This window comes from Liolophura sinensis, chromosome 10, assembly GCF_032854445.1.
Source record: "Liolophura sinensis isolate JHLJ2023 chromosome 10, CUHK_Ljap_v2, whole genome shotgun sequence".
NCBI lineage: Eukaryota > Metazoa > Mollusca > Polyplacophora > Chitonida > Chitonidae > Liolophura > Liolophura sinensis.
The window spans coordinates 17,390,364-17,453,807 of NC_088304.1; the positions used below are offsets into that span (position 1 = coordinate 17,390,364).

The 63,444-nt window shown below is 39.4% G+C and overlaps 3 protein-coding genes across 3 annotated transcripts; 1 reads left to right on the forward strand and 2 right to left on the reverse strand.

Moving 5' to 3' along the window:
* Positions 1-9,101: 9,101 nt before the first annotated feature.
* On the reverse strand, positions 9,102-20,668 carry LOC135476150 (E3 ubiquitin-protein ligase RNF34-like). The gene is made up of 7 exons (XM_064756073.1): positions 20,411-20,668; positions 18,588-18,808; positions 17,378-17,668; positions 15,787-15,990; positions 12,916-13,120; positions 12,189-12,212; positions 9,102-10,531 (listed from the first exon to the last, which is right to left on the reverse strand). The coding sequence occupies exons 2-7, from the start codon at positions 18,759-18,761 to the stop codon at positions 10,206-10,208; spliced, it is 1,224 nt and encodes a 407-aa protein (XP_064612143.1). The 5' UTR covers positions 18,762-18,808; positions 20,411-20,668; the 3' UTR covers positions 9,102-10,205.
* An 8,456-nt stretch (positions 20,669-29,124) lies between these two features.
* LOC135476694 (ester hydrolase C11orf54-like) lies at positions 29,125-50,820 on the reverse strand. The gene is made up of 9 exons (XM_064756806.1): positions 50,731-50,820; positions 47,770-47,868; positions 45,111-45,184; positions 42,674-42,775; positions 41,352-41,429; positions 40,880-40,966; positions 39,742-39,891; positions 36,645-36,758; positions 29,125-29,734 (listed from the first exon to the last, which is right to left on the reverse strand). Exons 1-9 carry the CDS (start codon positions 50,795-50,797, stop codon positions 29,561-29,563), a joined length of 945 nt encoding a protein of 314 aa, XP_064612876.1. The 5' UTR covers positions 50,798-50,820; the 3' UTR covers positions 29,125-29,560.
* Positions 50,821-52,125: 1,305 nt separating this feature from the next.
* LOC135477220 (uncharacterized) lies at positions 52,126-56,747 on the forward strand. The gene is made up of 4 exons (XM_064757383.1): positions 52,126-52,418; positions 53,246-53,453; positions 54,974-55,166; positions 56,337-56,747. Exons 1-4 carry the CDS (start codon positions 52,249-52,251, stop codon positions 56,642-56,644), a joined length of 879 nt encoding a protein of 292 aa, XP_064613453.1. The 5' UTR covers positions 52,126-52,248; the 3' UTR covers positions 56,645-56,747.
* Positions 56,748-63,444: the final 6,697 nt, after the last annotated feature.

The window sequence follows — 63,444 nt, forward strand, 5'->3', positions numbered from 1 at the left end:
GATATCGGGCGGGGTTCAACATGTTTTGAGGGAGGGCGACACAAGTTTTCCAAACTGCTGACGGTCTTACTGTAAACCCTGTTTCTGCCTCTGCCATATTTGAAACTGTTTACACCTTTTAGTATAATAAAACCTTAATAAATGAATATAATGTTATCTGTCGTAGTATATTACCTCACGACAGTATGGTTTTAGAGCTGGATGTTAGGAAATTTTGTTATGAAAACAATGTAGTCTATTCGCTGAGTGTAGTGTAGGATGTGTTACTGCGTGGAGTTTCTTCTTACCACATGTTGACGCACCTATCGTGAAACAAATTACTCTCACCGCCCATGCCATTGTTTTTTTTTAATAATTATGACGTCACCCCAGGCAATGCGTTCTTGCTGTCGAAACTAAGCTTATTGAGCTTAACATTATGAATTAGAAAAAGGTGTTCTAATTTGATTTTCTTTGCATGAATATGAACTTCCAACATGTCCATGTGTAGAACTTGTGTTGTTACTTGCGACTATATAACTAAAAGCAATTTCGGTAGCGAGTCTGAAAGAAATAGACTATAGTCCAGATCAGCTCTCGAGCCCATGTTATCCAAGACGACTCTACTATTTACCTTTTAGTATTTCTATTGTCAAAATATCTCAAGTCAGCCTTTACCTTTTTCTCTGTGTGTAATCAAAACCATTGATGTAATGTTAACTTGTAACAAAGATTGTTATGTCAAATGTTTTAAACAAATATATTTAAGTTATCCGCAAAAGAATGCATTCGGACTATTCTCAGTTCCAAGGGTAGCGCTCATTGGCCAGCTCAAAAAACCCTTATCGCTCCGCAAAAACACTATCGACGCTTTCGATAAACACAACCTCGTTATTTATTTATTTATTTATTTATTTATTTATTTATTTATAATAAGGACATTTCACTTATTATAGGACGGGGATAGCATTAAAGAGGTTATATACCGAAGATTTTTGGCACAACATTTGTATTTGCTAATAAATATAAACTTTCTGGATTTACCAAGAATTCCTCAAATTATTACCTGTCAGTAAATATCAGACCCCTTCCTGTACTGTTTGTTGTGTAATGATGAAAGAGTTAATGTTCTATAATTGTTAGAAACTTGAACGGTGAAACGCGGACGGACGAGAATATTTTAAAATAATAGCAAAAAATGGATTGCATTTGCCCTGATTGATTTTTTTTACTAAAAATCTTCGGTAAGGTGAGTGGAAGTGGGTAGTGCCCAGCTTGGCAGACCTTCCTGTCTACGATATGAGAGGAAGCCGGCGTGAGCTGGGCATGAACTCACAGCGGCCGCATCGGTGATAGGCTCCTTAGGCATTGTGCTGCGCTAGTACACTGTTAAAACTACTCGGCCACGGACGCCCCCTACGACCTCGTCGTTTTATGGAAGCTGTATAATTACACACATGAAATGTAATTCATTGTTTGCACGTTAACAACAACAACAACATTTTGGGGCGGTTTGTTATTCAGGGGACGGAAAATGTAGGCCCTATCAAACAAATGTGGCGAATCTAACGCTATACATTGGAATCATCTCCTGTTTATGCATATAGAAAATAAGTTGTTTTCATGTAATATTCTGTCTGAACCTCGCGTCTTCAACAGTTTAGTGTGTTCCTACGTTACGACTGATTCCTTCACACAAATTCATCGTTCAGAATAGCATTGACTCTCAATGCTTCCTTTAAGGTTTTGCGCGGCAGGCATTAGGCGAGGCATGGAATACTGCTCACAGTTGAAACCTGTGCGACGCACGTAGAATTGTTAAGACTTAGCCTCACCACCGTGTTCCTTACACGGAACTATTTTATCAGTATTCATCAATGGCATTTTGATGTGTTGGGTAGAATCGTGTTTTGCATATTTTAGATAAAGAGAATGCAAATGTATGAAGCATTAGAAAGAAAGGTTGAGACACAGCTTTTGCGCCCTCTGACATCACTTCCTGTCTCATCATCGTGACCTCAGTTACCTTGGCGTCGCTCAAGATCTCTGCACAAGGTGCTAGTAGTGCGCTGTAAGGTTACTGGTTCCTTTACGGCTTCGCACGGCACACATTAGTCGAGGCAAGGCGGTGTTTTACAGCACCCCTAACTCTCACTGGTTCCTTTTTGGGCTTTGCACGGCACACATTAGTCGAGGCATGGTGGTGCCTTACAGCACCCCTAACTCTCACTTGTTTCTTTTGGGCTTTGCACGGCACACTTTAGTCGAGGCATGGTGGTGCCTTACAGCACCGTTAACTCTCACTGGTTCCTTTTGGGCTTTGCACGGCACGCATTAGTCGAGGCAGCACCGCTAACTCTCACCGGTTCCTTTAGGGCTTTGCACGGCATGTATTAGTCGAGGCATGGCGGTGCCTTAAGTCTCGTCCAGACTATCCAACATCGTTCAACTTTTGTTGACTCAACAGCAAGTCGAATACTGTTGAGGTATAAAGTTGACTGTGTTGTCCACACTACAAATCAGATTGTCCAACACTGTTGTCGTGTGTTAAGCTGTGTTTGTTTCTGTTTACCAAACTTTCGATAAACTCTAGGGAAATTTCCACCTTTCTCTCCAATGCATGAGACAATGACTTTCTTTTGCCCCTGTCTTTGTAATCTTTAGAGAGAGTGCCGTACAGGCAAGGGTATTTTTCATACTCCTTTATCAACGAAACTGTCTCATCGTGAGACCACGCCCGCTGATTGGCTACTTTCACTCAACTTGTCGACAAAAAATAGACATGCACATTTCTGATTCAACCCTGTTTAATGGTGTTGAGTATTGTTGAACGATGTTGAAGAACCCGTCCAGACTACTCAACACTGCTCAACTTGAGGACACTTGTTGAATTGAGTGATGTTGGATAGTCTGGACGGGGCTTTACAGCACCACTAACTCTAACGGATTCCTTTAGGGCTTTGCACAGCACGCATTAGTCGAGGCATAGGGTTGTCTCAAGACACTCAATGGTTCCTTTAGGGCTTTGCACGGCGCATTAGTCGAAGCATGTTAGCTGCCGTCTTACAGCACCACTAACTCTCGCCGATTCATTGAAGTCATTAGAAGAAACATGGTGGTTTTTTAGTCATCCCCAAACTTTTATAAACTATGGTCGTTATACTATATGTTCGTAACTTTCCGGTTCAGTGACTCGGGCCTTTTTAACCCTTAAATAAATCATAAAAGGCACAAGTTCATTTAGGTAAATCGTTTGTCAATTGTGACATCCTGATTACGAATCGCAGGCCTATATTTGTGTACTTGTGTGTATATTGTGTATATTTGACAAACTTTCACCTGTAATTCGCCAGCATCCGGGCACTCCAGTTCCTCCACTCATCAACCTGACTGAACAGCCGTCATGTAAGGGTAAATTTTTTGAGCACAGTACCAGTGTTAAAACATCAACCAAACATTCGGCATGCAACATTTCACGAGGCCTTTGACAAAGTGGTCTGTTACACAGTGCGATGATATAACGCACCTTGTAACGATATAAAAAATTTTCCATGCAATGTAATAAAACATGTAAACGACGTAATAAGGTGTAACACGATACGTTTTTCAGTGTGATGTAATAAAATCAGTCAACAGGTTTTGTTTAAAAATAAATTCTGTGTAATGTAATGATTAGACATTCTTTTCAAACGTGTTGTATAATAAAATAATTGTTTTACTTCTTACATATAGCAACTTGCAGTATAACATTATGCTATGCTTACTCGAGTGCATGAGAGAATCTATGTTTCTTCAAGTTATTTTAAATAGCAAACTAGGCAGTGCCGGGCACGAACCTAAGATATTCAGTAAGCCGCTACCAGACATAGAAACGTACGGTTGTGCGCACATAAGAAGTCGCTTTAGGTATTATTTACCAGCCCCGATGGCTCATATGGTTGGCGTCCGCTTTGGGGAAGCGGTGGAAATTCTACCTGCAACAAGGAGGCACATTACATCCACTCTGAGGACTCATTCGTTGCCATATGATTGAACTATTGTTAATTACGACGTTAAATCCTAAGCACACACACACACACACACACACACACACACACACTCAGTATTATTTTCGCCATACCACAGACTGAGTCTCGGTTACAAGCTCATCACATGACTGACATTGTTACATCCATCGCTTATTTGCCTGTCTGTCTGTACGCGCCATTACGTAATACGCTATACACAAGCGCTGCAGAGTTATATTCGATTTGGACTAGACTGCCATTTAACCCGGTCCCTTCGTATTGTTTTAACGTGATTGTATATTTAATGTGATGATAACACAGCATTTTTAGTAATTCTAGATCACTGACAAACTACATAAAGCAGTATTATATCTAGGACAGACTGCAAAAACACGTCATGGGACTAATTCAAACTTATTAGTATAGATGTAGAACATATCTTCTCATAAGTACAATGTAGAATAGCGGGAAGAGAAAATAAAGTATATCAGTGATCATATAATCAATTAACAACGTGAGAATCATCTTACAAGGTTTACTCTAACTTACTTGACGTGTGCAAGCATGTAAGCCTATTTCATATGTCTAAAAACTTTGTCGTTTTAAAAGTTTTAAATGTCTCTACGATATGACTTAACGGAATAAATTGTGAAGGAATATGGGAAGGGGGTGTCTGCCAAAATTCCATTACGCTTTATGGCAAAATCCTTCTTCGTACTCTGAGCGTAATAGCATTTTAATTCTGGACTATCATAATACGAAGGAACCGAAAATGATGTCAGATTATGATAGCAGAGGGCCGTGTCAGACACTAACTTCTCCCTGGACCGTTTCGTTTGTACAATTAACACATATTAACACACATCTGCTTACATTAGGGGACAGAAAAGCATAGTACTGCATTAAAACGATGAACTAGTGTTTACCCTTTGCGATGTTCAGTTCCTGCACGAAACAGATTCTCTCAGGTGCAAACAAGTACGGCATTACTGGTGCCACTATTGCTTATTCAAAATGTGCTATTTCCAATACATTTTCAATAATGCAAAGTAATTGATAATAGAGGCTAGAATAGTGCCAACCAATCGATCAAGTAGGCACCCTAATCAAAATAAGACAACCAATATTATTTTGAACGCTCGTTTATTTTGTTTTTTAAATTTTCTTTACATTCAATTCATGGACATCATTTTAACAGAAATCCATACATTACCTGAATGGTCATGGACTTTCTAGGTAGTATTTCATCTGGCCCCAGGATCACGAAGCCATCTTAGACTTAAGTCAAAATTCTGATCATTAAATTTGCGTTGTCAAGCAATATTTTGATCTTGTTACATTGGAAATATAAATTTTAAAGTGATTTAAAATTTTGATTAAGTCTAAGATCGCCTTGTATTCCACGTTCTGGATTTATAGACCATAAATGAGGATGATTATCGAGGAATTCTCCACTAATGACCATTCAGGGGCGTAGGAAGCAAATGAAAAGTATGTCCATCCTCAAGGTTATGATGAAGTATACTGCACATTTACGCACAAATTTAGTTATCGGATCACTTCCATACTTTACATGTATGTACTCACATTCCGTTGAAATGCTCCCTATTTGAGTAAAAATATTTAAGGCTAAACTTAATAATGTTAATTATACACTCACCAGAGTCATCACACCCGTAGGCAGTGAGGTGGAGAGGTGGTGGGGTTACAGAAGGGCAAGCGGAACGACTATCCCAGACAAGTATAGGCGAGGGTCAAGCGACCGCCTGGATCTTTGACGTTGCAGATGTTCGGAGACAGGTTCTAAACGGAGAAATTACTTCACATACACGTACATGTTTTCACTCCGTTTGAATGCTTAGCTGCATTGCTCGATTTTGCAAATTACAAAATTTCAGATACCAACGACATATTTCGTGACCCCAGATATTACATTGCATTGATTTACTTAAACTAACTAAAATACAAGTTTTAACATCCGATTCAAAACAGTTAAGAAAGCATATGTCGGAACGCCCTTTAAATCATAAGAAATATTTATTACGTTTTCAAAATCTATATATGCTATCCACAATGTGACAATGTTTAATGGCCAGGATAGAGTAATTCTGGGAATTCAGGCTCTTATGACCGTCGTTTGTATCCCTCCTCAATCAAATGTCCATTTTTATGGAATTCGGCATACATGTCGTTTTTATCCATGCCAACTGAAAATATTCTTAATAACAGACTCCAAACTTTGCAATTGTACCATGCAAAAAGGCTGATTTTACATCTTGTAGGAGAAGTTACTGCTTTCACCATGTTCTGTTGCCATATGTACCATTTACCATCTATACCTGCCCCTTTACATTATGATGGTCCAGAAACAAAACGCTCAGAATACGAACAGGGAAGGATTTTGCAATTTACCGATATGCACGTATCACAAGGAGTAACGGACAATGCAGAAAGCACCGTCAGAAAGCAAGGCCGCATATAAAGATAAACTATATATAAGAAAGGATTGGGCGGTTAAACACACAACACGGCGGCCCTTTTAAATACACCATGGATATAGTTTTCTCCTTCCACAATATTATACACTGCTTTAGTTCCATATTGTTAACATAATTCTGTCATCATGCATACACTCTTCTCATTCCAAACTTTTCTCATTCCCACCTCATCAATACATCAATGCACTTCTGCCATTTCATACCCCGGATATACTTTCGTCATTCCACACTATTATACACCGCTTTAGTTCCATATTGTTAACATAATTCTGTCATCATGGATACACTCTTCTCATTCCAAACTTTTCTCATTCTTACCTCATCAATACACTTTTTCTGACTTCTGGTAATATTTGAAAGACCTTGCAGGAAGACAAATATGTCATCTTACGATTATATCTGACACTGGTGGTTTTGCCAGGGGGTAGGGTCTCCTTACATGAACACAGTTTCTCTCATATCCGGCAGTTGAGCATGTCACTAATGTCACTTTTTACTCTATCACGTGCATAAAGGACAATTTTACATGTAACACACAAATTCTACAATTTAGTACAATCATTGCAAAGAAGAATACATGTATTTCACACAACAAAAATTACACAGTAAAATTGCAGTTTTCATGGACATCAATAAACCATCTTCAAATACAAGTATAAAAACATATTCACTGTATTTCATCTGACGTTTGGACAGTAAAAAAAAAACAGTCCGAAGCACGTAAAAGACGAAAAAAAATCAATGTCAACACCACTTAAGTTTTTTCCCATAAGAAATTAATCAAACTTCACACAGAACTTCAGTGGCCCTATACTGGATGAATCATTAAAAGTCAAGCAAAATATGTCACCTGAAGAAGTTCAACCCTAACTGAAATAAGTATATCTTAACACTAGTCATTTGTTTTTACTTATTTATTAATTAATTAATTTATTATTTAATAAAAACTTACATAATTAATTGGTGTTTTATCCCATATTCAAGAATATTTAGCTCAAATAGTGGAGCTAACTTTTATGAATTGAAGATACAATAAATCCACCCCCCCCCCCCCCCCCCACTTTTACAAAAAAAAAATAATAAATGTTTTGAGAGAGAAACAAAGTGCCCGAGACAACACCGCACAGGGCCTTGTCATCTGCATGTAGATGTATTTGTAACTCACACATAAGAGATGTGAACATTTAGAAAACAAATATCAATACTCATCCTTGGAAAACTATTATGACAGGTCGAAGCTAACAAAATGGCTCTTATTTGGACGAGCCACAACAGCAAAGAATAATACATGTAACACAATCTCTGACATCTTCAGATTTTCATATAACACGACCTATCCATTCACTCAATCAATCATAGCTAATTATATCCTACTGTAATAGTGTTTTACACCACATATTTCAACTCCAATTAGTACTGAAATATTGACCATGAAAATCGAGACACATAATATATAATCTTTTGATGATGCTTCCTGGGCATCTAAACAAATACAAGACAAACATACTTTTTTAAAAGCAGAACACAATCCAGTAAATTTGTTTTAGAGCTCAAAAAACGCTGTTGTAGCTACTGCTGAATCTGTCCAAAATTCTTGAAAGTTTCTGCATATCATTAACACTTATAAAAATATGACAGCGCAAACTTAACTCCTTATACTCGCTGCCTAACATCAATTCTACCGTCACATATCCCGAACAAGGGAATGAGGTAAAGGGCTATGCCAGGCAAAACAATAACTATGTTGACTATGTATTTTAGTACACAAATTGTGTACCGTGTGTACTGAACGGAATGTGAACGTCGTTCTGTGAAAGTTGCACTGAGCCGACAACAGCTGGCCAGAGGAAAGTGGTGGAAACAAAAAAGGAAAGAAAACAAATTTTTTTTTTACAAAGTGGACGTAAACAGTTACATGTACATGTGTCCCTAGTATCATTCACCAATAAAGTGGATTGCAGCCCACTCTCACCTTTCTCGTACCAAATACCTTCATCCAGAGCCAAATGGTAACAGATCACCTTTACTACACAATAAGCGGAGGCGAAAACTGGAGGCAGTATTTGTGGGCTACACATACATGTAAATAAATTATTGGGATGCAACTTATAAATGAATTCGAAAGCTGATTGTTGAATTTCGAAATTTAATTATTGAACTCAGCACGCTAGTTTTAATATACATGTACATGTAGGTCATCCAAAACAATCCCCCTAGGAGGTTCACTTCTGTATGCTTGACACACCCCTTACATACTGATGTCATCATCTGCAGGCACTATGCTTTATGGCCTTAAAACAGGGTCAGATATGTTTACAAGAGGTGGAAGACGGGGTATCATATTGCCCACTCATTATACAAATGTGCTATATGTGAGAGCATGGTGAGGCATACATGTATCTGCAAATATAAGAAACCTCTGCACGTATGGTTTGCAGGTATAAAAGCAGACAGCAACGATCTACAGTATATTCAAGTGGAAACCTGTAACATGTACATATCAGCAATAAGAGACCAGTATACAGCTCTAACAAGCACTCACTACATGTATATATACTTACACAGTTAATGGAAATCCAATCCCAACTGTTGTTGACAAGGTGTCACTATCCACAGGTCACCATTCTATATGGTAACGTATGTTTAATGAGCAAATACTCTAGAAGTAATTGATGCAGTACTACATGAAGGGCACAGGCTCATTCTCACAGGGTTTCCATCATGCCTAAAAAGCTTCATGATAATCCAATTAAAACTGTACAAGATGCATTATTTGACAAATGGTAATGATTTCAGACAGAAATATGGAGAGACAAAGTGCATCACACTTAGATTTGGTATAAACATGGAGGCCTGAATCCAGTTATACATATACTTTATCTTTGGGGGTCAAGATTTTCAAGTTTTGTCAATTTTCCACACAAAATTAGAAGACAAAAATACTTTTTTTTTTTCATAAACAATAAATCATACTGCTATCACTGACATGTATTTCACAGCAAACAACATATAACAACTTTAAACGCACTGTGATACAAGTATATTCATGAAACACTCTGTGAAACATGTACAAGTATATTCATGAAACACTCTGTGAAACATGTACAAGTATATTCATGAAACACTCTGTGAAACATGTACAAGTATATTCATGAAACACTCTGTGAAACATGTACAAGTATATCATGAAACACTGTGAAACATGTACAGTGTATTCATGAAACACTCAATACTACATGTATATCCATGAAAACAGTTATACAAGCATATTCATAAAACACTGTGATACCTGTATATTCATTAAAACTCTTTGTTACACTGTACATACATATTCACAAAACATTGACCCATGCATACTTGCAAGACTCATATATAAAGCAATGTACACAATGTATGTTCAAGAAAAACTCTGTGATACATAATATTCATGAGACATACTGCAAATACATGCATATGCATGAAGCACTGTTATACATGTAAATGTACCTGTATATTCGTGAAACACTCTCATACAAGTAATGCATATTCATGAAAAACACTGTGATAAATGATATTCATAATATACTCGGTGATACATGAGTGTACCTTCATGAAGCACTCTGCGATACATGTATATTCATGAAACACTCTAGGATGCATGCGAGCCAGGTATATTCCATTGATAAACAGAAATGACACCAAATATATGTCTGAGCAAAAAGGTTCCAACAAAACCATCATTTCATGTGATTGTGTCATTGTCTTTATAAGAAATTCTTCCCCTTATGTAACTAGATGAGTTCACAATGTACTGTGATGAGAACATCGATGACAGAATGGTTGATATACATGTGTATGGACAGAGGTCTGTATTATCATCAGGCACGGAAAATACGAACTCCACCCTGACCACATTCTGTCTACAGATGGGACATTCTGCCAGTCGCCTGCCACATTTTGTACATGTCACCATGTGGCCACACTCCAGTAAGACACATTCTATAGCCGCATCCATGCAGATCTTACACAGCTCTTCCTCTCCAGCATCTACAGTAGTCTCTTGCACATCTGCAACACAAAGCACAAAAATGGGCCATCCACAATGTATATTTATGATGGAAAATTCTAGGCTTTGTTAATAAGAGTTAATAATACTCAGTAAATCAAGTAGAGAATGTTGGACATTGCTAGCTTGATACAATGAAGATAATCAGGGCTACATGTACATATATTTTCCAAATGCCCTTTAATAGTGTTCACAGGAGGTCCCATGTAAATGTACACATCCATACACAATGTTGCGGCCAGTGTTGTTTCATGGACCGCAAAAGGAGACTATTGGCACCATTGCCTTCACAGAGATGTTAGTGGCCTCTTACTGTACCATCTTGATAATACAAATGACTTGACACGACTTTGGAACACCACTGAATACCGTGCCCTAAGTTGAAAATGAACCTGCCACCTGTGGCAGTCAGATCAAAAACAACAAGGCATTCAGAGAATCCCACCAGTTTGCCTGCTATCTAAACTGTGACATGCTGATTGTTTTCCCACTCCTGTGTGAGGGCAGAATGTTACTCTGTGATGTTACCCGGAACTGGAAGTTCAACTGGTCAACTTGGGACAGAACAGGTGAAAACACTGGCCCGTCGAGCACGTCAACATTTTCGGCTCTGCATACAGTAGTAGTACAGGGTAAGGTCTATACCCAGGAGTGGTCTACAGGCTCGCAAATTCGCTTCTCTGGGGCAATTCTGAACTGTTTGAGCAGACATCCGGTTATTATAGGGCCCGACTGCTGCATTAGCTGCATTAACCTTACCGATCACTGATTACTACACAGAGGCAGATTGGGTCACACCTGTCTGACGGGTCAGAATGGTGAAAAGGCTTGAAATCGCCAACATTTTCTACTGGTGTAGGAATATGCTTTTGGCCATCCCTCGGAACTATATATACCATTATATTTTATTCAGTATATATTAAATTGCTTGTTAATTTGGCATGTATTTTATGCCATACTGACTCAGGAGTCAAGTTATGTCTATGCGTAGAGGAAAACAGCCAGCCCTTTTGAACCTCAGAATATTCCCTATCTAACCTCTAAACTTAAACCTGCATCTGAACCAGTGCAACCTGGATCCAGAACACCGAACAGTTGGCTCCATCACTGAAGGCCTCTGAAACAGTTTCTATTTATTTATTTATTTGATTGGTGTTTTACGCTGTTCTCAAGAATATTTCACTTCAGCATTATGGTGGGTGGAAACGGGGCACAGCCCGGGGGAAACCCACGACCATCCGCAGGGTGCTGCCAGACCTTCCCACTTACGGCCGGAGAGGAAGCCAGCATGAGCTGGACTTGAACTCACAGCGACCGCATTGTTGAGAGACTCCTGGGTCATTACGCTGCGCTAGCGCGCTAACCGACTGAGCCACGGAGGCCACGAAGGCCACGAAACAGTTTCTAAGCCTGTAGTATGGGAACCTGTGGAAGGTCTGGTGCTCTCCTGGGCTATGCTCATTTTCCTCCCACCATGATGCTGACAGTCTTTGTCAAAATGAAATATTCCTGAACATGGCTTAAAACACTATTAAATCAAATGCATAAATAAATTAACTAGTGATTACAGTCAACACATGCAGCAATAGCTACAGGACTGTGCATCACCAAAAAAAAGCAAACAGTGATTTTCAAATGTTGTGTTACCACTGAACCTACCTTCTGCTAGCTTTATCTCTTCAGCTGAAAAAAAATACAAAGAATTGAAGATTTCATGAAAAAATTTCAAATATTTATATAACTCAATTTATATCAACTTTTTAACTTGTTAATAAGCGGGTTTTTCAGTAATTCAGCATCTTAGCACTACATGTACTCGTGCACAAAGTTACTTGAACATTACAGGTTAACCAAGTCATCCAATGAAATTTCTCTGAACATTCGCCAATGTCAGCCTTGTTTTTTTCTAAATTGCTGTTGTGTCTGCCTTGTACACTTGATGATGGTCACTCTATTTGGCAGATAAGAGGCCCTTCTTTCTGGTACCTTCACTGCTTGAATGTGTTACATGTGTTTGGAATGAACTCAAGTTATCCACCAAATATACCGAACACAAAGCCTAAAGGGATCACCTCTGATACAGAGAAAATCAATGGGGGTGAACATGATGGGCTCTAGGTAAACTTCCCAAGTTAAAAACCCACATACAGGTATCACTGCATTTAACACTTTGATCTCTACATTATAGCACATTTTAACAGTCAGATATGGTTGGGGTGCACTGATGGTTGGACAAGAAAATACTGAATTTGTCTGCAGTAATATCTGCAATAATGTATAGTCAGTGGCCTTGCCTTGTTGACGCACTTGTAAAACGATTTTCACACTGTCTGAAATGTACCTGGTATTCAGAAGATCTGAGTACCTGTGCCACACATGATCTTACCTCTCTTCAGGTCACTGTGATATTCTCTCCAGAGTCTTTGAACCCTCTCAGCCAGCTCATACTTCTCACAGCAGCCTTTATAATCCACGAAGTTTGTGGCCAGTAGCTCCTTCAGCTGTTTGACTGTCAGGGACTCTATGTCCTCTTCTCGCTCTATATCACTCAGCTTGGCTCGTACATTTGCTGGACGCTCGTCACGGTTATTCTGAAAATGTATACGTGAACTAATGTCACGAAATTCAACACTATCCAAGTCCGAGTGCTTTGCCAGACACTCACTTGCCATGACCATAAAGATATCTGCAATAGTTAACAAGGGCTAGGAGGAACCTGTAAACACACCGATATGTGTTTCATTTTATACAGCCTAAGTCCAAGAGGTGTGAAACTGGTCTATTGTTCTTCTTCTAACTTCTCACAGTACGGAAAAAAACAAATTTGTGTCAGCAAAAACATAAAAATAAACCACAAAGGTTGATTATACATGAACAGCAGCACAGCAGAAGATGCTAACAGGTTTTAGCATAGGCTTAAAGAAAAAAAGCTGAATACTCAGAGGCTCTAAGAGGATAAGAGGCTCTAACAGGAGAAAGAGGCTCTAACAGGATAAAGAGGCTCTATGAATAATAACGTAAAATTAGTCATCAATTAGTCTTAGTCTACAGACACGATTTTTTGTTTTTCTAAGCAACAGCTCACTGGTTTCTACCTCTGGTTCACCCAGTGCAACACTTTGATCAAGGGAGATAACCCCTAGAGAAGATTCGGTGGAGAAACCCCAAAAATATGTTCACCAGAGGTTAAATTCAACTATCATTTAATACTATGACAAGGAAGAAAGACAGGACAGTTTTTCTGGTTTTTTATAACAAATCGTCATTTGTCAGCATGGTAACTCATTTAAGTGTATCAAACTTAAAGTACAAAATTGTTAGTCCTAAGAAGTGCATGTTATCTCGAGTGCTATTGGCCATCTGTAACAAGTCTGTTTCACTTTCAAACTTTGAGTTCGTCAAGACTATGGCCACACACACACACGTCAAAAACTAAAGGCTTTCCAAGTAACACTACGCCTAATACAAACGATGTTAAACTGCTATAACAATTAATTTCTATACAATTGTTAACGTAAATGATCATATCTTCCCAGCACTTCCATTGTATGTACTTCTCTGCAACTGCTGCCCCTGGTAAAACTTTAAATGCGTAATGACTTGGCGCCATCACACAGGCAAAAAAGATCACCTACTGGACAGAATACCTTCCAGGTAAACTGATCACTTGAACGTTGCACAGTGATTGGCCAATGCTGTGGACATCAAAATGAGTTTAAAAACACACACGCTGTCGCAACTCGCTAATTTGTTGAACTCTTCTTTTTGGATCCTTTTCAGAATTATATCCACATGTTCATTACATAGCAAGTGTAATTAAGAGCTCATTTCACAAAATTTTATGAAAAACTTCATATACCCACTAATAAGTTTGGCATTCACGCAGTTGGGGAGATCAACTGTTGGGCAGTGACCCAAGGAGTAAATGTTAAATGGCATATTCGCCGTCTGATAACTTCCACATTACCAGTACCACTATTCTGTGGCTATTTCCACTCTTTTGATGACTAACCAAGTGCTTGATAGGTGTACGGTGGGCCTTATTACAATTAGGAGCTGTTAAGTACATGCATGTAAGTAACTTTACAAGAGGTAAATCTTTTCGCAATGTAGACTACCACAGGCAATCAATGTACTGACCGGTTTGTGACATTTACTCTCACGATCCTCAAATTAAAAGGAAATTAAACGATAACGAATGACAGCATGACTCCCAAACGTAACTACAATTTTTATTCAATGCATAATCACTACATACAAATCCACTACATACAAATCCCAACAAAACCATGACGAAACTATCACGAATGAAAACCAACATTTCACCATTATACAGGACCTATTTCGTTAAGTGCACTGACACGGCGTACTTGGGTGGAACTACTTCTGGCAATTTCTTCACATTCTTATTATGTCTCTATACTGGGACTCTGGCAATTCTCACCACCAGACCCATCTGTGTCACTTCTCTCTCACACACAATACCATGCCTTACTTCGACGATCTAAATTTACCTCAAAACTGTTATAAGTTTCAGATGGAGCATGCTGGGGTGTATCAGCTGTAGCTTGTTGATGGGCAATGATAGAGAATGCCACTCAGCAGCTATCGATGGCAAATGCATCAACCATATATTAGTATGGGCTTGTAGATGGGCAATGTGGGGATATATTAGTGTGAGATTGTGGATATGCAATGTGATGATATATTAGTGTGAGGTTGTGGATGGCCAATGTGAGGATACATTAGTGTAAGGTTGTGGCTGGGCAATGTGAGGATACATTAGTGTAAGGCTGTGGCTGGGCAATGTAAGGATATATTAGTGTGAGGTTGTGGATGGCCAATGTGAGGATACATTAGTGTAAGGTTGTGGCTGGGCAATGTGAGGATACATTAGTGTAAGGTTGTGGCTGGGCAATGTGAGGATACATTAGTGTAAGGCTGTGGCTGGGCAATGTGAGGATATATTAGAATAAGGTTGTGGCTGGGCAATGTGGGGATATATTAGTGTGAGGTTGTAGCTGGGCAATGTGGGGATATAGTAGTGTGAGGTTGTGGATGGGCAATGTGAGGATATAGTAGTATAGGCTTGTGGCTGAGCAATGTGGAATATATTAGTGTGAGGTTGTGGATGGGCAATGTGAGGATATATTAGTGTAAAATTGTGGATAGGCAATGTAGGGCTTTAAAAGTCATGTGTGGTTACAGGTACAAGTCTACTTCCATTCAAAGAATACACCGCCTCTTGACTACTTGCCTCATTTTGCTGTAACTCCTCCGCCAGTCTGTGCAGCGTTTCTCGCATTTCGCGATCTTGTCGCTGGCGTAAGCGTGTCGCACGTTCCTCCTCACTCTCATCTGCAGGTGGAGAATGCTCCTCTGATGGAGTACTCTCCCCCTGTTGTCGTTGCCGTTCTTCTCTAGACTGCCTTTCTTCATCGATAGCCTCTCGCATACGCTCCTTCAAAATAAACATTTCTTCTTTTAAATAACGTCTTTTTTTAATCTGCTTCTCAACTGTTCATTTAATATTATGCTCCTGAAAGTGTTCTTACACCTGTCTGTTCACCTCACTTAATATAACATCTTTTGCTCTGAAAAAGACAGAGAAAGCGCAATGTCGCTTGTAGCATTTCGCAGGGCTAATTTTTGGTACAAAGGCTCTTAACTCGTACGTCTTAAGGTTACCCAGGTGCACTGATTTCCCTTATTATTTATGTAGTAAATTTGTCTACTTCAACCATATCACCACATGCAGCTTGCACTTTAACCTTAAAAATATCCCCAAAAAATCAACCTACATGCAGCATGATAATCATTTCTTTTTCTGAGCTGTGGTGGCTGAAAGTCAAGTAATAGTATTTTGTTACCTTGGTAACCTCCCGAGGGTTGGTACGAACACTTGGCAAAAAGTTTTCAGTTCTATCATGTGTCTATCCAAAACAGACGAAATTTTGACATATTTCAACTAAGTGTAAAATAGCAATGCAGAAATTTATAGTGTATCAACAACTTAAAATATGTGTGTCAAAGTATTATTGAATGGTCCTCCTCCACTCTATAGCTCAGAGGCAAATTGTGGATCCAACTGCACAAATTGCGCATGTGTAACCTTGATCAGTTCAAGATAAAGCTACCATAAGAAATTCCTGTGTCTTTTTACACACCTTCTAGAGAACATTATTTGTAGCACTGTCATCATTGTTGGGGAATTTCTAACTTGGTTTTCATGAAATACTGCAGTTGAGTCAGTAATTTTCAAACATCATACGATGTGTAGAAATCTTTACATGTACACTGCATATCCTCCCGTCACAAAAACAGACCTTGATTTACATGTACAAGTATGAGTGTGCCTCTTTGATCTTAATTTACCTGTACAAGTATGAGTGTGCCTCTTTGACCTTAATTTACCTGTACAAGTATGAGTGTGCCTCTTTGACCTTTATTTACATGTACAAGTATGAGTGCGCCTGATTGACCCTGATTTACATGTACGAGTGTGCCTGTTTGACCTTGATTTACATGTACAAGTATGAGTGTGCCTGTTTGACCTTGATTTACATGTAAAAGTATGAGTGAGCCTGTTTGACCCTGATTTACATGTACGAGTGTGCCTGTTTGACCTTGATTTACATGTACGAGTGTGCCTGTTTGACCTTGATTTACATGTACAAGTATGAGTGAGCCTGTTTGACCTTGATTTACATGTACAACTATGAGTGTGCCTGTTTGACCTTGACTTATATATACAAGTATGAGTGTGCCTGTTTGAATCCAGTTGCTGGGGCACCCGGTTTTCAGGATATTAGTGGATGTCATTTTAGCAGACTTTTAGTTTGACTTACAGCAAGTCGCCCCACATGCTGTTCATGCTCCCTCTCTAAACTTTGGTGGGTGGCGCTGGCGAAGTTGTGGAATATTAAATCTACAAGATGACCTTTCTCTGTGCAAGTACGAGTGGGAATATTTTTCTTCTTTAAGAAAAACCGCAAGTCCTTGACTCTGAGGGTCAGTAAATCCTGTTTGGTAAAATCGCCAGCCAGTATCACTTCACATTTTGAGCAGCGTCTCAAAGCTCTGTTCACCTTGACAGAACAGGATGAGCAGAACTGACGACCACAGTCACCACACTGTTTCTGAAAACAAAAAAAAGAAAAAAAAAAAAAAAAAGAAAGAAAAAAAAAATTAACAGTATATTCTTAATAATCATAATATAACTGTCCTGCACATGAACAAATGAATATAGCATATACAGTACCAAGTAGAACGAGTCGAATTTATTTTGTGAGAGAAATTTTCAAGGAGACAAGACCTTTGCACTGTGAATAACGGACTGTTGTAAGTGTTGTGGTTGTACACTGCATGAGGATATGCGGGAGTGTGTACACAGGTGACTTTGTAATGCTTGCAAAATGTGTGTTGTTGTGACATATGGAAGACATCTGACTATCTAAATCATACTGGATATCCAAGAACAACAGCGTGTATTTTAGACATCAGTTGAAAAGTGATTTTGATCAAACTAGCTTGTTTCGGTTAAGTCACTCGCATTCGGCTGAGCATAACATGGTCCCCACTGACTCTGCAGGACTATATGTGTCCGTGGCACTGTGTGATCATACTGAGGTAGGCAGGACTGTTTAACAGTCTTAATTCCTCCTAGCCTATCTGCAGAATCTGTACTAACCTGTGAATCTGTGAATGTCAAGATAATACAGACGAAAGTAAATATAAATATATTTACAGTGTTCTGTTTGTCATTTTACATGACATCTTTTCAGTTTCTTCCAGTTCTATTCTTCGAAAAAGTCCTATGTGGGCGTGGCTTCATTTTTTTGCCTGCTTACTGGAGTATAAACGCAAAGATTTGACCAATCGGATTGCACCTTACAAACATAAAATCAGGACAATTAAGTTATTACGAAATACATAATATAAATGTCTATCTTCTTTCAAGACTTGACACACATGTTTACTTTTTCCTATCCCCGTGTTCTCCAATAAACCCTGTGTTAAAATCCACATGAACACACTTTGACATGTATAAGGCATTACCTTCCTTTTGAGCAGACTAAATTTGATGGAGCATCCTTCACACTCCATTACTGGTGATGCCACACGGCAGATCACAGAGATGTGGGCTGGATGACCATCACAGCCTGACCCTTGACCCTGTGGATCCCGGTCCTCACACTGAGTTTCCTGACCTCTGATTGCCCCTGCACCCATATGGTTACAGACACAATCAGTCCATCATGGTACCAGCAGTCGCAGCCCTGTGTGGGAGAAATGAAAATTTCACACACATAGCCACAGAAAACTTGCTTACTGTACATGTATATCAGAGTATGTACATTATACACACGTACATGATTATATAAAATTTGTTATTTATGTAACTGCTAGTTTGTGATTTCAGGTGAAAAAGATTTATATAAAATATAAAACAAATTTAACTTGGGAACCACACATACACCCTTTTAAGCCTGTGAATTTACTTCAAGATATTTTTGTAAGCTTAATAATCATAAAGCCCAATAATCTTAACCATCAATAATAATAACAATTAAAACAAAAATAAATAATAAAAAAGAAAAAAAGAAAACTCTGCCCAGTTTTCACCCACCATAATGCTGGCTGTCGTCGTATAAGTGAAATATTCCTGAGTACAGCGTAAAACACCAGTCAAATAAATAAATAAATAAATAAATGAAAATTGCTCTTTTATACACAGAAGAGACAGAGTGAGATATAAGCTTCAACAACCTTTACAGAACTAATCAATGCACTAAATATTTTGAAGAACCGAAAAAATGTATCACAAAATGAGGTGTGTTGTATTTAAAACAAAATGCATTATACTGTGGGCAACACACATGGTACATGTGCTCAGATTTTCCAGGGTTAGCCCATAATGCTCAATGGACAATAAATATAAACCTCAGCTAGAACTATATACTAGTATAGCAGAACAAAGAACATCTCCTGATCATTTGCTCATGTTATACATGGATATATTTTTCCTTCCATTACACTCAAACATATGATTTCGCACCTTTATATGTGAGTAAAAATGAATAGAATTAATTCAGACAATGTAATGACCTGTGTAGATAAAAATTCCCCTTGTTTTCCACACAATTTCCTCAGTTTGCATCTGACCCGTTAAATCTATTTATTAATAGAGCTGGTTTGCTGTTACACATGCATCAGACAGGGTCACTAAATTCATTAGTGGGAGAGTTCAAGGTACATTATGCACAGTCATGACTATGTATATACATGTATGTACTCCATGAACATGTACATGTAGACCAGTTACCATGTTCTTAACATTTTTATTTCCTCGTGACATGGGGGGTGGGAGGGGGGAGGAGGGTAAGTGGAATAGACAGCTGTGAGGTTTGTGTATGCATGTAAATATGGTCAACGATACCCTGTCTCTTCCCCAACCCCTCCTCCTCCCCCCATCCCAGGACTTTTTCTCTTATCACAGCCATTCACAACTATAGAGATGTTTTACTTGTTCTTTGTTTGTTAGTAGGTTATCTAACCTACATGTATGGTTTATGATTAGTTGATTCTCTGCCATTTCTGTTTGCAAGTCTTACAATTAACCGTTTGTATGTATATCACTGCCTGTTCCATTTTGAACACTCTCCTGATGATGGCTAAATAAAATGCCGAAATACTGACTCACAACGAAGTGTTTTTTTCGGAGTTACACTACTTGTTTATTACGTAAAACTCATCAGTGGCACCACAGGATTTCAGATGCAGAGATCAGTGCAAATCAGTCATGACCCATAGAACAAGACCATAAATTCTACCTCCCTCGATATTTTGTAATAAGATAACGTGAGACATGCAGAACTTACCAACTTTTTGTCCACCTGTAAGTGTTGTTGTTGTTAATAACGATGTTCGGCGTTTATGTCCGCCTGAAGTTAATGTCACACAGTAATACGACACGAGTGGATGGGTTCTGACTTTATCACAGTCGCATAGCTATACAAAATAGTCTGATGAAACCCCCTACTCTAAGAAATAGTTGTACAATACAGCAGTGGACCTGAGAAATCGCATGTCATTTGCCAAAAGCTCGGGAAGGACACATCCGCGTTCGTCTACTGTTTATGACGCCATCTTGGATGATCACGTGACGTGATTGTACGCCTCCTTCCACCTATATATCCTCATTTGCACCTGGCCTTGCGAAATCATACACAAGCAGGAAGTCTAAAATGAGCAGTGTAGAGAGATACAGAAAAAAGAATACTTGCACAGACCTGTACACTGTTTGCACCATCCTTGTCCATGTACATGATATGTATGAAGTTACAATAATGTGACACCATTATAGGGGTCATTATTGCAAATGATGGTTATATCTTGTTGAAAGAAAAGGTAAAACTGGTAGGCTGCATTAAACACGGCTTCCGCATGTTCACGTAGAACTTAGTAACTAAGTAACGATTGTTTTTTAATAAAATTTTGTTCATATTTGAGTCTTTTTATTTTCACCAACCATGGGGAGTTCTTCCATATATAATATTGCTAGTATAACACATATTCCAAATTATGTCATTCGAGGTTTGTATGAGTGAAACTCTAGAAATGGACAATATATATGTGTCCCCCTAGCATTGGCCTGAAACTACATGGCGGTAATGCACGCATAAATTTGTGAGCTCGCAGCAGACTCTCGTGGCTCGCTTTAGACATATAAATACATATTTCATATTAGTACCTCAGTAGGCCTATTAAGCGGCTACATGACAAGGGGTACAGTACAAGGCTAAATCGGTGTAGTACTTCTGTTGGAAACACCTTTTATAACCTCAGTAGCTTGCGATATACAATAACCATGAATTTAATGCCGTGCATGTATTGTTATATGTGAAAGTTTTGCTGCAATGTAAGTTCATTCCCTGCAGGGGTTTACATATTAACGCGCTCTCTCTTTTTCGGCACTCCCAGTAGTGTGTGTGTGTGCGGAGGTGGGAGATATTCTGCCAGAACCACTTTTGATCCTACCATATAAAAAAGTACACCACAGTGAATATCCGGTGCTTTCCTGACAATTTATCAGAATCGGATTTTGGAACATTTCATATAATTTCTTCGTACAAATTATACTGTACTGTAATTTTACGGGTCAAAATTTTTAACCTCGGGAAGAGCGATCGTGTCGTTATTAAAAATTGTTATATCTGAAAGGAGCTGGTATATGATAAAGCTGGGGATCGGTCCAAGCACAAGAGACTGTGCACCTCAAGAAGAAAAAAAGACTACAGAATTGATAGGCAGACGTAGACACTTGCGTAAGGCAACTTAACTCTGTTTTCAGTTCTGTTTTTCTCTGCTTTTCCTGTTACATGACAAACGTGAAATTTATGGATCTTGCCAAGCATGTACTGAAGCGAATCTTATATCCGTGTTAGAGATGTATATACATGTATGGGTCATTAAAATAAAGTTTATGTTTTACACATGAAGACAAACCTTAACCAAAACGAAACTTTGACAGCATGCAAAAATAGAGACACGTGAATGTTTCAGTACAAATATTTTTTCTGGTTTAAGGCAAAGAACACACCATCATGAAGTACATGTCAGATGAATATTATGTTATTATAGCACAATAATATTGTGTCTGTATTTGTGTATGCATGCTTGCTTGGGGTTTAAAGCGCAATATTGTGCAATATTTAACACAATATCCTGTCAGTGTAATAGATTCGTTATGATGAACTAATAAACATTGTGTGCTATATTTAGCAGAATAATCTGCTGCAATAACAGAATACATTCCCGCATCACTCAGGTCAGAGATTTTCTCATAAATTCAAAAGATTATTGTTTGGGAGTAACTTTTACAGGCACTTCCACCAAATTTTATTCTTTTGATTCGGAAATTTAAAGAAATGTGTTGAGATTTTGAAATTTGCAATTTTTTTTTATCGCACCTCTCTGAGGCCAGTTATCAACCTTACCATACCAGGTCCTTTTGTAATTTACAAAAAGGAGCTTAGCATTCACACGGAGTGAAAAACCTGTAGTGTTCAAGGCCATTTATTCGCACGCTTAACTCAGTGCAGTACTTGCCCTAGTTTACGGCATATTTTTTTGCAAGGCGTCCCGTAATTTACTAAGCAAATGTACGTAGGTGGTTACTCTGGTCCATGTATAATTAACATTGATCCTTGCTCAATATCGATGTGCCATTTGAAGAAACATTTTTGCAACTAACAATTTACTGCGTATATCGACTGTATTTGTGCATGAAGTATGGAAGCTATGTAACAATAGATAAATTTGTGCCAAAATGTGTATTACTTGCTACAGTTACCGCCTTAGGTTGAGGTGTTCAGGCTAGATGTTTACTCAGTCGAGGCCGTCTTTTGTCGCGAGTGACCAAAGTGACAAAAGTGACAAGACTCGGGTGATCGTCTGGCTTGGACACCGACACCAAAAGTGGGAACTGACTTACACAGTGGTTTTATTGTTTGACAAGAGTCAAGTGTGGGACAAATTTTTCTGAATGTTAAAATTCAACTTAATTAATCTGTATGCGACGCACATGTATAGGCTTGTAAAACTATGTATTTCACGATGTATTAGCGATATTGATGTAGTCTTTTACGAAACTGTTAAGATGTTATCCATTACACATGTTGTGCCGTTACAAACTACATAGGTTTACGTCGTATTATCGTTTATGTTCGCATTAACCAATTTTGTAAGTTTTTCGAACAGACTTTTAAGGCACCCAATAATTTATTTATTTATTTATTTGATTGGTGTTTTATGCCGTACTCAAGAATGTTTCACTTATACGACGGTGGCCAGCATTATGGTGGGAGGAAACCATGTAGAGCCCGGGAAAACCCACAACCATCCGCAGATTGCCGACAGACCTTCCCACGTATATTGCCTACGGCCGGAGAGGAAACCAGCATCAGTTGGACTTGCGCTCACATCGACCGCATTGGCGAGAGGCTCCTGGGTTATTATGATGCGCTAGCGCGCTAACTTTAATAGATATTGTTTGATTATTGCAATTAACAAAAATGCTTGAAAAAATAGACCCAGTAGTTTGTAAAATTTAATCCATTATACTGAAAATGGAAATATGTTTATCTTTAATTGCTTTAAATAGTTGGTGGTGTCGCCGAAAATCATCAGTACCGAGAAAAGATGGTATGATGGTATGCATGATGATGGCCTCACCCGATTACCCGATGATTACAATGTATGCACGACAACTCTTGTTAAAGGAGAAGAAAACTTTAAAAATGACACTATAGGCTGAAAAGAGCACATTTTTTTCTATCTGGTGGTGCCGGCTGCAAACTTTTGCGATTTTTCGTCGCCATACACGTGAAGCCTGAAAACGGCAAAGCTGACATAAATCGGTGAGTCCATCACGTCCTCCATCTTTAACACCCTGTAATTTATGCTGGGGGTTCTCTCAGCCAATAAGAGTCGTTAAAATTGCCGGCTTGTTCGTGTAAATTCGGAACCTACATCCAACATTCCGGTTTCCCGATCAAGCGGAAATTGAACTGTACTGTTCGCTACCTTCTGGGAAGAGGAGTTCTACCGGAAATATACGAACTGCACTTCGGCGGTTTCCGACGGGAATTCTCCTCGTAACACAGAAGATTTCAGGACTAGTTCTTAGGCAAAATGGAGTCGCCCACAGCGGATTTTGGCGCTGACTTCATTTATAATTTATCATCTTGAGGTACATGTTTTATTTTTTTATGGCATGCACCTGCGAGGAAATGCATACACTTTTCAATGGTATTTGTTTGATTCCTATATTTTCTTCTCCTTTAAAGCCAAAGAATTATACAATACATGGCTATACATGCCTATAGGAGAATATGTAGGCGAATCATCATGTTATACTATTCCTACAACAGAGTCGTTTTCCCATTCGTTATCAGTTCTGCCGTATAGAAATATAGAATAGTACCATCATACAGTTTTTAAATATGATACTATACCACGGCGGCTAGCATTATGGTGGGGGGGGGGGGGGAGCCGGGCAGCGCCCGGGGGAAACCCACGACCATCCACAGGTTGCTGACAGACCTTCCCACTCACGGCCAGAAAGGAAGCTAGCATGAGCTGGACTTGAGCTGACACAGCGTCCGCATAGGTGACAGGCTCATGGGTCATTACGCTGCGCTAGCGCGCTAACCAACTGAGCCTCCAGCTAATTTGAATTGTTTAAATGATTATACTGAACATTTTGCTGTACATATAATTATAAGTATCATACAGTTCATACGTTATAGATGCACTATTATGTTGTTCTCTGTATTTTCCAATAGTGTATACACTGTTACTTGTGCATTACACTTGAAGCAGCCCTCATCTAACATAACTTAATTGTCAAATAGGACAAAATAAATGTAATCTTTGCCTCCCTGAGCAAAGCTTTTTAACGACAATGGGCAAATGCACAATCCCGCCCCCAAGGTAATGCTGTCTTCCGCTCACACAACTTGTTAAGTGAATGGGCCATGTAGAGAGATGGGAAGTCCAAAATTTCAAGAACTGACCAACTACTCCACTGAGAATGACTTTTAGGGTTGTTTGATGTCGCTAAAACCAATTTTTATTAAAATGTAGGAATCTGTAGATAAGCCCAGTCCCAAAGACACGTTGTTGTTTTAATTTCCAACGCAGGAATATGTTGTGAACTGGAGGCCTAAAGCAGACTAAACATCCCAAAAATTCCATTGGTTAGTTCAGATAATTTTAGTTTCGAATTCTTCTGAGAAGTATAAACGGCATAATAGGTGTGAAATGATTTTTGCAACTTTTGACAGGAAACTGGATTATCTTACTTAAAGGCAAAGAAAACACTAACATTAACTATGTATGTCAGAAAAAAGACCATTAAACAATGTCGGTAAAAATAGTTTGGTTTAATTTCTTCAACCCAATAAAATGCATTTGGGAGTTTGGATTCTAATCTGGCCTTTTCTGACAATATTGGGGCCAGTGACATCACATCATGTTTTTACTACTAACACATATACATGTAAATTTCATCATTAAAAATCTATAAAAATATAGATTTACGAATACACTCAAGGAAACATATGTATGTGACGTCACTGATACCCTCTGGGTCACTAGAGACCACTGCAGAATTTGATGTTTCAAAACCGTTTCACTCTGCTGAAAAAAAAATTTTTAAATATTTATTGAACTATTTTCTTGCTCAGTGTTTAAAGGTCTTTTATCTGATACATACCTAATTTTAGTGTTTGTATTCTGAAGTCATTACAGTACAAAACAACTTTTTTTCAACACGGTATGTGCTGTAAAGGTAGTTCACTTACATCATATTAATATTAATATTAATAGAAGGAAACCTGACTAGCACTTATACTTACATATACAAGTACAATTGAGTCAAAAGCCGGTTTCATCCACGGCGGTTCATCCAGGTATTGAAACAAACTGTTTTGTTACATTTAATTATTTATTTGATTGGAGTTTTATGCTGTAATTAACAATATTTCCCTTAAAAAATGCTGGCGGCCAGCATACTGCTAGGAGGAAACCGACAAACATCTGCAGGTTGCTGGCTGACCGTCAGAAATATGACTGGAGAGGAAGCCTGTTGAGCAGGACTTGAACTGACAAAGATCATATTGCAACATCAGAAACATCTGGGTCACTTAATGTGCCAAGAAGCCATGGAGAAAGTGGAAGACAAAGTTTTATGAAAACAGCAGGAGAATTAACAACTTTATGTCACAGTCAGGATGATGACAACAATAACAAAACAAGTCCATGTGAAAATTAAATCAACAAGAAATAATTTTCACACAGCAAGACAACAACACCAAAAAAAACAATCATATAAATGTGTATTCCATGTTTGTGTGTGAATGTTCTACCACAATGTTTGCATGTGAATGTTTCAACACAATGTTTGCAAGTGAATGATCACAATGTTTGTGGGTGAATGTTCCATCACAATGTTTGCGTGTAAATGTTCCACCACAATGTTTGTGTGAATGTTCCACCACAATGTTTGCGTGTGAATGTTCCATCACAATGTATGTGTGTGAATGTTCCACCAAAATGTTTGTGTGTGAATGTTCCACCACAATGTTTGCGTGTGAATGTTCCACCACAATGTTTGCATGTGGATGTTCCACCACAATGTTTGCGTGTGAATGGTCCACCACAATGTTTGCATGTGAATGTTCCACCACAATGTTTTTGTGGGATTGGTCTACCACAATGTTTGTGTGGGAATGTTCCACCACAATGTTTGTGTGTGAGTGTTCCACCACAATGTTTGCATGTGAATGTTCCACCACAATGTTTGCGTGTGAATGTTCCACCACAATGTTTGTGTATGAATGTTCCACCACAATGTTTGTGTGTAAATGTTCCAACACAATGTTTGTGGGTGAATGTTCCATCAAAATGTTTGAGTGTGAATGTTCCACCACAATGTTTGCGTGTGAATGTTCCACCACAATATTTGTGTATGAATGTTCCACCACAAGGTTTGTGTGTGAATGTTCCACCACAATGTTTGTGGGTGAATGTTCCATCACAATGTTTGTGTGAATGTTCCACCACAATATTTGCATGTGAATGTTCCACCACAATGTTTGCATGTGAATGTTCCACCACAATGTTTGGGTGTGAATGTTCCACCACAATGTTTGCATGTGAATGTTCCACCACAATGTTTGCGTGTGAATGTTCCACCACAATGTTTGCATGTGAATGTTCCAACACAATGTTTGCATGTAAAGGTTCCACCACAATGTTTGTGGGTGAATGTTCCACCACAATGTTTGCGTGTAAATGTTCCACCACAATGTTTGTGTGGGAATGTTCTACCACAATGTTTGTTTGGGAATGTTTCACTACAATGTATGTGTTGAATGTTCCACCACAATGTTTGTTTGGGAATGTTTCACTACAATGTATGTGTTGAATGTTCCACCACAATGTTTGTATGTGAATGTTCCACCACAATGTTTGTGTGGGAATGTTCCACCACAATGTTTGCATGTGAATGTTCCACCACAATGTTTGCGTGTGAATGTTCCACCACAATATTTGCGTATGAATGTTCCACCACAATGTTTGTGTGTGAATGTTCCACCACAATGTTTGTGGGTGAATGTTCCATCACAATGTTTGTGTGAATGTTCCACCACAATATTTGCATGTGAATGTTCCACCACAATGTTTGCGTGTGAATGTTCCACCACAATGTTTGCGTGTGAATGTTCCACCACAATGTTTGGATGTGAATGTTCCACCACAATGTTTGCGTGTGAATGTTCCACCACAATGTTTGCATGTGAATGTTCCACCACAATGTTTGCATGTAAAGGTTCCACCACAATGTTTGTGTGTGAATGTTCCACCACAATGTTTGCGTGTAAATGTTCCACCACAATGTTTGTGTGGGAATGTTCTACCACAATGTTTGTTTGGGAATGTTTCACTACAATGTATGTGTTGAATGTTCCACCACAATGTATGTGTTGAATGTTCCACCACAATGTTTGTATGTGAATGTTCCACCACAATGTTTGCGTGTGAATGTTCCACCACAATGTTTACATGTGAATGTTCCACCACAATGTTTGCGTGTGAATGTTCCACCACAATGTTTGCGTATGAATGTTCCACCACAATGTTTGCATGTGAGTGTTCCAACACAATGTTTGCATGTAAATGTTCCACCACAATGTTTGTGGGTGAATGTTCCATCTCAATGTTTGCGTGTGAATCTTCCACCGCATCATTTGCATGTGAATGTTCTACCACAATGTTTGTGTGTGAATGTTCTACCACAATGTTTGCATTTGAATATTGTACCACAATGTTTGTGTGCGAGTGTTCTAACACAATTTTTGAGTGTGAATATTCTACCACAATGTTTGCGTTTGAATATTGTACCACAATGTTTGTGTGTGAGTGTTCTACCACAATGTTTTTGTGTCTACATGTCATCATGTGCCCTAACTACAGACACAAAAATATCTTACACAGGACTTCCACAAAATCTTAAGTAGACGCCCATACGATGTATGCAGATGCCAAAATCCAGATGATGGTTAATTTATACGCCCAACAAATAATCTGTCAATTTTAACTAAATGTCTGTTGCTAGAATATGTTATGCTAACATAATCCTGCGTCATATTCTATGAAATACCCTGTAGTCTAATATAATCTGGATGCTGAATTAATAGAATATGTATGTATGTATATATGTATGGGTTTTATGTCGTACTTAACAACTTTTAATCATGTTGTAAGCAATTATCTTGCCACAATTTTGAAAAACAAAAAAGAGGCATTTGATTTCTCCTGAATGTTGACATAAGAATGACTATAAGCTATAAATACATCACTGACAAAGTGCTTTTCAATTAACCTCTCACCTTTTTCTCCTGATAAAAATTCTTAAAAATAATCTCTGATGCATGTTTTTATAATTATTCAGCAAAAAACACTACATATCATTAAAGCTCCATGTACCTCTTACAGACTAGTTTCAGTTTCAGCTTTGGCTGTTTCAGCTTTGGCTGTTTCAGTTTTGACACACATTGACTGATTCAGAAATACATATAAATAATTTACCTCCATTAATACTCTGTATAATATTCTACACATGTATAACTTTCAGCTGTCTTTGAACATATATACTTTGAACAACCTGGTAAAATACCATATTATATAAACATAACTGTCAATGACATAATCATACATTCAGTCAACTACTATTCAATAAAATAACATTCAATTAAAAATATTAAAATATACTGAAAATTAATTAAAATGATATTGTTATAAACAGTATTTTGTGTGTATGTTTTGTGTATACTAGGATTTTAGTTTGCTTACAATGCATTCTAAAATAAATCAAGGCACAAGGCTTAATCTCTGCATAAAAGTTTAAAAAGGCTGTCAAAGTTCACTGTTTTTAATGACGCACCAGCGTTTCATCAGTCTCATCAGTCTCTACCTATCATGTGAGTCTCTAAAGGTTTATCAATCCTGAACATGTATTCTGCTATGTTAAAATAACCCCTGTATTCCACCTCGTTAGGCGTTGTGTCATAATGATAATGGCCGCCCTCACCATGGTCACTATAACAGTGAAAATGTTCCATTCTCAGATCCAGATCCTGTCAATGAGAAAGAAAGAAAAACTATTTCCAACACAGGATTGAATCCAACATTTTGTCCTTTTTTTGACCATAGGAGGGAGCTGAATCATCCAAAATGAAGCGAAAGTCTTTCTGTCTTTGAGTTTTCATTCTATAAATTAGATTTGTTAATGTTACAATTTCTTGTGAGTTGCCATTGATTTATCACATATCACACCTATTTAATACACTGCTGGAATTCAGCTATCAGTATATAGGCATCACATCCATTCAGACACTGATTTCACCATGAATGGCATGAAACTGCCATCAATACCATCACCATCACTACCACGGCATCACATCCATTCACACTTTGATTTTACCATGAATGCCATGAAACTACCATCAATACCATCACCATCACCACCACGGCATCACATCCATTCAGACAATGATTTCACCATGAATGGCATGAAACTACCATCAATACCATCACGATCACCACCATGGCATCACATCCATTCAGACAATGATTTCACCATGAATGGCATGAAACTACCATCAATACCATGGCATCACATCCATTCACACACTGATTTCACCATGAATGCCATGAAACTACCATTAATACCATCACGATCACCACCATGGCATCACATCCATTCAGACACTGATTTCACCATGAATGCCATGAAACTACCATCAATACCATCACCATCACTACCATGGCATCACATCCATTCAGACACTGATTTCACCATGAATGCCATGAAACTACCATCAATACCATCACTACCACGGCATCACATCCATTCACACACTGATTTCACCATGAATGCCATGAAACTACCGTCAACACCATCATCATCACTACCATGGCATCACATCCATTCAGACACTGATTTCACCATGAATGGCATGAAACTACCATCAACACCATCATCATCACTACCATGGCATCACATCCATTCAGACACTGATTTCACCATGAATGCCATGAAACTACCATCAATACCATCACCATCACTATCATGGTATCACATCCATTCAGACAATGATTTCACCATGAATGCCATGAAACTACCATCAGTACCATCACCATCACTACCACGGCATCACGTCCATTCAGACAATGATTTCACCATGAATGCCATGAAACTACCATCAATACCATCACCATCACTATCATGGCATCACATCCATTCAGACACTGATTTCACCATGAATGCCATGAAACTACCATCAATACCATCACTACCACGGCATCACATCCATTCACACACTGATTTCACCATGAATGCCATGAAACTACCATCAATACCATCACCATCACTACCACGGCATCACATCCATTCAGACACTGATTTCACCATGAATGGCATGAAACTGCCATCAATACCATCACCATCACTACCACGGCATCACATCCATTCACACTTTGATTTTACCATGAATGCCATGAAACTACCATCAATACCATCACCATCACCACCACGGCATCACATCCATTCAGACAATGATTTCACCATGAATGCCATGAAACTACCATCAATACCATCACGATCACCACCATGGCATCACATCCATTCAGACAATGATTTCACCATGAATGGCATGAAACTACCATCAATACCATGGCATCACATCCATTCACACACTGATTTCACCATGAATGCCATGAAACTACCATTAATACCATCACGATCACCACCATGGCATCACATCCATTCAGACACTGATTTCACCATGAATGCCATGAAACTACCATCAATACCATCACCATCACTATCATGGTATCACATCCATTCAGACAATGATTTCACCATGAATGCCATGAAACTACCATCAGTACCATCACCATCACTACCACGGCATCACGTCCATTCAGACAATGATTTCACCATGAATGCCATGAAACTACCATCAATACCATCACCATCACTATCATGGCATCACATCCATTCAGACACTGATTTCACCATGAATGCCATGAAACTACCATCAATACCATCACTACCACGGCATCACATCCATTCACACACTGATTTCACCATGAATGCCATGAAACTACCATCAATACCATCACCATCACTACCACGGCATCACATCCATTCACACACTGATTTCACCATGAATGCCATGAAACTACCATCAATACCATCACCATCATTACCATGGCATCACATCCATTCACACATTGATTTTACCAATGCCATGAAACTACCATTAATACCATCACCATCACTATCATGGCATCACATCCATTCGGACAATGAATTCACCATGAATGCCACGAAACTACCATCAACCCCATCACCATCACTACCATGGCATCACATCCATTCAGACACTGATTTCACCATGAATACCATGAAACTACCATCAATACCATCACCATCACTACCATGGCATCACATACATTCACACATTGATTTCACCATGAATGCCATGAAATTACCATCAATACCATCACCATCACTACCATGGCATCACATCCATTCAGACAATGATTTCACCATGAATGCCATGAAACTACCATCAGTACCATCACCATCACTACCACGGCATCACGTCCATTCAGACAATGATTTCACCATGAATGCCATGAAACTACCATCAATACCATCACTATCACTATCATGGCATCACATCCATTCAGACAATGATTTCACCATGAATGCCATGAAACTACCATCAGTACCATCACCATCACTACCACGGCATCACGTCCATTCAGACAATGATTTCACCATGAATGCCATGAAACTACCATCAATACCATCACCATCACTATCATGGCATTACATCCATTCACACACTGATTTCACCATGAATGCCATGAAACTACCATCAACACCATCATCATCACTACCATGGCATCACATCCATTCAGACACTGATTTTACCATGAATGCCATGAAACTATCATTAATACCATCACCATCACTACCATGGCATAACATACATTCACACATTGATTTCACCATGAATGCCATGAAACTACCATCAATACCATCACCATCACTACCATGGCATCACATCCATTCAGACAATGATTTCACCATGAATGCCATGAAACTACCATCAGTACAATCACCATCACTACCACGGCATCACGTCCATTCAGACAATGATTTCACCATGAATGCCATGAAACTACCATCAATACCATCACCATCACTATCATGGCATTACATCCATTCAGACACTGATTTCACCATGAATGCCATGAAACTACCATCAACACCATCATCATCACTACCATGGCATCACATCCATTCAGACACTGATTTTACCATGAATGCCATGAAACTATCATTAATACCATCACCATCACTACCATGGCATCACATCCATTCACACACTGATTTTACCATGAATGCCATGAAACTACCATTAATACCATCACCATCACTACCATGGCATCACATCCATTCACACACTGATTTTACCATGAATTCCATGAAACTACCATCAATACCATCACCATCACTACCATGGCATCACATCCATTCAGACAATGATTTCACCATGAATGCCATGAAACTACCATCAATACCATCACCATCACTACCACGGCATCACATCCATTCACACATTGATTTTACCATGAATGCCATGAAACTACCATCAATACAATCACAATCACCACCACGGCATCACATCCATTCAGACAATGATTTCACCATGAATGCTATGAAACTACCATCAATACCATCACCATCACTACCACGGCATCACATCCATTCACACATTGATTTTACCATGAATGCCATGAAACTACCATCAATACAATCACAATCACCACCACGGCATCACATCCATTCAGACAATGATTTCACCATGAATGCCATGAAACTACCATTTATACCATCACGATCACCACCATGGCATCACATCCATTCAGACAATGATTTCACCATGAATGCCATGAAACTACCATCAATACCATCACTACCATGGCATCACATCCATTCAGACAATGATTTCACCATGAATGCCATGAAACTACCATCAATACAATAACCATCACCATCACGGCATCACATCCATTCAGACAATGATTTCACCATGAATGCCATGAAACTACCATCAGTACCATCACCATCACTACCACGGCATCACGTCCATTCACACACTGATTTCACCATGAATGCCATGAAACTACCATCAATACCATCACCATCACTACCATGGCATCACATCCATTCAGACACTGATTTCACCATGAATGCCATGAAACTACCATCAATACCATCACCATCACTATCATGGCATCACATCCATTCAGACACTGATTTCACCATGAATGCCATGAAACTACCATTAATACCATCACCATCACTACCATGGCATCACATCCATTCACACACTGATTTTACCATGAATTCCATGAAACTACCATCAATACCATCACCATCACTACCATGGCATCACATCCATTCAAACAATGATTTCACCATGAATGCCATGAAACTACCATCAATACCATCACCATCACTACCACGGCATCACATCCATTCACACATTGATTTTACCATGAATGCCATGAAACTACCATCAATACAATCACAATCACCACCACGGCATCACATCCATTCAGACAATGATTTCACCATGAATGCCATGAAACTACCATCAATACCATCACCATCACTACCACGGCATCACATCCATTCACACATTGATTTTACCATGAATGCCATGAAACTACCATCAATACAATCACAATCACCACCACGGCATCACATCCATTCAGACAATGATTTCACCATGAATGCCATGAAACTACCATTTATACCATCACGATCACCACCATGGCATCACATCCATTCAGACACTGATTTCACCATGAATGCCATGAAACTACCATCAATACCATCACTACCATGGCATCACATCCATTCAGACAATGATTTCACCATGAATGCCATGAAACTACCATCAATACAATAACCATCACCATCACGGCATCACATCCATTCAGACAATGATTTCACCATGAATGCCATGAAACTACCATCAGTACCATCACCATCACTACCACGGCATCACGTCCATTCAGACAATGATTTCACCATGAATGCCATGAAACTACCATCAATACCATCACCATCACTATCATGGCAATCACATCCATTCAGACAATGATTTCACCATGAATGCCATGAAACTACCATCAATACCATCACCATCACTACCACGGCATCACATCCATTCACACACTGATTTCACCATGAATGCCATGAAACTACCATCAATACCATCACCATCATTTCCATGGCATCACATCCATTCACACACTGATTTCACCATGAATGGCATGAAACTACCATCATCACCGTCACCATCACTACCACGGCATCACATCCATTCACACACTGATTTCACCATGAAACTACCATCAATACAATCACCATCACCACCACGGCATCACATCCATTCAGACATTGATTTCACCATGAATGCCATGAAACTACCATCATCACCGTCACCATCACTACCACGGCATCACATGCATTCACACACTGATTTCACCATGAATGCCATGAAACTACCGTCAACACCGTCACCATCACTACCACAGCATCACATGCATTCACACACTGATTTCACCATGAAACTACCATCAATACCATCACCATCACTACCACGGCATCACATCCATTCACACACTGATTTCACCATGAATGCCATGAAACTACCATCAATACCATCACCATCATTACCATGGCATCACATCCATTCACACACTGATTTCACCATGAATGGCATGAAACTACCATCATCACCGTCACCATCACTACCATGGCATCACATCCATTCACACACTGATTTCACCATGAAACTACCATCAATACAATCACCATCATTACCATGGCATCACATCCATTCTGATACTTCACCAATGTCATGATATCGCCATCGATAAAATGACATCATCACTACAATGGCATCACATTTATTCTGAAACTGATGTGACCAATATGTCACAACATCGTCAGTGGCAATACCAATAGTACACTGGCATCATAATTCCTGTAATGACATCCCAAATTCACAGACACCATTATCAGTGCACTGGCATAATCATCAGTTTACCAACATGATTTAAATGTACTGTTCACCAGGAAAACCATCGGTACACAACACACCAGCATCACCAACAATACACCAGCATTACCATCAACACACCAGCATCACCATCAATAGAACAACATCACCATCAATACCCCAGCATCACTATCAACACGCCAGCATCACCATCAACACACCAGCATCACCATCAACACACCAGCATCGCCATCAACACACCAGCATCACCATCAATACCCCAGCATCACCATCAACACACCAGCATCATCAACAATACCCCAGCATCACCATCAATACACCAGCATCACCATCAACACACCAGCATCATCATCAATACACCAGCATCACCATCAACACACCAGCATCGCAATCAACACACCAGCATCACCATCAATACCCCAGCATCACCATCAACACACCAGCATCATCGTCAATACACCAGCATCACGATCAATACACCAGCATCATCATCAACACACCAGCATCATCATCAATACACCAGCATCACGATCAATACACCAGAATCACCATCACTTTACCAGCATCATCATCAATACAAAAGCATCACCATCAATACACCAGCATAGCAATCAATACACCAGCATAGCCATCAACACACCAGCACCACCATCAACACACCACATCACCATCAATACACCAGCATCACCTTCGTTACACAAGCTTCACCATCAATACACCAACATTGCCATCAATACACCATCGCCATCAATACACAGCAACACCATCAACACGCGAGCATCACCATCAATACACCAGCATCACCATCAATACACCAGCATCACTGATGTGATGATGAACTTATGTTGATGGGATCATGTAGTGCACTTACAGGGTCATGTGATATCAGCTCTCCCACACAAATGATAGGTGCGCTCATCTCGTAATACTTCAGCCATTTGTCAACATCCTCATCACATGTCAAGGGAACTTTTGAAAAAGACGGCTACAAAAGAAAAAGTGATGAAAGTTTGAGTGATACCAAAAAAAATTTAATATTTTTAAGCCTCACTTAAACAGAATAAGTGAAAGAAGCAGTTATCACTGAAATGTAGAGGGTGCTTTTCATCAACCAAAACTGGGGAGGTAAATAAAATGCTGTCGATTGATTGGTTGAACAGGACAAGAAATGATAAGGATGATAATATTCATTTATTTGATTTGATTTATGCCGTACTCAAGAACACTTCATTTAAAAAAGACAGAGGGCCTCCGTGGTTCAGTTGGTTAGCACGCTAGCGCAGTGTAATGACACTGGAGTCTCTCACCAATGCCGTCGCTGTGAGTTCAAGCCCAGCTCATGCTGGCTTCCTCTCCAGCCGTAAGTGGGAAGGTCTGGCAGCAACCTGCGGATGGTCGTGTGTTTCCCCCGGGCTCTGCCCGTTTTCAAACCACCATACTGCTGGCCGCCGTTGTATAAGTGAAATATTCTTGAGTACGGCGTAAAACACAAATCAAATAAATAAATAAAAAAGACCGACCAGCATTGTGGTACAGCCCAGAAACTCACTACCCTGGCTGCTGGCAGGCACAAAATATACATTCACTGCTGACTGTATGTGTTACAGCCAGTTACATATGCATGTACCTATATTTTTCATTCAAACATGTTATATCCCAGTCCCCAAAAATATGAGTGCAGTGTTTTGAAAGATACATGTGCATGTATGTCTTTACAAATATTGTGTAATGCAAAATTTGTCTCCAATAATGCAGAGATTTCTTTTTTTAGTATCAATTTTGCACTTACCAGTAGAACTCACAGTTAATTTGACTTGCTCCAATGGCATAGTTTTTCAATACATTTTACTATGAAAGTGTAGACAGTCATGTAGGCAATTAAAAAACTTGTAAAACTGTGGCATATGGAAAGTAAATCAAGTGTCTTATTTATTTGATGTTTGCTCTACACAAAAGATGTTTCCTCATCTTAACTTTGTTCAGGAGATGCTTATATGCAGGTTTAAAACATGCTTGTTTGGCAGCAAGATCACTATTTGGTTTGGGACACGCTTTATATGTGGTGCACCTTTCTCTCTCTGGAACATGCTTAATGTTTGGTTTAAGTTGTTGAGTTGGGAGATGCTTATCTCATTTGGGAGATACATTTTTGGCCGCTTTCGTAAACAGCCAAATGGATTTGTTGTCCATCTGGCCAATTCGTTATGTCTTAAATATGGCAGTTTGTTTTTCCATAATCTGCTCATATGTTTACAAGAAGAGAAGGACCTTGCATCTCAGACATGTCAGTGGTATGAACGTGTCAGAGGTACACTGAACTTGTCAGAGGTACACTGAACATGTCAGAAGTACCCTGAACATGTCAGAGGTACAGTGAACGTGTCAGAGGTACACTGAACGTGTCAGAGGTACACTGAACATGTCAGAGGTACACTGAACGTGTCAGAGGTACACTGAACAAGTCAGAAGAACACTGAACGTGTCAGAGGTACCCTGAACGTGTCATGATCTACACTAGATACAACGCCCTCAATGCCCCTCATTTTCAGGATCTGCACTAGATACACCTTCAAAACCCTTCATTGTCAGGATCTACACTAGATACAACACCCTCAATGCTCCTCAATGTCAAGATCTACACTAGATACAACGCCCTCAATGCCCCTCATTGTCAGGATCTACACTAGATACAATGCCCTCAATGCCCATCATTGTCAGGATCTGCACTAGATACAGCGCCCTCAATGCCCCATCAGGATCTGCACTAGATTCACCTTCAATACCCTTCATTGTCAGGATCTACACTAGATACAATGCCCTCAATGCCCCAATTGTCAGGATCTACACTAGATACAACGCCCTCAATGCTCCTCATTGTCAGGATCTACACTAGATACAATGCCCTCAATGCCCCTCATTGTCAGCATCTACACTAGATACAATGCCCTCAATGCCCCTCATTGTCAGGATCTACACTAGATACAATGCCCTCAATGCCCCTCACTGTCAGCATCTACACTAGATACAATGCTCTCAATGCCCTCAATTGTCAGGATCTACACTAGATACAACGCCCTCAATGCCCCTCATTGTCAGGATCTACACTAGATACAATGCCCTCAATGCCCCTCATTGTCAGGATCTACACTAGTTTCAACGCCCTCAATGCCCCTCATTGTCAGGATCTACACTAGATACAATGCCCTCAATGCCCCAATTGTCAGGATCTACACTAGATACAACGCCCTCAATGCCCCTCATTGTCAGGATCTACACTAGATACAATGCCCTCAATGCCCCTCATTGTCAGGATCTACACTAGATACAACGCCCTCAATGCCCATCATTGTCAGGATCTACACAAGTTACAACGCCCTCAATGCCCCTTATTGTCAGGATCTACACTAGATTCAAAGCCCTCAATGCCCCTCATTGTCAGGATCTACACTAGATTCAAAGTCCTCAATGCCCCTCATTGTCAGGATCTACACTAGATACAATGCCCTCAATGCCCCCAATTGTCAGGATCTACACTAGATACAACGCCCTCAATGCCCCCCAATGTCAGGATCTACACTAGATACAACGCCCTCAATGCCCCTCATTGTCAGGATCTACACTAGATACACCTTCAATACCCTTCACTGTCAGGATCTACACTAGATACAACACCCTCAATGTCCCCCACTGTCACACCAAATACCTGCTACACACAGCCTTGATACTACCTTATAATAAACATCTCACAAAGAACAAAATGTAAATTCAATTACAGAAAAATCCATCTATTCAGCAATACCTAATCAAAAATGACATTATACAATACCAGACTATTTCCTGTCTCTCCAAAATTTATTTATTTCATTAATGCTAAATTACACAGTTTTCAAGAATATTTCACTTCTGTGGCAGCAAACATCATGGTGGAAGGAAAACTGGTTTTCCAAAGTATTCTGTATAAACCTTACCATGATATGGAGTTTGGCTTTACCCTTCTCAATGGCAAAAGTGCCACCCATTCCCACAGGTTTGGAAGCAAAATGATCAGCTAAAGCCTTCCTCAGGCAGGTCATGTAGCTCAGAGGCCCCGTCCTACGCTTTGCCACAGCTTCTATTACCTGAAGGTCGTGAACAAAATAAAATGATTTACTCATTCTGAGCGACAGGTAATTTACTTTTCAGGGTTCATAAGTACAATTATTTTCGAGACTTTTCCACGACCTTTTTCAAGGTTAGTTGAACATTTTTCAAGACCTTTGTATGGAACTATTTCCACTTCAACTTGAGACTCAGTTTGTCAAAGTTTTCATGTTAGTCAAAATAAACATCGTTGAAGTGCCTTGCCGAACCTTCATATTAGTATCAAGGCACAAAGAACAGTTGAGGTGGGAAATGCCATGGCAGACTGACCATCTGAGCAGAACAGCTTGTTAATCAGACTAAACTCTGCAAGCTTAGGAAAGTTTGTGCCCACTGTGCCATGAAGGCTCACCATCTGAGCAGAAGAAACTATCAATCAGACTAAACTCTGCAGGCAGATTTAGGACACCTTGGCAGGCTCACCATCTGAGCAGAAGACTGGTCAATGGACTAAACTCTGCATACAAACTAAGGGCTCTTTGTGCTCACCTTGCCAGGCTCGCCATCTGAGCAGAGTCTGGTCATTGGACTACACTCTGCATACAAACTAAGGACTCTTTGTGCTCACCTTGCCAGGCTCATCATCTGAGCAAAAGAGATTGGCCATCAGACTAAACTCTGTAGATTTAGGACAGTTTGTGCTCACCTTGCCAGGCTCACCATCTCAGCAGAAGACTGGTCATTGGATTAAACTCTGCATACAAACTAAGGACTCTTTATGCTCACCTTGCCAGGCTCACCATCTGAGCAGAAGACTGGTCAATGGATTAAACTCTGCATACAAACTAAGGACTCTTTATGCTCACCTTGCCAGGCTCACCATCTGAGCAGAAGACTGGTCAATGGATTAAACTCTGCATACAAACTAAGGACTCTTTGTGCTCACCTTGCCAGGCTCACCATCTGAGCAGAAGACTGGTCAATGGATTAAACTCTGCATACAAACTAAGGACTCTTTATGCTCACCTTGCCAGGCTCACCATCTGAGCAAAAGAGATTGGCCATCAGACTAAACTCTGTAGACTTCAAATCCAGTTGCAAATGAGTTTCATCCTGGAGAAGACAAGTTAATGATTTACTGACTCATTCATTTACATAATTGATCAAATATACATATAAATATTTTTGTTTAACTGTATATATTTTAGGTGGGCAAAATTTAACCTCAAGTTTAATCAGATATAGTCTGAATAACATAATTGTACATAAATTCAAAACTGACTCAGATGTGGTTTTAGTTTTTCAATATATAGCCTGTAAAATATCCTAACCCACACATATTTTGAAGTCAGAATTTTTTTAGAAACTAATAGGAAAGTTGAGCAAAAATTTACAGATTTCCCCATATTAAATCACCCCTCCTGTAGATTCTGCCTGTCTTTAAGGTAAAGAAAGACATTTAATCTTACTAAGCTCCAGAACATATATAATGACGCACTTTTGGGTTAACCTTGAAGAAACATGTTCTGTTTTCTGTCTTCTCTCTGGACTGCTCGAATTTAATGTTACATGCCATCTGAAAGTAGAAAAGAGCCAACTCATCAGAAAATACACATAGTAAACTAGCTGTATACTGACATTTTCAGACCTTGAGCTTAAGACACCTAAGGCCATTATCTGTATTATTACTTCTCTTTAATGGTCTATTTTCTAAACTGACTCATTAGTGAAAATAAACCTGCCAAGCCTGCCAGAATTTCGCAGCTTTAAGCAATGAGTTCTATTGGTATTTTGGTACCAAAAGCGGTTAACAGGAAATAAAGGTTACATCTTTCGAGAGTCCTTCTTTGTCAAGAATGGTAGAATGACTGAATTCATGTTGCATTTATATGTCATTTGCTAGATATGCATGATGCACCCGTGGCTTTCTTCCTTTTCTGTCAGTTAAATATTTGGGCAATTCAAAGGCCATGCAGTACGATTCAGTACAAAACACAAAATGTTCGATCATTTCTGTACAAATTCCTGCGATGTCATATTACCCCGTTTGACGCTATTATGACTTTACGAACTCCAGTTGACGTCTCCTGCTCCCTCCACGTCATCCGTGAATGAGCTTTTGTGTGATTGAAGACACTGCTGATTACACCACTCTTGGAGAAATGACATCGCTCCACGAAAAAGATGTCATCCGTGGAATTTGTACGGAAATGGACGAAAAATTTTGTTTCTGTAAGCACTTGGTATAAGTAGGATTATCTGCAAATTGGAGAAAATTCATACACTTTGTGTGAATGAATGCATGTTGTGCTGGACAGGATACCTTATTTCTTCTTCAACAAAAGAATCTTGGCTAAAATGGCTGTTTAAGAGAGGCCCCATGATCAGTGACCCTGCCTCTTCCCTCTGACATTTCTTCTGTCAAAACATGGTACATGTATTTCTACTGAAATTAATACCCACCAACAAAAGATACCCCAGCCAACCCTCAAGGTATAGATGATGACCTCTGGTATAGCGAGAATGATGGTAATGGGTCTCGTGAACATGACGGCAAGGCTCCACGATTTTTTAAATTACACCTTAAATCCACATATAGTGTTAATGATGGTACAGGTAATTATGGCTAATGAAGTTAATTACAAACGAGAACATGTTACTAATTTGTGAGCCAGATGGAAAATACATGTATGTCTTTGTGAGCACGTCAGAAACAGAAACGTTTATTCAAATTTATTAATATGTAGTCTGCATCAATAACCAATGCCTTATTGAATGAGTAAAGTTTGAGGAAATACGCCATTGTAGAGTGTTTCATACCTCACAGTTGACGCCGGCCACATGGTTAGGGCCAGCCCCAGCTCCAACCAGGAGCCCGTAGGGTAGCTCCAAAAGACCTGCCATCTCCTCCATGTTATAGTTCTGACAAGTCAAAATCAGGCGCATGTAACTGGCAAGTAGACAAATCATTATACATGGCACAAGAATGGAAAAAATTTACAGATCAGTCATTATTTCAAAAGCTAATTGATCATGATTTACCAGTGTGTCTTGTAAAACTATGACTATTTTTGGTGTACTATACAACAGGTTTGCTGTTAAGTGGAGCCCCCCACAGCACTAGGCAAGGTGGGGTTTTATCACCGCCATCTTTGTTTTACGTACATTGATGTTGCTTTAGGACTATCTGAATCTGGAGTAGGCTGTAGCAGAACTGGTTTGTGTCTCTTGTGTCCTTCCACAAAATCACTGCAATTTGTTCTGAATATCCTGTGTCCCATGACTTATTTTATAACTGAAAAAAATCCTGTGTGCATGGCTGTCTTATCCAATGTGGTTTACGTGTTTATGTTCCACTTCAGGTAAAACAGAACTCTGTAACGAGGAACTACCGTATGTCAAGTACTACACCTAGTTTTTTGGTCACATTATTGCGCGCAACTTGTCTGACAATCCTGAAAAAAGCACAAAAATGTAAATTATGTGTTCATGCCAGTGTTTTACTGAGCAAGTTTTCTGCTTGTTTTGCTATAAGAAGTTAAAAAGTCCCTTTTCTTCGCACATTGTTATAACTTGCATTGCTGCCATTTATGGTCGGTGTTTTCCAGTTCAGCGTACAAAAAGATAAGAGTTACGTACAATAATATTTTTCAATTTCTTCTCTATTACAGATACAGCTGTAGTGATACCACGTTTGTGATTAATGGCATATGCTCCTTAGGTGAGGTAGTTAGAGAATCTGTACAGGATTTTAAATGTAGACTCTTCTAACAATGTGGTTTTATGTACTTCACACGTATTCATTACATTAAGTCTCCTAGCGACATGTAAATTGCGGAAGATGCTTTATCGGTAGAGGTAATACCTTACTGTGCATTTAGGCCGGTCAAATAAGTTTTTTTTTTATACATCGTCATATCTCTTTCCCCTATGATCTGGGTAGGGGTAATGTATGTAATAATAGTAATAATTCTTTATTTCAGGCGTAATGCCATAACACTGACTGTGGTTGTATAAGTGAAATATTCTTCAGTATGATGCAAAATATCAATCAGATAAATAAATCAAATAATCTTTTCATGAAAGGGAGCTAAATTTTCATAAAATCTTAATTTTAAAGTGAACATAAAGTCAGTATTATTCCAGAAATGTGCTAAAAATATTTTTAAAATTCTACAACACTTATCAACAAAATAAATAGCAAACAATCCTCAATACCTAGCCACTCGATTGGCGATACCATTTTGCCATGTTATAGCCCTCTAGCATAACGCCACAAAACCTAGGAGCTCTCCCATACCACTGGTATTAAACAATGTGACAATGAGCAAAGGCAAATAAAAATGCCTGGTTCCCAGCTAAGGAGTATCAGCTCTGTTTTGTGTTTTAGCAGTCTTGCTCCTCCTTGTCCTGCATGGGTGTAAGAATAAGGCCAATCTGGCTGTACCAACATAATGGAATTTACCGAACATAGCAGGACCTTCTGATTTATAACAGATTCCTTTATTCAGATTTTAGGAAGATATTTCCGTAATAAATCTGATTTTGCTAAGGAAAAACAATGCAAAGCCACAATATCTTTCTTCAAGCAATGACTCTCCCCGAGGCGATTTTCTTACCAGTTCACCCTGACAAGCCTCTTGCCCAACATGTACGCATTGTGACACGGGCAACCGTTCTCAGTTCCCTGTTAATAAATGTGTGATCTAAATGCACCCCTTTAACACTTAAACTAACCACAAAATCTGATCTATTGCATCGATATCTGTCTACCCACTATACGAAACCACACTGACAATCATGAGCTAATAGGTTTTTTGATGTGACAGCCAAATATCATGTGACACTTTCAGCACTAGTGATTGGCCAAGTTCATAGGGGCTTCTACAACATGGCTACTTGGAGTGAGTTGTCCGTCAGTGGCGTATCACCAATACTGAACCTCACCTTCTTGACTTTCAAAACTTTACAAAAGTTTTTACATATTTTTCTGTGACAATTGTGTCCTATACCCTTTTATCTATCTATATGTAATGGAAGACTTTATCTTCACTTTAAAGAATCACTTTCTTTGATTACCACAGAAAATTCAGTTAAATTTACAGTTTGATTACAATTTGGCCTCATTGCTTGTACACGATGCACTCTGCTAAAATGATGTCCTCTTTACCTTCTCCGTACATGTCATAATGCTAGAGTAATCTTGTATGGCATAACTGACAAATGCATATTTGTGCACACATTTTAAGTGTGATACCTTTGCTGAATTTGCAAGTGGAATAAGGTTGGGGACACCGCCAACATCTGCTAATCGGGGGTTGCCGCACAAACCTACCAAACAGAGAAATACAATATGTGGACATTATATACACAGAGAGAATCCCTTCATTTAGTCTATTATTACTTAGAGCATCAACAACAGGGAGAAATCTCAGAACTTCAGATTCCTGTAATCTATATGTAAGCTATAAATGCTTTGGAATTCTCATCATCTAGGATTGAGTGTTGAGTCCAGGACATTGCTCTTGAGCCACAGCTTACAATGCATATCGAGAAATGGATGTCAAGTACTGGGCATTGCTCTTGAGCTACAGCTTACAATGCATATCGAGAAATGGATGTCAAGTACTGGGCATTGCTCTTGAGCTACAGCTTACAATGCATATCGAGAAATGGATGTCAAGTACTGGGCATTGCTCTTGAGCTACAGCTTACAATGCATATCGAGAAATGGATGTCAAGTACTGGGCATTGCTCTTGAGCTACAGGTTACAATGCATATTGAGAAATGGATGTCGAGGACTGGGCATTGCTCTTGAGCTACAGCTTACAATGCATATCAAGAAATGGATGTCGAGTACTGGGCATTGCTCTTGAGCTACAGCTTACAATGCATATCGAGAAATGGATGTCAAGTACTGGGCATTGCTCTTGAGCTACAGCTTACAATGCATATCGAGAAATGGATGTCAAGTACTGGGCATTGCTCTTGAGCTACAGCTTACAATGCATATCGAGAAATGGATGTCGAGGACTGGGCATTGCTCTTGAGCTACAGCTTACAATGCATATTGAGAAATGGATGTCGAGTACTGGGCATTGCTCTTGAGCTACAGCTTACAATGTATATCGAGAAATGGATGTCGAGTACTGGGCATTGCTCTTGAGCTACAGCTTACTATGCATATTGAGAAATGGATGTCGAGGACTGGGCATTGCTCTTGAGCTACAGCTTACAATGCATATCGAGAAATGGATGTCGAGTACTGGGCATTGCTCTTGAGCTACAGCTTACAATGCATATCGAGAAATGGATGTCAAGTACTGGGCATTGCTCTTGAGCTACAGGTTACAATGTATATAGAGAAATGGATGTCAAGCACTGGGCATTGCTCTTGAGCTACAGCTTACAATGTATATCGAGAAATGGATGTCAAGTACTGGGCATTGCTCTTGAGCTACAACTTACAATGCATATCGAGAAATGGATGTCAAGTACTGGGCATTGCTCTTGAGCTACAGCTTACAATGTATATCGAGAAATGGATGTCGAGTACTGGACATTGCTCTTGTTGCACAACTTCCAATCTATATCTGGTACTGGATGTTAAGTACTGGACATTGCTCTGTGCTACAGCTTACAATGTACATCTAAGATTTACTGTTGAGTGCTGGATATTGCCCTAGTCCTGCTGCTTACAATGTATATCTAAGATTGTGTGTTGAGTACTGGACATTGCTCTTGTGCTACGGCTTACAATGTATATCTGGGATTTACTCAGCGTCAGTACATGAACCCGGGGATACTGTAGGTGAACATAGGGTCAGGCCTAAGGCTATCACAGGTGTACTTAGCATCAGTACATGAACCTGGGGATAACGTAGGTGTACATAGGGTCAATACCTGAGGATGTCACAGGTTTACACAAGGTCAGTCCATGAACCTGGGAATACCGTAGGTGTACATAGGGTCAATACCTGAGGATGTCACAGGTGTACACAAGGTCAGTCCATGAACCTGGGGATACCGTAGGTGTACATAGGGTCAGTACCTGAGTATATCACAGGTGTACTCAGCATCAGTATATGAACCTGGAGATACCGCAGACGTACATAGGGTCAGTACCTAAGGCTATCACAGGTGTACTCAGCGTCAGTACATCAACCTGGGGACAGCTTAGGTTTACATAGGGTCAGTACCTGAGGATATCACAGGTGTACTCAGCGTCAGTACATCAACCTGGGGATAGCGCAGACGTACATAGGGTCAGTACCTGAGGATATCACAGGTGTACTCAGCGTCAGTACATCAACCTGGGGACAGCTTAGGTGTACATAGGGTCAGTACCTGAGGATATTACAGGTGTACTCAGCGTCAGTACATCAACCTGGGGATAGCACAGACGTACATAGGGTCAGTACCTGAGGATATCACAGGTGTACTCAGCGTCAGTTCATCAACCTGGAGACAGCTTAGGTGTACATAGGGTCAGTACCTGAGGATATCACAGGTGGACTCAGCATCAGTACATCAACCCGGGGATAGCGTAGACGTACATAGGGTCAGTACCTGAGAATATCACAGGTGTACTCAGCGCCAGTACATGAACCTGCGGATACTGTAGGTGTACATAGGGTCAGTACCTCAGGATATCACAGATGTACACAAGGTCAGTACATCAACCTGGGGATAGCGTAAGTTTACATAGGGTCAGTACCTCAGGATATCACAGACTTACTCAGGGTCAGTGCCTGAGAATATCACAGGTGTACACAAGGTCAGTACATAAACCTGGGATACCATAGGTGTACAAAGGGTCATTACCTGAGGATATCGTACGTGTATACACAGTCAGCACCTGATGATATCACAGCTGTACACTGAAGGTCAATACCTGAGGATATCACACATGTACCTGTGGAGGCCAGCTGGAATGGAGGTTGAGTAAGGTCAGGGCAGTCCACCACATCCACACGCACATCAGCAAAATTCTTCTTCAGTCCCAACTCCAATACTGAGTAACAAAATTGTTTTCAACGGTTAAATCCTAGAGGAACAATACAGCTTACATCATGAATCATGCATGTTGTTATACGCAGCCAGACTTGCATTCTAAGGTGAGTCTTTGAAACCATACATTTTTTTCCGATATTTTTTCATAAATTTTGAGAGCCTAAAATCCAGTGAAACATTGGAATTGTCCTAAGGTAGTTCATCAAGACAGATTTCATATAAATCTTTCATTGTTCCCGATGCCATAGTGGCAATATCTATTTCTTTGATGGTGTTTTGCACCGTAGTCAAGAATATTTCACTTATATGAGGGCGGCCAGCTTTATGGTGGGAGGAAACTCGGCAGAGCCCAGGGGAAACCCACGACCATCCGCAGGGTGCTGCCAGACCTTCCAACTTACAGGAGGAAGCCAGCATGAACTGGACTTGAACTCACAGCTACCGCATTGGTGAGAGGCTCCAAGGTCATTATGCTGCGCTAGTGCTCTAACCAACTGAGGCAATAAGTAATGAAAGTGCTCTCTTGTGGGGTCTGGCATGACCTTCACTGAAGACCATTTGACTATCACACCAATATGAGCCTTTCTCATATATGTCACACTAGCTAAAGATCTGTGGCTTAACCTCCAGGAACATTGGTTCCTCTTACTGTAAAACTTGATGCCATAAGTGAAAATTTTGTCATTAGGCCTATGACATTAAGCAACAATCAAAAAAAAGAAATAATGGTGTACATGCATGTCCATCATAAGCCTGAGCTTGAGCAGGGTACATCATTTCTTGATCTTCAAACCGTAAAATGAATTCCTTTGAATTATCTTTTTTAAAGAATAGCATACCATGTAAAAATGAAGCAAACATCAAAAATAAGCCATCACAACTATCAACAAAAGTACTGGTTGTTTCTTGTATGTTTTGAGAATTTTTGTAAGCAAGTCATCAGCATTAAAAATATTGGGCTCCACTGTGGCCTGTTGTGACCACAAACACCTGCATGAGCAACAATCGCATGTCTTTGCACCTCTGCATTCTATAACTGCCACATATACACTGTATCTACATATCAAGTATGTTTGTGGTTGTAATGTTTTGACTGCATACCATAGTCAAAACTAAGGATGACGTCTATAAACAAAATATTTTATGACACAAACTTAGTCTTGGGTTAAATTATTTATTAATTTATTTATTTGATTGGTGTTTTACGCTGTACTCAAGAATATTTCACTTATACGCTGGTGGTCAGCATTATGGTGGGTGGAAACAGGGCAGAGCCCGGCGGAAACCCACGACCATCTGCAGGTTGCTCGGTTAAATTATGTTCTTAACCAGCTGCCATATGGTCTAATACTTGCACTTTAAATACTTATAAAGACAAATTCTGTAAAGGTAACACAAAAATTTTTTAATAGCTTTGATGGCCATTCTATTACATATATGATGCTTTTTAATCTGTCACACAAAAATAAACAAGTTTAGATACTAATTGTCCAATGAAATGCATTTTTGTGGATATTAAAGTTTATTTTCTGGCATTCCCAAACTTCTAGACTACTACTTTGCAGCTGTCTACTGAAGAAAATTTATTACGACTTACAGTGTACTAATTCAATGTTAAATGTAATGGAACTTTCTCTATAGTTTATATTTCTGACATTCAAACCGATAAGGTAAATGTCAGAATATCAGATGATGAAGATCATTTAGCTCGCGGAATTAACATTGCACACGCACCTGTAATTTATAATTGTGTATCAATTCATCTTTGTCTCAGAATTTTCACTCACAACCCTATGACAGTATGCTCAAATGCATGTACGATTCCTATAAAGGTGAAAGCTATTTCTGACTTCATTTAGAGTCAGACAGAAGGCCCTAGCAGTAAGTATATACAGGTACATTTAAGGTCATCTTGATATATACCTCTACACCTCAGGTACAGTATTTAGTGTAAGATACATAATGGCCTATATGTACGCACTCATATGTATAAGCACGTCGCATTGGTGTTATACGTTTAATGGGGTAAGTACAGTTATATAGTAGGTTACCGGTACCTGGATGTGTATGTAAGGTAGGAGGTGAAGCATGCTGTGCGTGACTGATCAAAATGAGATCACGACAGATGGTCTTTGTGAAGATAAAAACTATGAAACACTGACAGGCCTACATAATAAAATGAAACATGCACTGAATCTAACAGTAATGACAAGAGCCTATAACGAAAATGTGTGGTACAAAATAAAAAAATTATAAGGTCTGCACTGCATCGGTCTGACAAATTGAAAATACACGTAATTATAATGTGTACACAAATATATAAAACCCTACTCCCTCTCACCTTTGAAGTTAAGTTTGAGGTATAACTGTACATCCTAGCTTTAACCTGTTGCATATGCCATCCAATGGCCAAGTACCGAAGTATCCATGGTAGCTGTGGAACTCTCATCTTTCAGAAATACAACTAGGCTAGCTACTGTGATTTCTGTGTTACGGTAGCTGGGCTTTTTTTTTTTTTTTTTTTTTTTTTTTTAGGGACACTGAGTCTGATTACAACTACCTAAATACAAATACCCAAAGCTACAAACTGATTGACAGTATCCATATTGAAATTTAAACTAGTTTCATGTTTGATACGGTTTCCTATTCAGGTTTGACGTTGCGCCTGTATCACCGTTTCGACAGCCGAGTTACGGTGTCTGTCGTATCCGCAGTCAGTGTAGGCCTACCCACCGTCCACGGAACACGACGTCAGTATAAGCCGTGGGCCACATTGTCCCATGTAGCTTGAAACATACGCGATGCATTTCTCAGTCAAACAGGTAGCGGCATACCTAGATATCAGATTACCCCTGTTCCCTACCTTTTGCAACTTCTTCCAGAGCGGGCACGTGAAGTGGCACTTTTAAAACCGGCAAACTTGACGACATAGTTGTCCATACGTCTTCCCTGCCCGTTGTGAGAAAGAGTGTGTAAGTTTATCAGGGTTGTCTCCCTTGCATTTGCTGGCTGAAATAAACTTTATCTCGCTGTGATCCCGAGGATACGACCATTTAAAACAGTGACTAGTGACTATTTAACGGGTTCTTTTCTAATTGCAAACGAGTTCTATTGGTTCATTTGTTCTGGGATTTTTTTCTTCGTTTATTCACATTTAAGTACATGTAAGTTGATCTGATTTAAATGTGATAATTTCGTACTGTTATCAAGAGACGCGAGTCGCTACTAAAATAAGGCGAATCACTGACACGCATACATAGGCCTATAACTGATTCCTTAATTCCAGCACGCTGACTAGTGCACGTCATTATTTCACTACCCATCTTAACTCATTACCATATTTCAGTTTTTTAAACTCACACATTTGCAGCTCAAGTTTACAACATGGTGAACTTCAGTGCATGTACAGAATCAAAATCATCATAACCGGATTGTGAATATCATAAGAATAAATATTTATTTATTTATTCATTTATTTATTTATTTCAGTGGTGTTTTACGCTGTACTTGAGAATATTTCAATTCTACGATCACGGCCAGCATTATGGTGAGAGGAATCTAGACCCAGACCGTGAGAAGAGGAAATATTTAGATTTCATTTGCAGTCATCTGGGCTCTGCATGGGGTTGCCCATGAGTGTCTCATAGACATCTGCTCATGTGGGCCCCATATACAAATACCCATCTGGGCCCCAAATCTGAATGCCAAAATGGGTCCCATATGAAAATGTCCAGTCATGAATATATAATGCTCTCCAGCTTATACACAATGTTTTCTGAAGGGATATTCATGGACCTCTACTGGGCATTCCATCTGGGGCCCATATCCGTTGTCATATATGGCAACCATGTGGGCCCATGTTGGAATGCTATCTGGGATGTTAGGCCTGTATTCGCCCCGGGTGTAAGTTACATGTAACTTAACCAACGGCATTCCTTTTGAAACAGTTTTCATTTTTCATTATTTTGGCTATGATGATGTCACTTTTTGTGACAATTTCTAGACAAAAATAAAAAGGACTTGAGATGCTGGCGTAAAATGACGCGTGGTGCTGTGACGGGGAACATGTAACCTTTCGTGTGATTCGCCTTGTATTTGGACCGGTGAAATGGGTGAAATGACAGTTGTAACTCTTCAGTCATGGAGGTAGGAACGGGTGTGTACCGGGCATGGCCGGTCTTTCCTTGTGCAAGGGAAATGTTGCAGCATATGTGCCGGTCGAGCTTTACAAATGCAGTATTTCTTGAAAAGACAGAAGACCTGGGAAATCCTCCACAGGTTTATCTCTTTCCCCGGATACAGGAACTTTAATAAACCCAGCTCGTTCGGAGACAACAGACGGCGCGGCCGAATTCGGTCTTGGCGCGAAGTGTTGGAAGGGATGATAAGAATGGAGGAATGGCAGACGATTGAAGGAATGCACGTCCACGCCTGGTCGATTTCAGGCCTGGAGACATGCGTCGTTCTAAAAAAAACAGACTTAGGGTTTGTAGCTTTTGACATGGGCGCTTCGACACGCGAGAGTTTAAAATGTCAGCACGTCTTTATCAGGTAAGCTATTCGGTTTTTCACTTCCCAGCAAAATGACAGCGGCCAAAATCAGCTGATTTCAGACCAGTTATCTCCCTTGAGGTTAATACTGAATTGTCACATAGGCTTAGCACTTGCATGTCATACCGATACAGACATACCTTGACGAAATAATCCAGTATTTGTGAAAACAATGGCAACAGCATCCGGTTTTAAATGGAGCATGCTCTGACGTTGGCTTGGGGCCATTTGTATGTGCCCGAATAAAATTTTGCCATACTTAACGATAGAGCAGTCTCGGACTAACAGTGGGGGAGTTTCAAGTTCTAAATCTTTTCTTGTTGAAGGTAAAAACACTTCTACTCGATCATGATAGTTGTGAAAATTGTTAGGCAATTAATATTTGTTGACATTACTTTTGTATACCAATCACCAGTTTCACTGTTGTTTCAGAAGCATAAATGGTACATGTACGTCTTTCTTTTAGAAACTTCCCAAGTTCACAAATGTTAATCACCCCCATTTTCTCATCTGTGCTTTTTGTGAAAAAATTTCACATGCCCATGTTATAGTAGAGTTGCCTAACATTTTTCAAAGGTCACATGATACGGTAAGACTTTTTCTCCTAATTTTCAGTAATTTTCAGATTTTAAACGGTAAACTCTTATTGTATGACAGAAGAAAAATTTTCCTCATATCTCACCTTCAGTCGTGTCAGTTAATTAAACTAACAGTGTCCAGGATAGGCATGTGTTTTTTTTTTTTCATTTCTTTAGATTTTATCATGTCTATCACTGGAAGTCGTCTCAAATTGTTGTACATCTGTCATGGTTCTTATTGTATTTCAGTCATGGTCACATGGACCATATCTCCGCTATTCCTCAGCATGCTACCAAACAGGATCTCTTCAAAATGAAGCCAGCTACATACTTTGTGCCATCCCATTTAGTGGAGCCCTTACAAGATGTGGCTGAAGGCTATTACAGGATGCATGAGAGCTCTGAATCTCTGGGCAAGCTGAGAATAAAGGGCATAGAACCAGGAGACACAGTACATGTTAGTACAAGACAATGTACCCACCAAGCTCTCAGTCAGACATAGTTTTTAGACAGACATATTTTCTTGATGTATGTGTCCTTACTCTCACTCTTGGTAACAGTAAGCAGTGACATTCTTTTGGGCATTTGCATAGTCCTTCATCCTTGGAAGACCTCTTGTCATCCACCAATAGAATGGTGTGAAATACGGTGTATGTCACACATGAGAAAGTTGACATGTATGGTAACAGTGATATGGTGTACGTCACACATGTGAAAGTTGACAAGTACTGGAACAGTGATATTGTGTATGTCACACATGAGAAAGTTGACAAGTACTGTAACAGTGATATGGTGTACGTCACACATGAAAAAGTTGACAAGTACTGGAACAGTGATATGATGTATGTTACACATGAGAAAGTTGACAAGTACTGGAACAGTGATATGGTGTACGTCACACATGAGAATGTTGACAAGTACGGTAACAGTGATATGGTGTATGTTACGCATGAGAAAGTTGACAAGTACTGGAATATTGATATGGTGTACTTCACACGTCACACCATTGTATTGGTGGAACATTGATATGGTGTACGTCACACGTCACACCATTGTATTGGTGGATGACGAGGTCTTCCAAGGACGAACGACTATGCAAATGCCTAAAAGAATGTCAGTGCTTTTTGAAAAAAAAATCTTTTGGCTAATTTGACGTGGAATGATCCATGGCTGAGGGGATTTGCATGGCACACTGACCCAGAGGCCCCACACAAGGGGTCATGGTGAGTCCAGCTCATGCTGGCTTCCACTCCAGCTGTAGGAGGTAAGGTCTGGCGGCAACCTGCGGATGGTTGTAACCTCCCTAATGCTGGCCATTGTCATTTAACTGAAATATTGAGTACGGCGTAAAACACCAATCAAATGAATAAATGAAATACATTGTTAGGTGAGATACTGTCAGTATGTCTTCACAATATATATGTAAATCCATAAGGTCATAAAGGTTATAAGTAACATTTCCTTAGGATTTGTTTTAAGTGATTGTGGTTTTAGCCAGATTTATAGCCCGATATCTGCCAGACATACATGTACGAATCATTGGATATGAAGGCTAGAGTAGCAGTTTATTTTTTGTTGATATTCATGTTTGAAGGATTATTCTAATACCTTGCATTATCCTATTTCTGTTAAGGTAGGTACAGATGCATGAATTAATATTGTGTTTGGCCACATTAGTTAGATTTCTTCCAGATCATGGAAACGCTAAGATTGATATATTGTCTGGAAATGGAAATAATTTATCTCTCAAAATAATCAAATATCAAAACAATTTTTTAATCTGATAATTTTGTTACTCGTATTTTAAAGTAAGGAGCTCCTTACATTGCTTTAAAGCAACATAAATTCATTTTAAATATGAAACTGAATAAAATGAATATTCAGTTTCAGATACACTTTACTTTATATATTGTACGTGCACATGTCTAGAATGATCAGTCAGTCAACATGTCAATAATTCTGTGTTGTGTGTTGTAGTTACCCGGTGGTCACTTCATCCAGCCGTTTCCTACAGTGCACCGTGTCCGAAGTCAGGGTTATATACTGTACCGTAAACTGAAGAAGCTAAACCCTGAGTACCTGGGATTGCCTGGACATGCAGTGGCTGCCAAAATCCGAGAAGGGGTGGCTGTTCACAACACTCTTGTCACACCTGAGGTAGCTTATACAGGTAAATAAACACTGGTATCGTGTGAGTTTGTATGAGGCCTTGAAAAGCCTGGAAATTTAAAATATAAAACCCTTTAAATATGCGAACCATACTTTGTGCTGTTTTGTCATGTCACAGATATAAGGTGCATTTCAACTTCTCTGTTATCATTTCATATCACTTATGACATTTATAACACTTGCTCAACAAAGTCTCAAACTATCTTGGCCAAATACTTAACCCCTGTAATGCGGATTCATACAGTTTGCACATCAGTTTTGTATGAACCGCTATGCGGATTCATACAGTTTGCACATCAGTTTTGTATGAACCGCTATGCAGATTCATACAGTTTGCACATCAGTTTTGTATCAACCGCTATGCAGATTCATACAGTTTGCACATCAGTTTTGTATCAACCGCTATGCAGATTCATACAGTTTGCACATCAGTTTTGTATCAACCGCTATGCAGATTCATACAGTTTGCACATCAGTTTTGTATCAACCGCTATGCAGATTCATACAGTTTGCACACCAGTTTTGTATCAACCACTATGCAGATTCATACAGTTTGCACATCAGTTTTGTATCAACCACTATGCAGATTCATACAGTTTGCACAGCAGTTTTTTCGTTTATATCCCAATAAACCTAAAAAATATTACTGTCAATCCTTATTGAATGACTGAAACTTTAATAATGGTAGTCCATTAAACAGTATGAAAATGCAGCCATGTGATGAAAGTCTGCTTGCAGTAGGCTAGCACATTTATTATCCTGCCTTACCAGAAAACCATGCCAAAGACGCTAGAAATGGCATACCACACTCAAATAATGCTGTCACTTGACCAACCAGAGTATTTTGGCAATCTACTTAATATTCTGAGACGGCATGATATGGCTGCATATTGCTGAGGTGGCATGGTCATTTGTTTGTTTGTGTATTATGTGTGTGATATACCAAGATCACGGGTTTAATGTATAGCCATAGATATGACCCGAATTCAGTCTGATCTCTACGGCACCAGGCCACCAATTATCATGAATATACCACTGATTACAAGTAAATGTGCAAATTTAAAAATCTTTGGTGAGCAGTAAGTCAAAAAGACCAATCCTTCCCTTAGAAAATGTAGTACACAGGTTATAAAATGGACATAACCTCACCAAAATGGACTTTTCATTTCAGGTGACACACAGTTTGAGATATTTTTGTCGCCGCCAAATCCTGATTTGCTCAAGGTGCGTTTACTAATCATGGAGACTACGTACATTGACGACAGTTGTTCAGTGGAAAAAGCCAAAGACCGCGGTCACATACACCTCCACGAACTTGTGCGCAATGCCCACCTCTTCTCCAATGTCCAGTCCATACTGCTAATACACCTATCTGACAAATACTCACCAAGATTTATCAGGGACACTGTTTACAAGTCACTCCCCCACTCCTTGGTCAACAAGGTACACCTAGGGCTGCTGGCCAAAGAGAAGTATTGAGTTCTCAACTACAGTATTAGCTCATCAGGGACAATCTCCTACATGAGGTAGGAATAGTCAGTGCATATAACTGTCAGACTTGATTCGTCTACCCATCAAAATCTTCCAGGTTTGTTTGCTGGTGTGTTTGTGTCACATGATAATTTTGACAAGATGGCTGAGTTCATAATGTAAACTGTCCTTGAGCCTTGCTGAAGGCATTTGCTCAGCTGATTATTGGTTTAAAATGCCACATCAGGACAGCTAACAAGGACAATATCAGAGCATTGGTTAGGCCAAAAACTGATCTATGTTACCGTATGTTACGTTGAGTATGCATTTCAAAAACCTTCATAGATTTGAATGTGTTCAATGCTCTTTAACAAATATTTATGAAACTGTATCTTTCCACATAGTTTTAATAGTTGTCTGTCATAGCATTTTACATTTTAATATTCTTTTACCCAGAAATATTCAGAAAATGTTTGAAAGTGTTTGTGGATATAGTTTTTTTTTTTAGTATTCTCTCATCATATTAAGTAATCTGCACTTTGAGAACCTTATCAAGAACTTTGATAAGGTTAGAAAGAAATAACTTTGTGTTTTGGCATGTAAGGGCAGAATGCTAAATTTCAAACTACAGCGTCCATGTATGTTATAACGAATGTTGTGGGTGCACACAGCGGGGACTCTAGTTTCTTTCATACTGACAATTTTTACAGCCTTCTATTTATACTTTTACAAATATATCTATAAATATTTGTGTATATATTAATATTTCGGATTGATTAATTAAGATTATTATTAGGTAAGTCCTTATAATTATTGGTCATCAGCAGCATGTACCGTTACTTTCCACCATTTTGCAGTTTATGTACTTCATATGGAGTGGCAGAGTAAGGCCAAAAGAAAAAAATGCACATATTTATGGTTGAATACTGGTCTAAGAAATCCTAAGGTGAGGGTTCAAGGTTGTTGGAGGGAGCAGATCATCATTGTTTTGAGGAAGTCCTCCGTTCAAAAGCGAAGTGCTGACCATAAACTGATTAATATTAAAAGAAATAATTTCAAATTTTTGTTCAGTTCCCTGTGTTTTTATTGTTTTGACTGTGTTAAGTTTTTATCTACATGCTTTCAAGTTCCAAGTTTATGGCGATCTTAACTTCCCAATATACTGTGGTCATTCTTTTGCTGTTTTGACCTAACTCGTGTACAAGAAATCTTTTTATAGTGCATGAGTTGGATTGTTGCTTGTTATGAAAGGAATGTTTGCTGATATTGTTCTGTGATCAGTCTGTTCTTGTGTTCATATTTGCCCAAAGTAGTTCTGTTTGTGAACAGTAGACTAGTATAAAATAGATTTCAGATGACTGTATTTATGAAGAATATCTTGAAATTTATAAAACATTTTATCCAACTCAGGGGAGATAACTCTGACATATTCAAACCATTCCTGTATGATATTCTGACTTGTCCACCGACCAAGAACATGTGTGCCAAAGTTTTTCCCATAACCTAGACTGTTGCCGTGTAACACTTGTTTTTGTGTGATCGATATTAACACCAGTATTATTTCTTTAAAGTCAGGTATCTGTGGCCTAGAGGGTTAGTACACCAGCACGGCACAATGACCCAGGAGCCTCTCACCAATGCGGTCACTATGAGTTCAAATCCAGCTCATGCTGGGTTTCCCTCAGGACCTGCTCAGTTTCCCCTCACCATAATGCTTAGTTCAAACTAAACTCCTTATGCTCTCTTGATTTGCACGTATAATAGCTTACTAGTTCGCATATAAGACATCATCACAAAAGCATTCAATATAAACAAAAGACAACAGAAAATACACGTAGCTGTGGCCTGATTTACTTCAGGCTGGAAAGGTTCCCCCATGCAATCAGTGCATTTAGTGAAGGAATATCTGGTGATAGATTTATTTACTTAGTGGGTTTAATACTAATTGTGGAGTGAGGTGTTACAAGAGTCAGTAGGTAATAATGTAAGTAGTTGGTATGTAGAGTAAAGTATATCACATTGCATGTACTTCATTCGACACGTGTTCTGGTTTTTGGAGCTTAGAGCTGAGGCTCTTCTGATCATGCTCATAAGGTAGGCATACTATTCATAAGGAAGGTCATCCAGCAACCTGCAGATGGTCGTGCCCCCCCCCCCCCCACCCCCCACCCCTGGGCTGTGCCCGGTTTCCTCCCACCATAATGCTGGCCGCCGTTGTATAAGTGAAATATTCTTGAGTACGGTGTAAAACAACAATCAAATAAATAAATAAATAATGCTTTTAATTTGTGTTCATCATCGAAAGTTACCAAGCATAGGAGCCGCTTATGCACAGCTTTCTCTCCCTATTCTTCTAGCTTTTTTTTAAAATTTTTTGCTGGATTATATGACCATGTAAAACTGGTTTGATTTACAAGGATATGGAGCTTCAGGAGAAAATTATTTGCATAGTCTTTTGAAACAGTAAGTTATCCCAAAAAACAATTCAGCAATATGTCATTTTACATATGTAAAGTTTGAACCATGGTATGATGTATCCTGCAGTGTCCAGATCTCTCTATTAGATGTCCCTGACCCCTGACATGATGTATCCTGCAGTGTCCAGGTCTCTCTATTAGATGTCCCTGACCCCTGACATGAAGAGTTCTGCAGTGTCCAGATCTCTGTGTGAGATGTCCCTGACCCCTGACATGATGAGTTCTGCAGTGTCCAGATCTGTGTGAGATGTCCTGACCCCTCACATGAAGAGTTCTGCGGTGTCCAGATCTCTGTTTGAGATGTCCCTGACACCTGTGTTGAGTTCTGCAGTGTCCAGATCTCTGTGTGAGATGTCACTGACACCTGTGTTGAGTTCTGCAGTGTCCAGATCTCTGTGTGAGATGTCCCTGACACCTGTGTTGAGTTCTGCAGTGTCCAAATCTCCATATATGTCATTCATCAGAAAGTTGCACATCACATTTTGAAACAAGTGTTAATTACATGTATTTAGAATGTTAACAGTTCCTAGGCTTGAAGCTTGCTGATAGTGCACCAGAAAAAAATATTCCCGATTTTGTAGACTTAGGCATTTTAATGATACAAAATTCATTTTTGAGCTTGTATTGTGGCAAAATGAATGTGATTTTCTATATCTTAGAATAAGACAATTTATTATTGGATATTTATGGCAAACACTTGAAAAAATGGAACAGTAAGAGCTTGATATATGTTACAATTATAGTGCTTCGTTGTAAAGATATATTTTTAATATCGTTGAAATGTATATATGCATATATATGAGAATATCTGTTATCCATGTATATATATGTACATGTATGTGTGTTTCTGATATCTTGTCAAGTAAGTATAAAAATGTTGATCGGTATATATCAGTGCATAAACAATCAACCTCTCCCCTGTGAGCATTGCTGTAAAGGTTAACTTGGTACACACTGGCAAGAACAACGTAGACTTCTGATTATCGAACAGACCAGGTGTCCTCACCTCACATCACCTCAATTATAACCTGGAATTCGAAATGGGAGCCGAACCAATTTTTGCATGCGCGTCTACATATTTGTATACCTGATTGCCGGTATATAAGATAAACCTAAAATAAAAGTATTCTGTAAACTTTAGTTTTTGTTTTATATTATTGCATGCTTGGTAGAAAAGTTTACGGTTTCACTAAGTTTCTATTCGTACCTCGATGGAGTAACTGTTCACTCTTGCATCGATCCGTTCGTCTAGCCTTTTTGATTGCAGGAAAACACACTCAAAATTATGTAAGTACTATGGTTCAAGCACATTTAGTTACGACCATCTAACAGAGAGCTGACTTTTACAACATTAAAGAAGAAAATTTAAATATCAATCAAATACCATTGAAAAGAGTATGCTTTTCCTCGCAGGTGCATGCCATAAAAAATTCGTATGTGTACATCGTTGATAAATTATAATGAAAGTCAGTGCCAAAATTCGTATTGGGCGACTTCATTTTGCCTAAGAACTAGTCGTGAAGTCTTCTGTGTTAGGAGGAGAATTGCCGTCGGAAACCGCCGAAGTGCGGTTCGTACTTTTCAGGTAAAACTCTTCTTCCCAGGAGGTAGCGAACAGTGCAGTTCGTTTTCCGCTTGACGATCGGGAAACCGGTATGTTGGACGTAGGTTCCGAGTTTACACGAACGAGCTTGCAGTTTTAACGACTCATTGGCTGAGAGGCAACACACCCCCAGCATAAATAACAGGATGTTAAAGATGGAGGAAGCGATGGGCACAGCGATTTATGCCACCTTTGCCGTTTTCAGGCTTTACGTGTATGGCGAGGAAAGATGGCAAAATTATGCAGCCGGCACCAACAGATAGAAAAAAATGTGCTTTTTTCAGCGTATAGTGTCATGTTTTTAGGTTTTCTTCTCCTTTAATAGGTGGCAACTTTTCTTGTAAATCTCCTGCCTCACATGGTGGTGTTCGTTAGTAACTTCAAAGGTTGGTTTATCCGGGCACTCCAGATTCTTGTAATATCCAGCAATACCTATCATCATCGTATACATGTGAAGAACAAATCTAAAGCATCGCGTTAAACAACAATCAAATCAGATCATCTGTCGTTTTAATCTGAAGGAAGACACGAGAAATGTGATTAACAGTCTTCTTAATGTGCGCCCTGTTTCTATTGCGTGTGAACTGCACAAAGGGTTCGTTTTCCTCCTGGAACTTAATTGTTGGTAGCAAATATATTCACGAGGCGTTGCTGACCTTTAAAACTAAAGAATACTTTCAAAAAACATGAATCAGTTTCTCATAATTTTGTCTTGTATATTTTTAAACTAAACGTCATTTTTTATAAAAGTTACAAGAACATGGATTTACGAAGTTTTGTGACAAGACTAGTTTCCAAAGTAGACATTTATGATGAGCTTCAGGTTTGGTAGCGTATGACAGATTATAAGCAATTGCCCATGGGGACATGCAACGTACATGTAACATTCGTAGCGGTGGGTTGGGGTTGGGGAGGGGGTTTGCCATCCAGAAACCAGTACAGGAGAGCTCGCTCATGCTTACTTCTTTAATTTTTTTTACTTTTTTGCCTTTGAAAGGCCGTCGCAAGTCCCATTTTGTGACCACCTTATCAGAACCTAGTCTACACAAGGAAATTCATGAACTTTCCTGAGGTAATTACTGTATTTTGGCCTTTTCGAATCTATCTTATTTTCCATATTGATTCGATTAATTTGCATTACTAGCTGCATTTTGCGGAGATGGCCTTGTGACTTGCTTGTGTCTTTTTTACCTTTTCTGATTCATACTTGCATCCATTTACGTATTAATCAGCTTAATTTGGGTAACTTATAACCGCCATATATCTCTGGATCTATTAAATGAATTTTAGAAAGATGGCCATCTAAAGTTGCATGCAGTTGTACATGAATTTTAATAATTTTGAGATTGCAAGTGAAAACGGAACACTTCATCAGTGCACCTTCCCCACTTGGACAGGCAAAGCCAAATCTGAGGGATTTGCAAAATTAACAAAATGAAGTGAATCCAAGCTTGCTCCAACAGTTTTCTTTTCTTAAAACTTCGTTAAACGTCTGCCGAGACTTGCAGATTTCCATGGCAACCCGGCATTTCAGGATCGGAAAGCGTGTAACTTGTAAACAATTTTTGTTTGTCAACTGTCTGACACAGGCTGATGGGGAGTTTGCACCAGGGTATCTAGGTCACGGCAACCTTACAGGTGTACAGTTTTAGTGCCATGCTGCCGAGACAGGCAAGGTGATAGAATAAGGAGCAGACGGAGGGTGGACCGCTGGGTGTCACAGAAGGGACCATAGCGATTGGACTGGTCAGGATTTGTAGTACCGGTAATGATTAATGTATCACTTACATGTCTAACATGATGTAGTGCTTATATGAGAATTTGTAAACCAGTAACATTTTACCTTTCATTTGTTTATATCAGCTTTCTATATTAGTACGCCCCGCCTCCCTCGATGACCAGCTGCCCATGGCCAGCCTTCCATACATCACTGCCTTTTCACCTGCTTAAGCCATGTTGCTTGGGGAGTAACAGGCCAGTCTAAATGTCAACATATTTATTACTTTTGTCTCCCTGCTTGGCTCATGCTGCATATCATATATGCCAAGCAAGAAATGTGCTAAAACTAGCGAGTGGAGAATGAGACCTCCGTAACCCACAAATACTCCGGTAATCAGCTCTCTGTAACCAACGTTCCATACTCTTCCCTAACCAGCAATCTATCGAGATTTCTTAACTCGGCCTTACGTATAACCAGCTTTAGCCAGCCTCCGAGCTTTAATGTCGTCGTAAGTCTCCTTTTCAGTCTCACTCTCGTATAACCAGCTTTTTATACCCAGCCTTTCATAACCAACCTCTTCCAACCGGTCCCCATTAGCACACAGCTTCCAGTAACCCAGCCCATCGTCATGTGCCCGGTTTAGGCTGCCTCCCTCACCAACCACCCGAAACCAGTCTTCCCTGGGCAATCTTACTTCCCCTGACAAACCTCCCACGTGCTGAATCTACATGTGCACTATGAACAGGAAAAAGGTGAACAAAGATTGAGAAATGACTTGCCATTTTCCTGACATCACTTAATGCCGTAATCATACGCAGCACTTGATCTCTGTGTTGTTCAAGATTGCGGCAAAAATGCTAAGCGCTGGCAGTGATGTAGGGCTTACTATTAAGTGTGTAAAGAGAGAGTGGAAGAGTTTCTGGCGAAGGGCATTTATTGTTTTGCAATGTTTCGTTGTAGCTATAAACAGTTTAGAAAATGTTAAAATGTGACAGCTACGTATAGGCCC

Excerpts from the sequence above, each read along its gene's own strand:
- LOC135476150 (XM_064756073.1), bottom strand. The coding sequence starts at position 18,761 with ATGGGTGCAGGGGCAATCAGAGGTCAGGAAACTCAGTGTGAGGACCGG. Across the intron at positions 17,669-18,587 it reads TTAGTCTGCTCAAAAGGAAG|AAACAGTGTGGTGACTGTGG; the intron begins GTAATGCCTTAT and ends TTTTGTTTTCAG. Across the intron at positions 15,991-17,377 it reads AGCATGTGGGGCGACTTGCT|GAGCGTATGCGAGAGGCTAT; the intron begins GTAAGTCAAACT and ends TTTATTTTGAAG.
- LOC135476694 (XM_064756806.1), bottom strand. The coding sequence starts at position 50,797 with ATGTCGTCAAGTTTGCCGGTTTTAAAAGTGCCACTTCACGTGCCCGCT. Across the intron at positions 45,185-47,769 it reads ATTCCAGCTGGCCTCCACAG|GTTTGTGCGGCAACCCCCGA; the intron begins GTACATGTGTGA and ends TCTGTTTGGTAG. Across the intron at positions 39,892-40,879 it reads CAGATGGTGAGCCTGGCAAG|GTAATAGAAGCTGTGGCAAA; the intron begins GTGAGCATAAAG and ends CACGACCTTCAG.
- LOC135477220 (XM_064757383.1), top strand. The coding sequence starts at position 52,249 with ATGATAAGAATGGAGGAATGGCAGACGATTGAAGGAATGCACGTCCAC. Across the intron at positions 52,419-53,245 it reads TGTCAGCACGTCTTTATCAG|TCATGGTCACATGGACCATA; the intron begins GTAAGCTATTCG and ends ATTGTATTTCAG. Across the intron at positions 53,454-54,973 it reads AACCAGGAGACACAGTACAT|TTACCCGGTGGTCACTTCAT; the intron begins GTTAGTACAAGA and ends TGTGTGTTGTAG.